Source organism: Pelobates fuscus, chromosome 12 (assembly GCF_036172605.1).
Source record: "Pelobates fuscus isolate aPelFus1 chromosome 12, aPelFus1.pri, whole genome shotgun sequence".
Lineage (NCBI taxonomy): Eukaryota > Metazoa > Chordata > Amphibia > Anura > Pelobatidae > Pelobates > Pelobates fuscus.
This window is the reverse complement of record NC_086328.1, coordinates 112,193,647-112,258,837: the sequence shown is the minus strand read 5'-3', so window position 1 is coordinate 112,258,837 and position 65,191 is coordinate 112,193,647. Positions and strand designations below refer to the sequence as shown.

The window sequence follows — 65,191 nt, the reverse complement described above, 5'->3', positions numbered from 1 at the left end:
TGTCTGTCTGCATGGGTCAGTGTGTGCGGATGTGTGTGTCTGCATGGGTCAGTTTTTGTGTATGCGTGTATCTGTATGGGTCAGAGTGTGCGGATGTGTGTGTCTGCATGGGTCAGTTTTTGTGTATGCGTGTATCTGTATGGGTCAAAGTGTGTGTCTGCATGGGACAGTATGTGTGTATATGTGTGTATCTGTATGGGTCTTTTTGTGTGTCTGCATAGGTCAGTATGTGAGTATATGTGTGTATCTGTATGGGTCAGTTTGCATGCGCATTAGGTCTCCTCGGCCGGTGGGCAGGATCAGTCTTGCCCACCGATCGATGTAATCACTGGGAGGAGCGGCGGCGGAGGAAGAAGCAGTGACGTGGGACATATCGCTGCCTCTGGTAAGTTACTGAAGGGGTTTTCACCCCTTCAGCCACCGGGGATTGGGGGTGGGAGGGAGAGGGGACCTGCAGTGCCAGGAAAACTGATTGTTTTCCTGGCACTGGAGTTTTCCTTTAAACTGGTGTCTGGATGACCTGCAAAATGCCTTCCATTTCTACAATATTAAATAAAGTATTGAACAGACAAATTATTTGTTGTACATGATGGCTAGATTCCTGATGGGTGCCTTTGCATGAACCACAAAATGTGAAAATAAAAGCCGTTTAGAATGTTGCATTAAAATCAATAAAAATCAGAGATCATATGTATTGGTCATATGTTTATTTTGTATATATACACATAGTAACAAAATTCAGTCATTAACAATGAGAACGCGGAGGTAAAGCCTAGCGAAATCCATTAAATCAGCACAAAACAGCTACTAAAAATGTACACAGTTCCTGCAAATGCATACATTGTATACTTCCAGAAGTTTAAATACATAAGGATTCAGCAGTGAAAGACAGCATTATTGAAGAGTGGATTCATAAGGCTTACATAACCTGGATGTTTGGAGACACTCTATTTCAGCAATATGCATCTCTCGTTTTTTAAATCACACAGATAAGCACAATTATTTTTTGCAACCTCATATGAAAATCTTGGCATAAAGAATCGGCATGACTGATGTAGTCATATTGGACCAAGAAATGCTATTTTGTGTGCTTCCTATAAAAACCAGCATTATTCCCACAGACAGATTTATTAATTATGTTAACTCGTTCCTGAGGACAATTGACAGCTAAATATGAAGACACCAGAGATACAACTCAATCATGTCAGGGCCATTTAAACCTATGCAGTAAATTCCCAAACATAACCCCCCCTTCTCTGCACAATTCAGTTGGGTTTGGAAGCAGACCGTAGTTGCGTTGTAGTTCAGAAGAGCTTCAGAGTTTTATTCAGTAAACTGTAAAATGTGGAGAACTGATTTGCAAATTTTACGCCAAAGTAGCAAAATTGGACATTTTTTACATTTGAATATAAAATTTAGAAATTAATTCTCATTTCTCCACAATTTCCGATTTTGTGGATAGGCCGGGTTGTACATTGCTGAAGTCAGATGACACTGACCAATCATCAAAACCAACTTTACTTTTATAGAGCAAAGAAAATGGTATAAATGTTGAATAATGTTATTACAATTGTTCTACTCTTTTGTTAAGACTTTTTAATAAATGTGTATTATTTGCAGGTCCGAATTAGGAGTCCATTGAGTTTGGTGCTGACAATTATGATGGGCCTTATTACAGAATCTTACTAAACAGTAAAACAGTTATACCTCCTCCAAGTGTCATATCTTGTGGAGGTGGTGGAGGTGCTGGTGGAGTGAAACTCACAGGATGCATGCAAAAGAATACACATGCCCCATGCTAATCTCTCGCTTTCATCTCTAATCCAAATTCATACCTCCAGCATCGCCGTACTATGAATTGGGATGTCAGTGGTGAGGTTAAAGGAGGTGGGCCAGTGTCGGAAATCACGTCACTGGCATTGCCCAGAGTGATCTGTCCAGAAAAAGGGAACAGGTCTGCCTGACAATTGGAAGGTCAGCCCGGTGTGAATTATATTATATTGTAGATGGAGTTAGGAACTACAGAACTTTAGTTCTTATCCAAGTTGCATGGTTAAAGAGATGCTAGGATCAAGTACCAAAGGGTAAATATCAGTTGTCTATTTATCCCTGTATTTAATAAATATATATTTATGAGGTGTAAAAAATAAAAATAAATGCCTCTTTATCTTGCAACTGGGCACCTCCATATTAACTCCATGTCAATCATTGTTATAACCTCCTCCCTTTGTGCCTGGATGTCAGAATAGACAAAGTATACAGAGAAGAGGAGAAATGTAACAATGTTTCTATTCTTCCTCCTTATTTGCATTGTATGCCCTGGTTGTGCCTGACTTGAACGTTAAATAATTTGCTAAATCTTTAAAGAGTTATTCCACTCATCATAACTACTACAGCCTGCTGTAATGGTTAGGATACCAGGAATACCCTTGGACCATTCAGCATTAATAGCACCAACCGTTTTGTAATACTTTGCTCTCTTACCTTGGTCTGCGCCATGCACTGAAGGTCTTATGCAGCTGGCTGTGATGATAACAAGCTTCTGCATAGCTGCAACAGCTGAATGTCAATCCCGTCAGTCACTCATTGGCTGAGAGCATCATGTAATTGCCCTCAGCCAAAAATGACATTTTGTGCATAGAAATATGCACAGAATTGACATTAGCCAGCCCCGGGACTCTAGTTCCTCACTGTCTACTGACACCGCAATGACACTGGTAGACGTGGATCTACACCTTCAGCAGCAAAGGGGTTAAACCCCAAATGTGAAGCGTTTCAAAGAGAAATTCTGCGCCTACAGACACAACGCACCACTTCAAATCACTGTTATGCCCATGGTGCCTGGAGTGCCTTTAATATAACTTTTATAGAAAATGGAGCATCACCCAAACACAAGATTAACACTATTCACAGGTAATAGTCAGTATTTTATTGAATGGCCCCCCCATACAACTACCCATCACTGGGAACACATTGGCGTACACCATCACTGTTCATACGAAACTGTGTTGGTCCAGTGAACCCATGACATGCGGAGGAACCTGAGAAAAAGGTTTTTAAGAACCATTTTAATGAATAATAATGCTGACATTTGAAAATACTTGGATAGTAACGCAAACCCAAAATTTATATCGCCCATTCATTTATAAAAATGGTGGGATCACAGCTCGCAACAAAATATCAGTATCAACACAATATCAAATATGTGTACAGAAAACAACAATACTGGTTCTTGAACATAGAAATATTTTGAGGATTGTGAACTGTATTTCTGATCTATTTACACGTTGTATTCAAGGAATACGTGTCTCATGTATTCAAACACTCATGAAAGCTATTAAAAAGAGTTGTGAAAGAAGAAAAAAAAAACATTTATGTTGATGATAGACACTAACCTAATGTTGCTGTTTTTTGCGATTCTTTGCTTTACATTAAAAATAACTAAGTCATAACAGTAGCTAAAAGCATACCACTATGTTAAAAAAACAAACTTTTTTTTAGGTTTTCTTAAAATTATTCTTCACTTTTGTCCTGAAAAAAATAATAATCAGATCTTCAACTATTAATGCTAAAAAGTACACCCTTTGGCGCCCCATATTTTATTATCTGCAGAGTTCTTAAAGGGACACTTCACTGGCCAAATACAAAATAAATTTTAAAAATACTGTTTAGTGGATATACCCCAATTGAAAACTTGTATTTAATTATGCATTTTTTCATTGAAGTTATATCTAAAAACAGCTTGCAAAAACTGCAGATCTCTTGTCTGCTGCCTTTGCAAGCAATGTTCTTCTAACCCCTCCCAGACTTTCTTTGACTGTCCAATCACAGAATTCCCAATGCATCTCAATGAGAAGTCTTTGCAAGGAAGGTGATCTGGGTATCTACTGCCTCTTGAGTTCAGTGCGACTAAGCTAACCAAACCAGGAAGTAAAATGATTTGTCGTCTGCTTGAAAAGCCAGGGGGTGTAACCAGTATAATTTATAAAAGTGTATATGCATACACTAAATATCAAACAGATTTCCGGATTGAATTCAAACATTCCATTGCTTAAATTGTTAGAATTATCTAAGTAACCCTTTTTTTTTCTTTTTTTTTTTACAGAGTGAAAAAAATAAAGAATTAAAATACCTAAGCACAAGCAATTTGTAAAAAAAAATAAAAATTCAAATTAAGGGAGTTGAAAGTTGATGAAATATAGTAATTTCTATTAAATTTAAATTGGTTTTCGTTGTAAATGTAGGCCGTGTTTAAATATGATAAGAAATCAATCCTATGATATTATCACTTTATAAATTATTCTTAGCATTCTAAAAAGCTTATCTGTCATATATTTGTTACTTTGCAAGTATATATTTTTCTACTACTATGTTTTCAAAAATGTCTCCTTAAAATCTTCTACTTCTCCTAAATAAATAAAAAAAGAAGACTACCAGTTACTTGCATCCAGTAAATATTTAGTCTAAAAAAAGTGTATTTTTTTTTTTTACTTTTTTTTACTTTTTTTTTTTAACGGTTAATATTCTAGAAGACATCTTACAACATGGAACTGCTCGCTGGTCCACTTGTAGAATTATATGGGAGACAAGCAATTTGATGAGAGATCTTAGCACTTTCCTGGTTGAAGTGACATTGGGAGAAAGCTCAAATCTTAGGGGAAATCTGCAAAGTGCACATTTAGATCATTAAAATATTTTGGTATAAATTTAACATTACGTTTTAACCGTATAATGAATACAATGCAAGATATATGCATAGAATGACCCTTTACAATTTTTTTCTTAAAGTCAAAATGTAGTTGTTTTGAATGGAATTTTGACCAGTGGGTAAAGCATTCCTTTTAAACATTTTGCAATAGATACGTTACTACCAATTGTAATTTAATCTTATAATAATATGTTTCTATATATTTCACATTTCGTCTCCATATTTTAGGGAAGTACAACAATCAACAGCAAAAATGCATGAAGCAATAGTTATATTGCCCACAAATTTAAAAAAATATAAGTTTCTCTACATCTTTTCTACTCTGATTTCTGCGTACCCATTTAGCACCCATTGGGGTATTGTAAATGGAGACGGAGGTAACATCATTTGGTTACATGTTAATTATACTCCTGCCAGGAGCCAGGGACTATATTAAAAGGGTTATTTACTAAAGTGTGAATTGTTAAATATAGCCAAATTTGAAAAATTATCTGCTTCCACTATGTTTCCAATTTGGCTATTTTGCCACAAAATTTGGAGTTCATTTGAATGTTGTAATGTGGTCATTGTTCCAAATCACTATGTCAGTCTAAAGATAAATATTATGCACCTGCATAAATTACAGGTAGAGCCATGGGCACCTCATTTGCACTTGGCAGGAGAATAATTAACCTCCAATGATTTTATCACGTGTTTAACGTTATAGTTCTAAATTCTTACAGAGTAAGTTATCAGAGACAAATCTCCCGACCACGTACTCATCAAACATCATTGCTTCATGTATCTGGCTGTTTTGCCTTATTGACAAATGGTCCTGATGACGTTGGCAAAGAAAGAGAGAAGCAAATTCCACTCACATACTTTACCATGGTGGAGCAGAACATTTTTTGTTTGTGATCATTACCGTACAAGGGAACTTAGATTTAAAAAAAATAATAACACCTTTGGATAGATTTTAGTAGATAAATATACAATTGTATTGGTCATAGCCATTTAGTTGGTAATTTAAAGTATTACTTAGGACTGGAGGTGAATTCAATGTCTTGAATGCACATTTTGCCATGCAAGTACATCTAATAATGCACTAGTTGGCTTTGATTTTGATGTGCCAAATTGTTGAACACCAAAGACCAAGCGCAAGACCGTGGGACTGGAGCATGAATTCTGGTTGGTGAAATGTGGGGAGGTATATATTATGGGTTTTAATCCCCCTGCCTCTCTACTATGAGTGAGAGTTCATGCCCTACTCTGAACAGCATATATCAGGCTACTGCCAATGATCCAAACAGTTAGACTGACTAACTGCTGTCTGTAGAATACTCAAGGAACACAGCAACTCGCATTGAACGGAGGGGGCAATAAACCAAAACAGCAATATCTTTTATACTAAAGGGATATGGACATTACAGTATTGCAAAGTAGAATGTATTAATGTATGCTACAATATATCAAAAATGTATTTTTCACAGTGGATGTTTTACAATAGTTTCCAATTAATAATCCATTTTGCTGAAAACCTGAATGCCCAGACAGAACCAGCCTCTGAAAGACTGATGCTACCATATAAGTACGTAGATGAATGGGATTGTAACCTTAGCAGCCAGCAGCTGGCAAACAATTCTGGAAAACTTAGCCAACATCATACAGATTGGACACCCATGCTATAAAAATTAATATAGATGCCAGTGGTATAGATGCCTTAAGACCCCTTCCTCCACTGCATTAGATTGCCAAATATTGCTCTGCAGTCATGTGGAGATTTGTGAACAACGGAGCATGCAGTTTGCTTGACTGTCCGAACCTGCAAACAGTACAAAAACATCACATTTATGCTCTGTGGATGCAGATAATTTGTAGCAATAATGCTTTGGTTTTCTGCCAGCACTACTGAAAATTGCTAAACCTCTATCTCCCATTCAAGCAGATGGATTACAAGGCTTGTCGAATCATTAATCAAATGGATAATACTTTATAAGGTCATTTCGACAGCGAGGGAATGTGCATTTCTGTTGTTTTGTTTTTTTGTGCAAAATCACCAACCATTTGGGTGACCTAGCTATTAATAAACTGCAATGCAAGCAACGTCTTTAGAATAAGACTTACAAGGTATCTAGTAACTGTCTCTCTCTTAAAATGCAGACTATGGTTTCGTTGTCCTTTATTCTGGCCGAGGGCCGAGCTTGGTATACAGTAAACTTTGCAGGAAAGTATCACGCGATGCCAGCCTCAAGCAATGCAAGGAGTAATTTAATAACGGTTTTAAATAGTTTGTTTTTATTTTGCTTCACCGAACTGCACTTGTAGGACGCAGGTCAAGCAGGAGAAGTGCTACGTCAGATGAGCCAAACTGCAGTCTTTGAGCTGTAGACACAGGTATTGTTTGCGGTATTGCACCCTCTTTTTCAAAATAGGTCCCAGGGAGTTTTATTTCCTCTTTTTGTAATCTTCTTCATCTCGGCACTCTACAGCCGAGAGCGAGATTAGCATCTGGGCTGCGTAGTAAGTGGCCATTATAATAGCTCTAGAGCATGGGACAGGAAAGCAGAATTTGTTTACAGCAATTGTGAAGTCGGACACTATAAAAAGCACAGATCCAATGCAGGCTGAGAGTTTTGTCCATGTCCACAAGTCATTGCACAGCTGGACTCCAGCTATGGCCCTCCAACCCATGAAGGAAATCAGGGCCGTGTAGGCAGCCACCAGGTAAGTGAATGGGCCTGAGAGATAGGAGTATAACAAAATGTATAAGAAGATGGAAATAGAACCAATGACAGAACCTGTCTTCAAATCCAAAGGTTTCATTCCGAAGGCAGAAGAGTAAAGGATGTGCGTAATAGCAAACATCAACAAGCCTGTGAGGAGACAAAAGATACCATTGAGAAACATGCAAACAGCACAATGCAGGTCACAAGACTGGTACTAGCACTAATCAAGCCATTTTAAATAAATACTTGCTAGATATGCTCTTCTCAGAGATATTTCAACAGCTTGATTAACAACATAGACAAAATCACATTGACGACAATAAAAACAACATATGTATGTTTCTCTCTATATTTTTTTTTCGAACCATCCAGCATTTTCATCTGTTTTACACAATTCTGTTCAAATTAATGTGTAATGTTAATCTAGTTTTGCATGTCTTTACAATACAAAACACAATTTAAAAAAATAACTTCTTTGCTGCTCATTGTTTGGCAGGATTTCCTTCTAAATGCTGGTTTTCACCATACGACTAAATTTAATTTATGGGGACTATTCACATACAGAAAGAATGTCTACATTCTGCTGGCACGTTTGGAATCACCATTCTCAAAAAGACCCGAATATTCCTTAGCAATACGCAGTGTTTTTTACTATTTTACATTTATGTTTTAGTTTCTCAAAGCTTCATGCTATAACATTGACATTTGCTATTGTACATTAATTTATTTGAACTAGTTGGAAGAATTGCAAGTCAAGGAGCACCATAATTTCTCTAATATGATATAGACACATAAAATTCATTCTTTTTAAAATTTTGGCCTTAACTTTAAATAAGATTATTAAATGATTTCATATTTTTGGGATAATTTTCAAATGATTTAGTATTATTTCATATATATATATATATATATATATATTTAAAAAATATTAAATAATTTTAAAAATGTATCCAACAATATTTGCCTTTGTTATTGTCAAGGCTAGTAATGAGGTCCAGCACACAGAAACTATGTAAACATATACATAAGTAAGAAAAGGAAAATAACAGGACAGAGCGTAAACCGGACCTTAGAATGGCCGGACTAATACGCTAGAGACAGAGAATGGTCAAAGGGAAAGCCGAGGTCAAGGAAGCCAGAAAATACTCAATACCGATTAAACAAGCCAAGTCAGGGAAACCAGAGATCAGAATAACCAGGGAAACGCCAAGGATCAGGATACCAGGAAATCAGAAACACGAAAATAGCACTTTCAGGAAACCAGGAAACTGAAACCACGACAGGGCAAAGTACTGGGAAAAGCTAGGGGTTTAAATACCCCTCTCTAGGCTGTGATTGGTCAGAGGGCGACCTCTGACCCCAAAACGTGCGTGTGCGTTGACGTCGTGACGTCACGCACACGTTAGTATAATTCTCGGGGGCGGGGCTATCCATAGACGCGACCACGTGGTCGGCGCCATATTGGATTCGGGCGTGATGCCCGGAAGAACTAAGTGTGCGGTTCCCGGCTCGCCGACGCGCAGGTAAGCTCGTGTAGTCGGTGCGGTCGTGCCGGTCGGGCACGACCGTGAGGCTCGGCGGGCCGGTGACCGCAACAGTTATACATTGCATGAAAATAAATGTTAGTTTTGTTTGTTTGTTAGTTTGTTGTTAATTTTTTGGGGGGAGGAAAGTACAATAAAATAAGACGTTGCAAAGATTGTAAGCTCACGGGCCATCTAGCTAAGCACTTTGTATAAAAGAGCTCCAATGGCTAGATATCAGCTTACGGGCAGGGCTCTCTCTACCTCTTGTATTTGTCTGTGTATATTGTTAGTTCTCCACTAATTGTACAGTGCTGCGGAATCTGTTGGCGCTTTATAAATACTAGAAATAAATAAATAAAAATAACAAAAAAGAAATGTAAAGCTAAAATGAAACAGGCAAATTAAAATATTAATATATAGTCCAGAGATCAAATCTGTAAACTATAACCAGATGTTTTATTCAAATCAACTGACTTACTTTCAACCAGAAAATAAATAATTATTTATAATGACTATTATAATGATAAACAATCAAATAAGTTACAAAAGTTGTTGGTAACACAAAAAAAAACTAAAAAATAAACTGAAAGAATTAGATTTAGTTAAACTGTATTTGTTAAGAACTTGGCAGTGAAAATGTATATTGAAAGGGTTTCTTTCTGTAAGATATATTTCCTTTTACTTCAATACTGTCTCAAATTATATTAATGAACTATAGTCACCAAAACAACTTTAGCTTAATGAAGCAGTTTTGATGTATATATCATGTCCCTGCAGTCTCACTGCTCAATTCTCTGTCATTTAGGAGTTAAATCACTTTGTTTATGAACCCTAGTCACACCTCCCTGAATGTGACTTGCACAACCTTCATAAACACTTCCTGTAAAGAGTCATCTAAAGTGTATCCTTCCTTTATTGCAAGTTCTGTTTAATTTAGATTGTCTCATCCCCTGCTATGTTAATAGCTTGCTGAACCCTTGCTGAAGAGCCTCCTGTATGTGATTAAAGTTCAATTTACAAAGGAAGAGATACAATTGTTTAAGATAAATTACATCTGATTAAAAGTAAAACCAGTTTTTTTTCATGCAGGCTGTGTCAATCGGAGTCAGGGGAGGTGTGACAAGGGCTGCATAAACAGAAACAAAGTGATTTAACTCCTAAATGGCAGAGAATTGAGCAGTGAAAGCTGAAAAGCATGATCTATACACTAAAACTGCTTAATTAAGCTAAAGTTGTTTAGGGGACTATAGTGTTCCTTTAATGCATTCTCAATTTTTGTTTTAATCCACAGACCTTCTTTTTATGAAATCTCGTGCACCCTAAAAGAGTTGCACATCCTCCAAAGATTTACTGCACAAATGGCAAACCTTTGGCACTTCAGCTGTCATGTACTATGCTTCCCATAACATTTAGCCAGCAAAAAGTATTCTTGAGCATCATAAGGAATGTAGTCTATAACAGATGCAGTGCCAAAGGTTAGCCATGAAGAAACATAAATAGCATCAAATTCAAATGTGCCAGTAAAATAGCAATACATTCTTTATTATATATATATGGTAGAAACTGGAAGAAGACTTTAGGGCCTGCCAAAAATTACAGCTGCTCCAATCCTTCTGCCCCCTTCCACCCCCGTGCATGTTGAATTTAACTTCCCCCGGCTGGAAAAGAGAAAAAAAAAAAAAAAACGTGGGAAAGATTTTACTCCCTACGTCGTTGAATGGAGCTATTGTGGGTTAGAGGTCGCATGCATGGTTCTTGCACAATAACATATCTGCGTCACTGTAAAGAAATAGAAGCCCATTATCATAGAGGGACTCTGTTCTGGAGCAGGGGTGATCATTTTAACTGTCTGAGGGCTAAAGTGTTTTTTGATACTGGGCTTGCCAAAAAAACAAAACAAAGTGCAAAGATGCAAACCACACCAGCAATTCAGTGCTCAATATAGAGTGCTAGCCTTCCTGCCGCAAATGAAAAATACAAAAGGTAATCAAACGGAGACCAGTCTACCAAATTATATTACAAACTATTAAAAATCCCCCCCCCCCCCCGCCAAAAATACAAATACTGTACATCAACGCCAATAAAGCACAATGAACACAAAGTAACCAGTTCAAATATCAAAAACAATGGGCATGACGTACGGTGGAAGAACTGCAACACCAAGCACATATCAGCAATCCTTTAACTTTATTCTTCCCTTAATGAATGCAACAGATGTGGCTATCGGAATTGGATACCTTGTGATATTTTGTATTTATGGGGCTAAATTTGCCTTGATTTTTTTTTTAATTTGAGTATTTCATAAAGTTTGTAAATTAGATTTGGTCTGCCGTCTGGTCTTTGCTATGATACAGGGCATGCAAAATGCTAAAGATGAAACTTTTACCAGACAAAAATAACTTTAATATACAATACTGTACTATTTTATAATAAGTAAAATAAACTAGAGAAGTGCAAAACACACTATATTATTTGTCATTTATTTTGTGAATAAGCATCAACATTTAGTGGCTGTACCCGAACAGTCAATCATCTTTTTCCGGCACCACGGACGGACCCTCGGATCACGAATCAAATCAATCGACTCATCCATTGTCTGTTTTGTTTGTTTCACGATGCATTTATATGGCATTCGAGTAACTGAATTTAGACGACGCACCTGCTCTTCAGAATAGTAAAAGAAACTATACGCATAATACGCACCACCTGTCTTTAACCCCTTAAGGATCAAACTTCTGGAATAAAAGGGAATCATGACATGTCACACATGTCATGTGTCCTTAAGGGGTTAATATAAATGTGACTGTATGACATTAATAAAAATTATGAATTTTGGAGTCTTTAAATCCAATTTGCTAAATTTAGGTCAAAAGTTCAGATCTGAAAAATTCTTCCAACTAACAGATTGGCTATTTTTCACTTGGATTTTGAAATTTGGATTTAATTTGTTAAAACACTGTTTATCTTATTGTATTTTTTGGTTCTAGATCTTGCAACCCGAATCATCTTTATAAATCTGGAATAATAATATTTTGTTGATGAATACCCTGGTCTGTAACTTGTTTCCAATAAACCAGCATACTGTAAAATATTGCTGTAGGGTGCATTCCTTTTATGTGTTGTGTGTATGAGCCAAACTTTTTTTATTCCACTCACATGGGAAGAATTGAAAAATAATCCATGGATTTAATCCCTGTTCATGAAGGAGAATGCTGATGTATAATGTCTGTTTCAACAATAGCTAATAGCTTTACTTCACTCACCGTGCACAAAGTAGCCTTGTTCCTGCCAAATCAGAAAGGCGTCTCCCACCGCTGAGAAAATTAATCCTGCAAAGATTCTTTTGGCACTTCTGTGGCTAACTAGAAAATTAACCCCATGGGCTAATAGGAATACCCACAGGCAAAAGATGGGAAGACACTTGATCAGAGCACTGAACCAAGATGGGCTAGATGTTGGTAACCAAAGCACAAAGTAAACGCATGTGGCCTTCAAGAATGGCACCAGCTTTGGACCTTCACATTTGACCTGTTTGAGAAGAAAAAAATATGTTATTTGAGGTACATACATAGGCCCTTAATACAATATTTTTAGCTAAAAAAGACCCAAAACGACTCCAAAGTGGGAATCAGAACAATATTCGATATTATAGCAACTGTATGTATTGTCCCTGCCCTCTCCGACTCCCCCCCACCCAAAAAAAAATAAAAAATCCAGATATTTTTCTGCACATTGACTTGTCACGAGAAGTATACCCAAACTCGCAGGAAATGGAAACTAAAAAAAGAGGAACATACATAGAAATATTACCAGGCCTTAGAGTGTCCAGACTTAACTCAATAAACAGAAAGACACAAAGTAGCAGAGGTCAGGATTACAGATAGACAGAAATAAGATAAACAAGCTGGGTCAGGATTTCAGAGGTACTCAAATATCCATGAAACTAGCCGAGGTCAAAACCAGAAAACAGACCGGAACAGGAACTCATTAATCTGGTACAAAAGGTAGAAACTACTATAGGGCAATCAATAAGGGCTAAAATAGGATATAAGTCGGGTTACCCAAGTCCTGATTGGTCCACACCACCCCTGTAAATTCAAAAAGTTTGAGAACAAGGTCGTCTGGGTGACGTGGATACTTCCAAATCAGAAGTGACATTCTGTGAATGTTCGGCATTAAGGATGTGCCGTTTAAGCTGGCAGAATCCATATTGCTCTGGAACAGAGTCCACACAGCCAAACAATGCATGACCTGAGAAGAGGATTGAATTGAGTGTATCGATCGAGTAATCATGATGCTACTGAAGTCCTAAGCAATTTTATGGTTTTCCTTTAAAAAAAAAAAAAAAATCCAAACTTTCCTGAAAACCCAAACATCAGATCAATCTTTAAATAAATTTAATATTAAAGATCTACCTCAAAATTCAATCAAACTGCATCTAGAATGTCTCCAATAAGTTTAGAAAAAACGGATAGCCTTCTATAAAAATTAGAAAATAAGTAAACAGATGTCTATGATAAATAATATTGGGATTTGGAAATCAGAACCATTGATGTAACGTATTGTTAGTCAGTGAAACTAAGTTGAAGGAACACCCAATTGATATTGAACCATATCTAAAGCGATATCAGAAAAATTGCTGCGTGGACATAAATTTTACTTCTTAATAAAAAGTTACATCACAACATTCAGACTTGAACATATCGAAAATACTTTCACTATGCAATGGAATTAATAGTTTATGGACAGTGATGTGTACCACATGTGAAAAATGCTTTAACAGTCCTTTTTCCGAAGGTCAACACAAAAATCCTATCTACCTATATAAACATTTTCTGATTTTTGGCCATTAACTGGTAAGTGTTGTCAACCAGATCACAGTCAAAAAATGTCCCTTTGTTTTTCTACCAATGACACCATTAAAGTTAAAAAAAATTAGTCGACTTAACTTCAGTTATCATTACTTACACTACTGACAACGATCCTCTGAGATTACGATAATGTTTACGATAAAAGGTGAAATGCGTGTCGTTAGCTGATTATGTTACAATTTGATATTCATATTAGAGCAAGTTTCAGTGTTAAAATCGGACAATTTGTGTATAGTGTATGTCAGACTTGAGCAAAAATCAGTTATTCATTACTTGTCCAAATAACATTCCTGTTACTCAATACCAGCATAAGTCGATTCCAAATCTCCAAGTTTATCTTACCTGTACAGATAAAACGATTAGTAAAACCATTCAGAATCAATTTCTTTGACCATTACAAAGAATTTAATTTGTTTGCACAAGTCCAGTGTATATATGTATTTCTTATATCAATAGTCACTTTCATCAATTAAAATGTTAGCTAGTTGCTTCATTCACTTTAATTGCTCCATTTGATTAAAAATTGATTATTATAGGTTTGTTGAAGTTGCTTTCATATGTCATGAGATGTTTGTAAAGTTTCTTCTGAAAGTTGAGATATTGGTCAATTTTTATTAAAAAAAAAAAAAAAGTGTTTTCTGTGGTTTATCAAATCCTGTATGATACTAAAATAACTAAACTTACAATATTTCATTTGCTGTGTTGATAACCATTCTTCAGGACTGTGAACACTTAAGCTTCACTTTTTAACTTAAAGGAACACTATAGAGTCAGGAACACAAACATGTATACCTGATCCTGTAGTGTTAAAATCACTATAATTGTTAAAAAATGTCAGAGCGATCAAAGCTGCGGGGACAGCGCGGCGATCTGGGGTTAAATTTAGTAAATGGCAGACATTTTCGTCTAGCGTCAGGAAGGGGTTAAGGTTTAGTAAAAACAAATAAATAAATGACAAGAGTTTCAGTTATAAACTGAGAATATGCTTATGCCTTATCAAGACTGGGACAGGATAGTAGAACTTGCAGTATCTCTCTTAACACACGATGCAAACCTTTAGGTAATTTCAATATGCAAATTAGAAAATTGCTAATATAGTCAATTAAGCAGTTGCATCTGTTTATCGCTGCTTTTTTCCACATTTTTTTTAAAGTTGTATTTGTATTCGATTTTTTATGTATCATTATGGTTGTTCGTTACATATTTTTAATTATAGATGTGTCTCACCACATGTTTAAGGACAAAGGCTAGTCCTTGTTCAAAATAAAGTATTTTGAGGGATTTCCCTTGACGAGGCAGGTCTTTGGTCTCAGATATTGGGTCTCAGTGTAAGACGTTTCATCCGCATTATTTACACTGCATGTTCCTGTAACACAAGTCTAACTCCACTATCTATTTTACTTAGGCAAATATGTGCGATTTATACACACACACACACACACACACACACACCGAAAATAATTATGACCCACAAAGGAAGACTAAATCCAGCTGGTCCCAAACTCTCCCAAGTACACAGGCACTGGGAAAAAAATATTTCTAAACCTTGACAGCTAATTTAGCTACATGAAAAGTTAAATGACCCCTTCATTTGTTCCGTTCAACTTTGAATTCAAATACTTAACATTCCATCCCCGTAATCTCCTTGACATGTCTTCTCTTACTTAATTATTTTATTTGCGTTGACCGTTATTATAAACTGTTTAATATTGAGTCAACATTTTTGGTGCACGTACCAAGTATCAAAGGGATTTAAATAAAAATGGTTTGCTTCAAACAGAGAGGATAAATTTGCTTGAGGGCTATGCAGATTACCCATAGAAGCAGTAATGATAAAATAATGAAACAGTCTGGCAGAACTAAGGCCCAACAAAGGGAACATTTACTTAAAGTTCAGGCATAATGATAAATGCAAACCTTCTAAAGTGAAAATTCCATTAACAAATGCATGGATAGAAAGGACTCCCGCAGGTAGGTTATAAAATGTAATCTATGCATTGTCGTACAAAGTTCTCCAAGTAATACATTTACATGAAGGCGCCTTCCATAAAGGCATACTAATCTATTTGGCCACCCCAAGACAACTGGTTCTATACCAAAAAAAAAAAAATGTGTGCAACCAACGGTTTGGTGTAGTGCATTCTGGGATTGCTAATCGTGTGACAAACACTGACATACAGGTAGGTCTATTCACAGACAAACGTGTTTTGTTGGGTTGTTTATCAAAAGCATAGACACAAGTAGGAGACTACAGAGTAAAAGAAAATATGAAGAAAAAAAACTACGAAATAAGGTGAGAAGAGGGTGTCCTAATACTTATACATGTGAATACATAATTAAATACAATCATCTTTATTTAATCCAAGGGAACACTTAAATAAAATGTGACACATGTGAATATCACTAGTATTTAGGTAAAAGATAACAATGTCAAAACAAAAGTATAAAATGGTTGGAAATAACTTACCCCCCATATACAATATATATGTTTTATTTATTCTTAAAGAGGCTTAATTGGTAAATCTATTTTATGCCCTAGACATTATTTGATGAGCAATCTCTTCTTTTTATATAACTTTCTCATTGAATTATTTTCCAGTATTAGAGGGGGCCACTATATACAACCGGAAGGTGGTTCCCTTTTATGGGAAAGTTTTTTGTGTTAAAATAACATTTGGTTGCAATTTGTATGTATATGCACATAGTTTGCAAATAGGATTTTATCCTAACATGTAATATTTCTTTCTTAACACAAGCCATTATGTTCTGCAGATCTTGCAGTCCCAAAGATGGCCAAATGTGTCACATGATGGATAAAGCAGGCAGGGACGTTATTGGCAATAGCAAAGCTGGTGAGCATTCTGAAGATCTGCCAATCCTTGGGGTTTATTTGACTTGCCATTGCAGTTAATATTCTGTTAACTCTATTAAATACGCCTTGGTATGTATCTTTTGCTCCTTGCTTAGATTAGACTGTAATGATTAGACTTGGATATTCATTTTGTGCCAAATGTAAGTTCACCCGAATTTCAGCCGAAGTTCAGAGCTGAAATCTACCACAATCACGGGCCATAAGAAATGCGCAATTTTGAACATGTTCGGTTCGGGTCATAATTCTGAATTCCACCCGGGTCAACCAAAAAAAAAAAAAAAGGAGGTGATTGATGGGGGGAAAAGATAATTGATGGCTAGGGGTGAGTGAACGTTAATTGTATTCACATTGAGCAATAAGATGAGAAGAAGTGAAAAATACATACATCTAAATATTTTATAATTAATAAATCTAAATATATATAGGTTTATTATTTTTTTTTACTTCTCTGCTTGTTTTCCCCTCTGTTGGTTACTTTTTCTCAGTTTATCTGTGAACCAAATAGTGGGAAAATGCTCCTACCATGTGCTTCAAAACACATACATAACATATTAAGTATATAATGCGCACGCCATTTTTGCACCTTTTTTTGTTCTTCAGATTCAGTTTCGAAATTCTGCAGAATCGACATTTAATTGAAAATTGAGCGTCCCAAAAAATTGTTCTTCTTCCAGAACAAAAATGCAGAATATTCTCGTTGTGCACAAGTCTAGATCAACAAGTCTTGTTGATCGTTTGCCGCCTGATCTGTAAATACTTTGATACATTTCACTTCATTCTTTTCTCTCATGATATGTCTCATTCTTGCAAACATTCTGTTTTCTGCCATGACACTGGTTTGCTGTTATCTTGCGGACTATTTTATATTTCTGTTCCCCTGTTCAGACTGCCTCTTGAGACTCTTGTGGCTACACAAAGCTTATGCCTAAAGCAGTTGCCAGTGTGAATCAGTTCCCACATTGTGGTCATAAACAAACAAAATTTCAAGTATCAGTGAATAGCACCGATAGAGAAATATTCTTCACAAACATTTTTTCGTTTCACAAGCTTACTGAGGATCAAACCAATCAGCTGCACACTTCACATTGTCCTTGTCAAACATATTCAATATACATTTCTTATTTAGTGAACTAACTGAGGCTTTCTATCTGTGCTTAAGGTCATTCGGCTTTAGAATGGGACTTTTCCCCAGTTTCAGTATTGCAACATGGAATAAAGAACAAAAATAAAATATATGATTTTTCTTGAAAAAAGTGCTAAAGTCACATAAATTATAAGTACATTCTGTGATCATAGAAACAAATCTTTGCAAGCTTTGTGGAATAGCTTTTCAGGGTTACATAACTTCAAACAGGCTTGGAGTCGGCAGGACAGTCTTGATTTTGCGTTGTTGCCAGAGGTTTGTTCCCTAGTGCCCCACATCGAAGGATTCCTGAAAAATCTATCTTGAGCGGTGCAGGTCCATCATATTATGCATTTTCGATCTGCAAATAAAGCTTAGGCCATCCACCACCTGAGAAAGCTCTTCAATAGCAGCGTTGTGTGAATGGCTAGGTGTCAGGGTCTTACCTGAGTTGGGAGTCTGTAGCGCAGATATGTTGCTCACCCTTGCAGATAGCCACAGGCCGAGGTGGTCAGGTAAAAATTCACCTGGCCTGTGGGTCTGTGCACAGGGGCTGTGCAGGATGCAGTACCAAATACGCAGGACAGGCAAGGACTGAACCAGCAGGAATGTCGAGGGATAGCCGAGGTCAAAGGATGCCAGAGGTCAGGAACAACGAGGAGTAGCCAAAGTCAAGGGATGCCAGAGGTCAGGAACAACGTAGTCAGAAGCCGGGGTCAAAAATACAAAGCAGATAAACAGGAACACTGGTACGAAACAGGATCACAGGATCAAAGACTTGACACTGAGCACAGGGCAAGGCTGGGTTTAAATACCCTGCTGATGACCGATCAGAGTCAGGTGAGACACAGCCAAGTCAAGGTGCAGCCCCCGGTTTAGTAGCCATGCCAGGATGAACAGGACTGGAATCAGTAGTCACTGTATAAAGCTGCTGTGGCTCAGAGGCAGAAAGCAGGACTAGGACTGAGAAGTTTCCCGGTTCAAGTCCCCTGTTGGGAACTCCAGGAGCGACCACGTCTGGCTGTCTGTCTAACTGGTGAGAACCGTGACAGTACCCCCCCCTTTAAAAACGAACTCCGGGCGTAAGTAGGTTCTCCATCGTAATAATACACCTCTCCAGGGTCACTATCAGAATCCAGTGAGTCCCCATAGTCAAAGTCCTCAGTGTGGAATCCCTTAATTGCTTGGGATTTCCCAGTACCAGCTTCTGGTACAGCTGAAGAACTGTCCAGGTTTTTTAGGTTCCGGGTACAGGTGGCAAGCACTTCCACAACTTCGGCAGGAGCAGTGTTCGTAGCTAACAATGCTTTTTCGAACATTTCAAGGTCTTCTTTACGGACCGTAGTGCCATTAGAAGCAATGGCACAATCCACAGGTAAATCCTTTTCAGGAGGGCAGGAAGTAGTGGTGGTACCACAGGAAGTAACTTCGGCAGTAGATGCAGGCGGCTCTGGAGCAGGGGGTGTAGTTTTTCCCATGGAAGCCAAGCATGGGCAAGAATAACGGCTCCCATGTAGCTTTTTAGGCTGGTATGCGGTGTACACAGGACGAAGGAAATTAGTACCCAGTCGGAGAGCTGGAGGTCTAGGAGGGCGAACAGGACAAAGCGTGATGAAATGCCCTTTTTCTCCACAGTAATAACACAGGCCATGGCTTCTCCTTCGGTCCCTTTCCCTAGGTGTCACTTTGCAGTGGACAAGTCCTAATTGCATAGGTTCCTCAGGGTCAAGTGGAACACAGGATACCTCTGGAGTTTTCCTGGGAACTGGATCATAAGGGGGCATCACTGGGGTGTGGTGATGGTACTCGGTTCCTTGGTTACGAAGACTCCGTGATTTTTTAGTACGTGGAGCTGGCTTGGGCATAGTGGTCTTGCATTGTGAGTCCATAGCAGTAATAAAGGATTCCCAGCTGACAAGGACAGGACTCTTCGTCTGCAACATTTGGTGAGCCCAAACTTTGATGCGTCCAGACAACAGGTTGATAGCCGCTCTGACCCTGATGAATTCTGTGGCATAAGTTCGAGGCTTTAAAGAAAACAACACCTCGCAATCCATCTTGAATGACTGAAAGGACGTGCGGCTACCATCAAATCGGTCGGGCATGATGACAAACGGTTCCGGATAAGCTGGTTCCGGGGCTGGATGTACTGCGCCTTTAAGAAATAAAATTTCTTGCTGCAGCTCCGAAACAGTCTGGGCCAGGCTGGACACTTGCTGGGGCGAGGGTGAGCACATCTCTGCGGACTCCATAATGGTCAAGTCTTTTGTCAGGGTCTTACCTGAGTTGGGAGTCTGTAGCGCAGATATGTTGCTCACCCTTGCAGATAGCCACAGGCCGAGGTGGTCAGGTAAGAATTCACCTGGCCTGTGGGTCTGTGCACAGGGGCTGTGCAGGATGCAGTACCAAATACGCAGGACAGGCAAGGACTGAACCAGCAGGAATGTCGAGGCTAGCCGAGGTCAAAGGATGCCAGAGGTCAGGAACAACGAGGAGTAGCCAAAGTCAAGGGATGCCAGAGGTCAGGAACAACGTAGTCAGAAGCCGGGGTCAAAAATACAAAGCAGATAAACAGGAACACTGGTACGAAACAGGATCACAGGATCAAAGACTTGACACTGAGCACAGGGCGAGGCTGGGTTTAAATACCCTGCTGATGACCGATCAGAGTCAGGTGAGACACAGCCAAGTCAAGGTGCAGCCCCTGGTTTAGTAGCCATGCCAGGATGAACAGGACCGGAATCAGTAGTCACTGTATAAAGCTGCTGTGGCTCAGAGGCAGAAAGCAGCACTAGGACTGAGAAGTTTCCCGGTTCAAGTCCCCTGTTGGGAACTCCAGGAGCGACCACGTCTGGCTGTCTGTCTAACTGGTGAGAACCGTGACACTAGGTAGTGCAGTTGCCCATTTCAGTAAAGACCTGTCTCTTTTTTGGGCTAGCTGCCCACATAATTCTTTATTCTGCTTTTGGGAGATGTGGAGGTAGCATTGGTTATTGTATTCTGCTTGCAAGGCCGCCCACATTTGGAAAGGGCTGGACAAATGACAATATTTTTATTAGCCAGCCTCAGAATTATTCTAAAATTATCTATCCCGTTAAAATAAATATCGAGTCAAAAAACTTAAACTACAATGACCCATTGATCCTTCTTGATTTTTTTAATTTTTTTTATATTCCTAAAGAGTAGAAGTTTAAGGAACGGAGGCTTTTACAGAAAAGCAAAACATTTAATGGAGTCAAACACTCTTTCTCCAGGTCGATTTTCCTTTATTTAGGACTTCTCATCAAATACCGTATATACTAGAGTATAAGCCGACCCGAATATAATTTTACCATAAAAAAAAATGGGAAAACTTATTGACTCGAGTATAAGCCTAGGGTGGGAAATGCAGCAGATACTGGTAAATTTCTAAATAAAATAAGATCCCCAAAAAATTACATTAATTGAATATTTATTTACAGTGTGTGTATATAATGAATGCAGTGTGTGTGTGTGTGTATAGTGTGTGTATATAATGAATGCAGAGTGTGTGTGTGTACATGATGCAGTGTGTGTGTATATAATGCAGAGTGTGTGTATATAATGAAAGCAGTGTGTGTGTGTATATGATATTTGTTTCTCTTTTTTGTTCCCCCTCCTTGCTTGATACCTGGCCAGGGAGGGGAGGCTATCTTAATCCCTGGTGGTCCAGTGGATGGGCTGTGCAGTGGGGGGCCGGGAGCAAGCTCTTACCTGTGCAGAAGCTCACAGTGTAGATCTCGCAAGATCACCGCAAGATCTACACTGTGAGTTGCTGCACAGGTAAGTAAGAGCTTGCTCCCGGCCCCCAACAGGACCGCCAGGCTTGTAATGATATATAGCAATGTAAGTTGCTATAATACAGACATTGACTCGAGTATAAGCCGAGTGCCGAAAAACTCTGCTTATACTCGAGTATATACAGTAACACAGGGAAACCAAGCATATATAAAATAGTCTAAAAAAAAAAAAAAAACATGTGACAAGAGGGAGTATGAACATTGATTACTTTAGCAGTACTTAAAGGACCACTATCGTGCGAGGAAAACAAACTCATTTTTCTGGCACTAAAGGGTCATTAGGTCCCCCCCCCACCCTCAGGCAATGGGTTAAAACCCCATCAGCCACTTACCTTTCTCCAGCGCCGGGCTCCCTCGGCGCTGGGGAACTCTCCTCCCTTTGCCAAAGTCAGCTCCGAATGCGCATGCTCAGCAAGAGCCGCGCACATTCAAACCGCCCATAGGAAAGCATTACTCAATGCTTTCCTATAGACATCCAGCGTCTTCTCACTGTGATTTTCACAGTGAGAATCGCGGAAGCGTCTCTAGCGGCTGTCAGTGAGACAGCTACTAGAGGCTGGATTAACCGTCAGTGAAACATGTTTTCAGCTGCAGGGTTAAAACTAGAGGGACCTGGCACTCAGACCACTTCATTGAGCTATAGTGGTCCTTTAATGACTTAAGCAGTAGGACAGCTATTCACACCACTTAGTCGACTTGACTTAACCGATTTTGCCAAAAGTAGAAATTGTTTCAGGACACCTTATTTTCAGCTATATGTCACAGAATTTCACAGATCAAGTAAGAAAAAGTAACCAATATAGAGGAAAACAGTTCAGTCCAAACCAAATTCCCAAGTCTAATAAACCGTGTGAGTCTTTAGAATATTGAAAGTCAATTATTTCCTTTTATTTTTTTTAAGGTATCAGTTGAACAATGTTCAAGTAACTCTGTTATAATAAAGCTTTTTTTATTTTATTATTTTTAAGTTGGCTCTAAATGAACTATAATTCAGTGTTTAGTGAATAAATCCACGTGATTTTATAACCTGACAATAAGCGAGATTAAAAAAAAAAGAGCAGAATTCTTAATTACCATGTTTCAGACAAGGCCGTTTTCAGGCACAAAACCCTATAAGGTCAAGGTAAATCCCCAACAAGTATCTGGAGTAGACAGGCTGATATCACAAGAATACATGGCCTTGCGATGGCTGAAGACCAGACAAACTTTTATCATGTTCCCTATAAATCACAGTGCCGTTCCCATTTTTAGGCAAACTGTTCTAGCCATAGATCAGGCAGCTATTGCAGTTAAGAGACAAGGACTTCATCCAAACATAGAGACCTGAAGTTAAAGCTGACAATGAGAAAATGACAAGCACTCAAGTACACATTGCCAATGGAAGGAGGGGAATTCTAAGCACCATAACTACTGCAGCCCATTGTAGTGGTTATAGTGCTAGAAGGCTACAGGTGTCAGCTCCTAGTTCTATGCCAAACCATTTTCCAGGGTATAACACAAACTGAGGGTCCCTAGGGTACACAGCTGAGGAAGATTCTTGCTACAGGCGCGAAACGCGTTCCTTTTACAGAAAGGGTTTGTTTATTTGTTTTAGTTTGTTTTTGGTGTCTCTTTTCTGATTGGACTGTCAGTGCTGAAGAATTTATATTTCTTGTACACTTATATTTTGTATTATCTACTTGGTGTTCTACTGTTTTGGATAAGAAACATGCATTCTCAGACAGGAGCCGTCCAGTGTATTTGAAGCCATTAGGAGTGTGGTAAAATTTTTTTGTTTTTTGTCCCCCAGGTACACATATGGTCCATGCCCCTTACCATATTACTAAGGAGCACATTCACTTCCACATTGGAAATGTAATTTATTTGTCCATATTGGACAGGCTGAGTGTCAGCACCCCTTTATGACAAATTAAACCAATTATAAAAGAGCTGATTTCTATTAGAAATTGCACTTTTATAAACTGTCACAAATACGTTATGTATATATACACATTGTGTTTGTCCACTAAATGAGGTTCCAGCCACTTGTCTAATGTGAAAACAATGAGGAATGTTAAACCGCCCCCATCTTAACTACCTTAATAACACAGGATTGATACATGCGCGTTATCAGAATCAGTTTTGTCCAGCCTGCATGACCCTCATTGGCTGGGAGAGATGTGGGAGGAGTTAGTTAATCACTTTAAACCAGTGTCAAAGGTTGCACAACATGAATCTGAAATTAATTGCAAGAGTAACAACATCAGGGTCTAAAATGTATCCAATAGTCTCAGAAATAAGTTATATAATCAAAAATCTACTTCTGCTTAAAAAGTCAATTTTTCCCATAATATGTCAGCTATTTGCGGATCCAACAGAGAGTGGAAATAATGTATTAATTGCTTCCAGGCGCAGCACAGCTCTCTGATCCCCAACGTAGAATAAAAGGAACCTCGTTTTAATTACTGCTGCAAACGAAGACTCAGGCTCACATTGAGTGACCGACATTAAGGCTGATTGTATCACCGGTGGATGTATTAGTGGGGCAGAGGTTAGAGACATCATCCCCAGGACTGATAATCTCATCTGGACCAGATGCAATGGAATTACATCATGATTCTGCAATACTGCTGTTATTTTTACTTTTAACTTACTAAAAGCCAGTTAGAATCTGATGAAAATAAAAGCAATCTTTATGTGAAATTAACAAGACAATTGCACATTTTAAGCCATAATTAACTCACCAGAACAAAAGCTATTCTTATTATTATTATTATATTATTATTATTATTATGTTATCTCATCCTTACATTTACAATACTCTGGTCAGTTCTCGGCAATCCTGGTTTAATAAAAAAAAAAAAAATTATATATATATATAAATAAAAAAATATCTGTAGCTTGGCACTCACCCTTTCTCAATAAGATAGTTTCAATGCCTAGGTGCTATCCCACGTTGAAAGATATATATAGAAAGCATTAAGAGATGCACTCTCAGGTCTTAATAAATCATTACTCTGTATTTATTTTCAAAAACAAGGGTTTACATCATCCGATCGACGTTTCGACCCCTCAGGGTCTTCCTCAAGATGAGGAAGACCCTGAGGGGTCGAAACGTTGATCGGATGATGTAAACCCTTGTTTTTGAAAATAAATACCGAGTAATGATTTATCAAGACCTGAGAGTGCATCTCTTAATGCTTTATATATATATATATATATATATATATATATATATATAATATTTTTTTATAAATATTAACAAAACAAAAGTGTCATGATCTGACAATGAAATAGTAGAATGTAGGCTTTGGGAAGAAATTCTCTGATTTAGCTGCTTTTCCAAATTTAATAAATTCGTTTTTTCACCTTTTTCAGTTCCATTCAATAAACCCTGTATAATATATGTATATAAAATATTTAGTGGCACACTAGACGCACCATAACTAGTACAGCTCATAACTATACCCCCAACTTATTTTCTGAGCCGAAGATGAAGGGCCAAGAGCCCTATTTTTAGTAAAACAGTTCCAAAATAAACTGGAGGTACTGAGCCCACAGGCTTCTGGTACAATAACAACTAGAATAATTTGTAATGCATTGGTGCTTTGAGTGCCCCTGTAAGATACTACGGTTTTCATTCAGAAAAATTAAAATTGTATTGATACACCTTTCTAAACTACCCGTAACAATTTATGAATGAATATACAGGGAAAATTACTATAGACTACAGTTCTTTCCAACCAGTTTTGTGAATGGGGAACCATCCATTGGCTAAGAGCATCAGCTGGTCACTCTCAGCCAATCAGAGTGCCCTGCCTGGTGGCACTCCGCACTTACTAAATCTGAAAAGTCAGAAGTTGGATACTACCTTGAAAGGATTGGACATCAATGCTGGAGGCAACTTTGGGGTTTAAAAACTCTCGAGAATAGGTTAATCCCTTGAAGTAAGAGTGCCTCCAGGGGTCTGCGGGCACCATAACAGCTTCATTTAGATGAAGTTGTTTTGGTGCCTGGAGTGTCCCTTTAAAGCCAAAGTATCCAAACTAGAAGCGTAGATGACTTAGAGGATGTTTCACTTTGGCTATTTTTACCTTGAATCTGAAATTCACTTTGAAGTCTCAATTCAAGTGAATACACCCGGTAGATTACTTAAAGAACATAGAATTCCAGACAAATTCTAAATGGAACAGTGAGAATTTTCATTCTGCAGCATTTATAGGTCTTATCACAGCAAAGTTACAATCTTTCCTCATTCCAAGGTCAATAATCACAATATCAAAAAGTTAGGTAATTATAACACTGCGATCTCCAAGCATACTTGAAAACAAGTGGAAATGGAGTGTCCACATCCTGATTATTGTTTATTTTATAATCATTTTGTAAGCCAACTTGCAATTCTGATTCATTAAGCTGCGTACCAAAATCAGAGAGGTTCCCACACATTGGGTGAATGTATAAATATCATCTGCATATTATCTGCCTGTTATTTGTGAACATAGATTGTGTTTTGGAAACCCACACTGTGGGGTGTGTAATGTCACATTGTGAATTAAAAACATTAATTATGCAATGCAGGGCTTTTAATCCTTGCGCTGCACTGGAGCATACATATCCCAATCAGCCCAAAATTAGTGAAGTAATAGCTGATTGCTATTTGCAGTTGTTTACATCGATTAATATATTAAACACACTTACATATAAATTAAATCTTATGGTAAAAAAATGAATTTAAAAAAATAATAAAATATTGAAAGTAAAGCAAATTATAAACAAACAAGAACAAACAGGTAATAATGTATCGAGACCTAGTGGCTTATAATAATTGTTGATTCAACTGCTGTAGATGATACAATGTATTTACAGTGCCTAGAGCATTTCCGCAAAATGAATACATGGACACATTTGTTTGCACAGACGGTTGTCACTACTGTTATCACGTCTGTTTCACCAAATTTACTGAATCACTGTGGTATGGTCTAGCTGGAGACTGGGGGTGAATGAAGAATTCTGAGTGGATTATTTACTGAAGCATTTCGTATTGGGACTCTCCAGTGCCAGGAAAACAAATTGTTTTCCTGGCACTGCAGAATCCTGCAGTGTCCCCCTCCCTCCCACCCCATTATGCTGAAGGGGTTAAAATCCCTTCAGTGACTTACCTGAATCCAGCACCGATGTCCCTCAGCGCTGGGTCAGGCTCTGCCCAAGCTCCTCCCCCACCGTCAGCCGGTGGGAGAGAACTAATATGCATGCGCGGCAATGGGCACGCGCGCACATCAGACCTACCCATAAAAAAGCATTGTTTAATGCTATCCTATAGGGATTCCGGCGACGCTGGAGGTCATCATGCATAGTGTGAGGACGTCCAGCATCATTCAAACACTCTTTGTGTTTTAAGAACCCGGACGTCCCTCTAGTGCAGGCTTCCCCAAACTTCGGCCCTCCAGATGTTGCTGAACTACAACTCCCATGATTCTCAGTCTATTTCATTCATCGAACCATGGGAGTTGTAGTTCAGCAACATCTGGAGGGCCAGAGTTTGGGGAAGCCTGCTCTAGTGGCTGTCTGATACAGGGTTAAGTCCTCCTCTAGTGGCTGTGTAAGTGTAATTATTGCAGTTTATAAAAACTGTAATAATTACACTTGCAGGGTTAAGGGTGGTGGGAGTGCAGAAGTGGTCTGGGTGCCTGGAGTGTCCCTTTAACTTATTTTTAGAATTTTAGCAAACTAAATCTGAGAGGCCCATTTACCAAATCTGTGACTTTAGTTTAGATGAAGTTCTCGTAATCAATTATCGTTGCTTTAATTCTATCATTTGGATATCAATTTGTTACAATTCAGAATTTAGTGAATAATGCATTCATGTGTAAATTGTTGACAAATAAATTAAATTTCAGATTTGAGGTCAAATTAGAGAAACTAAAAACATAGCTGACTAGGTGTGTTTTTTCTCCAACTCCATTAATCTAAAATATGATTTTAAATTAATTATCAATGCTCCACAATTCACATGTTATTGAATATCCCCTTTAGATATTTTTCAACAAGACTTCAAGTTTATTCACCTAACAGTGATTTGCAGTGAATGGAAAAACTAGATTATAAAGTTCAGGCTAACACAGCCAACCTTTCACAACATGTGAGTTAATTTTAGTAAATCAACTATTTTGGACTAATTTTTCCAATTCAGTTTTCAATTTACTTCAGTTAACTGTTTGCTGAATAAACAACTTTGAGTTTGTTTGTTTGTCAGCTGTTTAATGAATAAAGGAATTTTAATTAACCCCGTGATTTAAATAACTTCACTCCCAGTCCGTGTCAATACATTTATGCTGCATAACTCTGGTCTTAAATGCAGTAATAATTATCATCATTTTATCAGGTCAGGCCCCTTATAACCTGAGTGATGCAGGACTGGTGGTGGATTGTTATCACAAATGTATCCATAGAAATCAGCTGCGGTTAGGGATTTAAAATGGTACCAGCACGGAAGTGCTTTTAAAAATGTTGAGTAATTCTGCAATATCACGATAGTATTATTACTGCTGACTTGAATCGGTTAGGATGAGGTTATAATGACTTTGATTTAGGATGGAACATTGTTTGGTTATGATTTGGGGTACCTATGCTATGTTTAGGGGGTACTTCCATTCAAGATGATGCAGACCATTCTTACCAGCTCAGCATCTTATTAGACCCATATAATGTCTTTTCAGCCTCATTCACCCAGTCTTTATAAACCCGTGTCAAGGCTGCGTCTGCAATGACAGGTCCTGTGCCGCAGTAAAGGCAGATACACTAGCAGTTTCCTTTTTTTTTCTTGTAGTGAATTAAACATCAATGCAAAATGCTTATTTCTGCCTGGGATCTCAGCCAATCAAAGCTGGCTGACCTCCCAAAATGGACTGTTTGCTTCCATCACTTCTCCCTTCATAAAAGGCATTAATCAGCTTCTCGGTGAAGTGCAATGTTGTTTGAGGAATACAAATAAGTGCGCTAATATCATCAGTGTTAGCCTGGCATGGGAAGACTTTGATCGCAAGTGGATTATATCTGCCATGAACCTTTACCAGCTACTCTCAAGGTCATTCACTAAACAGGGTTATTTGCTATAGTGAGAATTCGAGGTGAATTTAAAGTGAATTTTTAAATCCAAGGTCAGAGTAGCTGAACTAGAAGCATAGCTGATTAAGATAATTTTTCCCAGTTTGGCTACTTCAACTTTAAATCTGAAATTCACTTTGAATTCACCAATAATTCTCACATTAGTGAATAGCCCTGTAAAGGTAGAATTCAAAGGGAATTTCAAATTTAAAGGGACACTATAGTCACCTGAACAACTTTAGCTTAATGAAGCAGTTTTGGTGTATAGAACATGCCCCATGCAGCCTCACTGCTCAATCCTCTGCCATTTAGGAGTTAAATCCCTTTGTTTATGAACCCTAGTCACACCTCCCTGCATGTGACTTGCACAGCCTTCCATAAACACTTCCTGTAAAGAGAGCCCTATTTAGACTTTCTTTATTGCAAGTTCTGTTTAATTAAGATTTTCTTATCCCCTGCTATGTTAATAGCTTGCTAGACCCTGTAAGAGCCTCCTGTATGTGATTAAAGTTCAATTTAGAGATTGAGATACAATTATTTAAGGTAAATTACATCTGTTTGAAAGTGAAACCAGTTTTTTTTTTTCATGCAGGCTCTGTCAATCATAGCCAGGGGAGGTATGGCTGGGGCTGCATAAACAGAAACAACGTGATTTAACTCCTAAATGACAGTGAATTGAGCAGTGAAATTGCATGGGAATGATCTATACACTAAAACTGCTTTATTTAGCTAAAGTAATTTAGGCATGGTGTAGAAAAACTTTTAACTTTTTATATTAGAAATTGAAGATTAAATGTATCACAGTGATAATTAACGACCTGGGAACGCGCCTTTAGTGACTGTCTGGTAGACAGCCACTAGAGGTGGAGTTAACCCTGCAAGGTAATTACTGAAATTTATCAATAACTAATTACAATTGTAGGGTTAAACTGACAGCACCCAAACCACCATGAGCTAATATGGTATGGGTGCCTATAGTGCCTCTTTAAAGACTGTTTCCATTTTGGAAACTTTTACCTTTAATTTAAAATGCACCTTGAATTCTCACTTTATTGAATAACCATCTGTCTAATTTTATGGTACAAATGGTACATGGGATTTGTAGTTCAGTGAGAGATGGAATTCTAAAATAAAAAAAATTCACTGTAACATAAAAAGGTTTCGATGTGTAATGGCTACGTTTTAGGACATGCCCAGATGATGCCACTTCCTGGAATATGAAATGAAACCATTAAGTGAGTCAATAGAAGCTTTACGAAAATATATAAATAAACACAAGTTGCTCTCACAAGATTGATATCAAGAAACCAAGTATCTTTCATCCTGTGTGCCAAGGAGACACCACAGGTTGTTATGCCTGGTATCAGTGATGCACTGCACCCGGTCCATCTGGGGCCCCTTTTATATTAAATTAGAGACACCTTGACAAACAGATTACTTTAATGTCAGTTCCCGGTAGCAGTAATTCTCACAGATTTTATAGCTCTATTCCGGTATCCATTTACTTTCTGATACAGTCTCTAATGACAGAACGCCAAGGATGTCAAATAGTGAGTCTGTAAACTATAAACTAAGTCACACCTGCTGGTAGGTTACAATCTCAAAGACAGCGTTATTCGAAGTTTAACTGTTAGACGAATGTGAAATCGAAACCTGGAAAACACCTTCAACTTAAAGGATCACTATAGCGTTAGAAGCAGAAACCTGGGATCCTAACGCATTACTGTCCCTGCCTCTGGTTAAATAGCTCCCCAGCCCTGTGTGTGCGATTAAAAATAATAAAACAAAAGTTTTACTTACCTTTTTCCAGCGCTTCCTCTGTGCTCACTGTGACATAATCGAGGAGCATTGGGTACCTGGTGCGCAATCACACTGAGCACCCGATGCCCATCAAAGCTTCCCCATACGAAAGCATTAAATCGATGACTGAGTTTTGCATCACATGATTTTGCATCACATGACGAGTTTTACCCGGTCAGTCCAGTGGAAGAACCTCTAGTGGCTGTCAGGAAGATGGATGTAACCCAGCAATTGAAACATCACGGTTTCTAAAAAAAAAAAAAAATGCTTTACATCAGGTCATTCCAACCCAGTCCTGAAGTACCCCCTACCAGTCCAGGATTTAGGGATTACCCTGTTGTGTCTAAAATGTTTTTTTTTCCCCAAAAACACCTTAGACACAATTGGGTAACCCTTAAATCCTGGACTGTTAGGAGGTAGTTGAAGACTGGCTTGGGAAACACTGCTTACATTGTAGGGTTAAAAGGACTGGGTCAATGTATCCAGACCCCTTCATTGAGATGATGTGGCCTGGGTGACCTTAGTGGTCCTTTGTCTATAGCCACAGCTTAGCTCTATAGCCTTAATTCAGTATCATTCATATTTGAATTTGCTACAATTTGGAGTTTAGTGGATAAACCCCTACCAATCCACTTTGAACTCCAGACAGTGACAAATTACACAAATCACCCTGAATGTCTGTATCATGGCTGGGCTGCCAGACAGATTACACTTGTCTCTTCCAAAATGTAGCGTGGGAAAATCTTGCAACAATGTATATGTTAAAGAACACACTGTATCTTTACTAAAACAAATATTTTGAAACAACTGCATAACATATTTCTTGAGTTTTGTTTTGTTAATGAATTTAAAAGATTAAATAAGAGGGCAGAGCAATCATTTTCATCCGTGGGTAGACTGACATTTCTATCTGGAGATCTTGCCCCCTGCGATCCTTTCTCGTAGAGGGGTCTATGGATTCCCTGAACTCTATCTTTAGTTAGTGTTTAATCCTCCAAGCATGGAGTAAAAAAAAAAGTTGTGCAACCCTACCATAATGTCCTGCAGTAACTTCTGATTGCGCAAGACACAACCAAAGCTCTGATGACAGTCACACTTAATGGTACTACAGTTACATGTGGTCTACATTCCCCAAAACTGAAAAGGGAAATGCAAATTTTTCGGGCAAAATGAAAATACTAGAAAAATAGGAAACATTTCAAATTTGGGTGATTTGCCCTAAAATGAACAAATTTGCCATCAAGGTTCCCAGGTTAGTAAACAAACGTATATAAACGCCCAATGACTGAGCATTTGTAGCTGTCCACAATAAACGCTCAATCATTGGGCAGCCTGAAATGGGTGTTTAGAAATAAATGTTCTATGTAAGGAGAGGTAGCGCACATCTTGCCTCTTCGATCGGTTCTGTGACTCATAACTCCTATTAAACTTAGGCAGCCTATACCAATCTTTCAAGTTTCTAAAAAGGCCTGAGAGTTTTGAGTAGTAGCTCTGTTTAAAGTAATTAGAACGATTTCATGTTTTATGTCTCTGTGATAGTTGTGAGATAAAAAAGAAAGAAATTAAATAAAGAAAGGAGTTGTTTGTCTGTTTTTGCTCTGTCGTGCTGAAGCAGAGCGTGTCTGCCTAATACATACACAGTACATGCTTGTACATGCATTGGATGACAGTCAATGCCTGTGCCCCCACACATGAAAAACATCACATGATATACTGCCAATAGCAGGCAATGTTAAGCACTCCAGATGTCGTGGACATTATGGATGTAAAAGCATAATGACCTTAGTCCACAACATTTAGTGTGCCAAAGATTCCTTACCCCTGCTCTAGTGCACGCTGAGTGCATGATATAGGTGCAATAACCATCAAAAGCAAATTTTCAACCAGCTGTATAAAAAAAGTCAAATTTTTTTCACACCAATTCTAGTGGCAAAAGTTGAAAATTTATGCAAACTTGTTCATTTTGCTCCCTGCACAAAATACGCTAGTTTACGAACCTTTATTGCTAGATTGTATCTCCCAATTACAATTATTTATATAGTGCCAACATATTCCACAGCGCTGTACAAAAGGTAAACAAGAAAGCGTTTTATTCTAATAAAACATGCATGACAAATGGGCTCAGTAGGTGAAGACGGCCGGCCCAACCCGTACGAGCTCATCACCAACTACTGGCTGAGAGTGATGGTAGTTGTAACAAAACAACATGTATGTGTTTGTCAGTTTCCCAGTCAATATCAAGAGCATTAGTTGGATGGGAGTAATTTTACTAGAGCTTTGACAACATCTGTTGGTAGAGTCATCTATTCATAATAAAACTGTTATTAATATATCCAGAGGGGAACTTAGATCATCCATGTTCATTTAATTTTTTTTTAATGAATCTGATTAACAAATAACACATTTTTACTAAATGACTTTGTGGAACTCTGAGAGTTAAGCAATTTAACCCATTAATATCAATCTACTCTACTGCATACTGGATTTGCCAATATTATTGTAAATACTTGATTCTCATTTACAGAACAAAATGGCGAGATTACCATTATAAATACTCGGGCCACTCGCAATATTAAGAGTCACCTTGTAGACACTTATGGGTCTATTTACTAAAGTGTTAATTCAAATTGAATTTCACATTTTAGGCCAATCTAGCAGAACCAGATGTACAGCAGACAGATAATTTTTTTCAACTACCATAACCACTTCTGATGGTAGCAATCTTGCTGAGAGTGGGTCATAGCAGTGTTTTGTTTTTGCACAAATCACTTCTACTCTAAGAGAACCCCCAATAACTGTCAACTAGGCAGCTCAGAACTCTTAATTGCGGTTGTGATTGTCACTTAGTGCATCTGGCGTGGCTTATACAATTCTCCGACTCAGCTACTGTCATATCTTGCCTATCTTAGCCTTGATGTGCTGTTATTATTTAAATGTATTTATTTATTACTGGTATAGATAAAGCGCCAACAGATTCCGCAGAGCAGTACAATTAGGGATTTGAGACAAAGGGTAGCAGGGGAAATTTGGAGGTGATGGCTAAAAGAGTTAACAGAGAGAAGCAGCTATTGGTAAAATATAAAGGGAATGGAGAGGTAATTGAGGGAGAATCTCAAACAGCTGAAGGACCATGCTATATATATATATATATATATATATATAGGGAACCTGGGTGGGCATGATGTTAAATGCACAGTTGCTACTGTATATTAGAGCTGCATTATGAAGATCAGTTTAGGAGAGCAAATCAGATAAGGTTTTATTTACTAAATTCCAAATGGTTCTGAATTGCAAACCAAATTCAATATCTCTGCTCTGGCTATAGGCCTGGCATGTTGCATTTAATGTTTCAATAGCGTTTAGTTAATAAACCCTATTGTGTTTATATGTCTACCTACCTATCACATATGATGCATATCCCACTATTTTATCTTCATCTTGATCTGCTATAAATGTGTGTATTTATTTAACCCTCTCAGTGCCATATACGTTTGGATTTATGCACTCAGCACATTTTTGAGAGGTGACAAAGGAAATGCAAATCTGAGGTCAAAATAAATCTGAAATACAAAAATTTTGAAGAAGCTCATTTTAATTCTGAACAATTCCTTGTTGAATTTTAATGGGGGGGGGGGGGGGGGGGTGAGGGGGGTGATTTTTCTCTGTAGGAATCCCCCACCTCCAGCATCTAACAAGTCAAAACCCCACTCTCAATAACATTTTGTAAGGGTAATGATCTAAATTGTTTTGTCAAAATAATATTTTACCGACCCACAGTCAAACTCTGGCTGGCTGTGCTTTGAGGGTTGCAGTCTGACTGTGGTAAAGTTAAAATAACCCAATTCCAGGTGTTTTGTGTGACCTTAATGGCCAGTCTGGCCTGTTACAGTTAGCTGGCAATGATGGAGTTAAGCCAGTGAGTGCTGAAGATTAACCTAGTTATGGTGTGCAGCACTGACACGGTTAATGTCTCTTTAATAGCACAGTAAGGCTTGCCAGCTCTTTGTCCCAGTCTGTCCCTGGATTGTGAGGGACTTCCCCTTCCTGCACCCCAATGTGGGCTGCTACAAGAGGTGAGGGCCCTCCCAATGGGTAGGACTGCAGCTCAGCACAACAATAACACGCATGAAAACAAGTCACATGGGTGTTTTCATGCTGTAACACACAATGTAGCAATGCACCACACAGCCTGATTCACTGTACACAACATACAGATAGAATGTGTCAGCCCCCCTTCCTCTCTGTGTACAGCTGTTTAGCGTGGATTTTCACCGGATTGTAATATCCACAGCATATACAATAACAACATTATTTAAACTTACATACACAGCATATGGAAAAAAAAACCAACATTATTTACACAATATATATACAGAATATACAAATATAGCATAATTCACACAAACATACACACATTCCATAGAAAATACAAAACCACATACACACATACACATATTACACACATATACAACACTAGAAAACATTACTAAAGAACGTAGAAAATAACACTGCATACACATTACAAATACAGCAGATATACAAAGTAATAATCGATCCATTAAAACAAATAACAGTGTATATATACAGTGCAAATAAAGCATATTTAGAAAATAGCACCATCTATAATATCAAATATTATGTATACACTACACTTCTAGAAGCAGCATATATAGAACCTATAAATAGGATAGCACTACATGCAAGGTATATTTAATGTAAATAACTGTACATACACATTAAAGAATATATACACAATTACATGATGTGTACAGTGATCACACAGCCCATACATGTACACAGTGCCTGTATACTGTATGAAGCACATACACCTCACATGCAGAATAAAACACAGACAGACAAAAAGCTAGACACACAATCTGTTGATGCCCAGGATGACAGCAATTTAAAGGGCCTGCCATCAGATCCCCCACCTGCAGTGTGCCTCCCCCCCCCCCCCCTCCATCACGCAGCCCTTTGTGTGATGCCCTATATACCTGCCAGGCTAATTGATGCTGTAACTCACCACAGTGACAGGAGACACCATGTCTGCAGCCTTGCTGGACCTCTGATCCCCTGTGTGAGAGTGTGTGTGTGGTCCCCAGGTTTGCTCACAGTGTATCTCTGCCTGCTCTGCAGATTGTTATTGTATCTTTTTCAGAATGCAGTGACGTCAGGGGTCGGGCGGAGCTACATGTTAGTGGAGAGGCGGGGCTGTGTTTTTCTCTCCAGCTGCAGAGATATTAACCCTCAGCATCCCTAGAGGCCTTTCAGAGACAGGGGGGGGCAGTATCTATAGCCTGTTATGGGTGCACTTTAACAGGTGTATCATACCAGGCTAAATAATATCAAAATGGTATATCAAAATACAAAAATTAAGAAAAATATAACAAAATGGTATATCAAAATACTAAAATTATGAAAATAATATCAAACTGGTGTATCAAAATACTAAAATTATGAAAATAATATCAAACTGGTGTATCAAAATACTAAAATTGTTTTAAAAATATCAAAATGGAAAATTAAAATACTCAAATTATGTAAATAATATCAAAATGGTATATAAAATAATAAAATTATCTCCATATCAAACTGGTATAATAAAATACTAAAATTATGTAAAAAATATCAAAATGGAATATTAAAATACTCAAATTATCTAAATAATATCAAACTGGCATATCAAAATACTCAAATTATTTCAATAATATCAAAATGGTATATCAAAATACTACAATTATCAAAATGGTATAACAAATTGTCTATAGGCATCCTGACCATTTCATCTAATTGAAGTGGTCATGGTGCGAATCTTCTGTACCCCTTAGTACTGCAATGAAGTATATTGCAGGGTCAGGACTGCCTCTAGTGGCTGTCTACCAGACAGTACTTAGAGGCACTTCCTGGAGTTTCATGAAGTTTAACTCTGAGAAAAGACACTGGACATCCTCACCCTTTGCATGAGGACAATCCGCATCACGGAAAACCCCCAATAGGAAGCATTAAAGCAATTTTTTATTTTGGAGAAAGCCTAATGCACTCTCAGCGCTAACCGCGCATGCGCTTTAGGTGCCCTCCTTCAGCTGACGTCAGAGTAGGAACATTGGTGCTGGAATCGGGTAAGTGAATAAAGTGTTATTTAACCCATTATATGGTTTCAAATTATTTAATATTTTTGGATAAACTTTTAAAATTATTTATTATTCTGAAAACTCGTCTCAGTGTGAAATGTTTTGATATTTTTTTTAAAATATTGATATATTTTTCAATATTTTAATATTTTGAAAAAATAATTTGTAAAAGCTGTATCCAAAAATATAAAATTATTTTAAAAGCTTATCATAAAATATTACATGGAGGCCTTTATGTTATGGACCTCCAATAGTCCATTTTTTTTTCTATCCCAATGGGGGCCAAAATGGGTCATCCCTAATTGTGGACCATTAGTGTTTGTTGATACATTCTGCAAAGAAATCTGTCGAATCGATTTGTCTAAAAATAAAAATTAAAATATTTGGGTGGTCCAAGATTCGTCTGTATGGTGTGTTGGTTTGGCCAAATTTCAGTGAAAAGCCTTTCCGACAATATGAATTTGAGTCCAAAGTTTGAGAGGAAGACAAAGATAGGACAACAGCGATTTAGACTTTAGTCATTAGGTTAAAATTAAAATCTGAATGATAAAGACTAAAGTAGCTAAATAGTAAATAAAAATGAAGTTAGAAATATCTCTAGACCTTTGCCTAAACTTTGACATTCTGATCTCAATTCTCTTAATTTCAAAGTTAAGTAAATAGCCCTAATAAGTGTTTTGTTTTCTTTTGTATGTTTTAATCTGTGCAGGTTTTTCAGATATTTATTTTAGCAACTACTCCTAATGACGCCTCTCTCCTCTTTCACTCATCTCTCTTGTTCTCCGTCCCTCTCGTTGTCTGTCTGTCTGCTGTCTGTCTGTCAAACTATCTATCTATCGCTCTTCTTCTGTACTTTACCTATTTTGTTCCAATGCCCTGAGCAGGGGTAGGTAACCTTTGGCACTCCATATGTTATGGACTACATCTTCCATAAAGCTTTTACATGCATAATGCTGGCAAATCATCAGTGGAGGCATAGTCTACAACATTTGGAGTGCGGAGGGTTGCCCAACTCTAGCTTAGTGGCTTATTTACAAAACTCTGAATTGTGGTAAATGGAAATCTGGCTGGCAACATTCAAGGTAAAATAGCTCATCTGAAAACAAAAATCTGCCATAGGTGCAAATTGGGTATTTTCAGCCTCAATTTTGGCATCCAGATTTAAGTTGGATACAAATCACAGTTTAGTGAATAAACCTCATTGAAATTGAAACACAGCATTGTACTGTGATGTTTGTTCATGTTTGTTTTGGCTTGGCAATGCTAGCACACAATAAGATCCGGGTGCAATATGTACAGTAAGTGTAATTCCGTGTAAAGTTAATAAGGATTTATTATCTAGTTTTCTTTCTTTGCCTCCAGCCCAGGACAGGTATGTTCTCTCAATTTAGTTCTGAAATCAAGCTAAGTTGTATAGCTCACGGGAAAGGTGTTCATCGAAATGTACAGACAAAATAAAGAGGACCTAAGGTATAGAATTCTCACTTATTGGCTCTTCCTGTCTTGGCAAGGTGACATTCCTCTCTGTCTATGCAAACGGAATGCAGAGCAACAACCTGATTTGGAAGTATACACTATGGGTTTCTCTTAGTAGTTCAGCTCGGCCTTGCTTTAGTCCATGTTCCAATAATATTGGTATTCATTTTTGAAGGACAGCACAATTTCTAGGTTCAACTGTCATTGCTTTTGCTAATATTGGCGTCTTTTCACTGAACACCAAGTGACTTAAAAAACAAAATTGTAAAAACAAAAAATTGTAAAACCAGGGCCAGAATAACTGATTTACAAAAATTCTCCAACCTCAACGGGACGGTGAGCATTTTGGTAAAATAGGACTTCTCAAATAATGGCAACGATATGTCAAGTGGTGTAAAAATACATAACACGAAGTAGTCCGTATTTTATGAGAAAAAAATATCAGAAAAGATTCAGAGAGAAAGAGAAGAATAGATGAGTTTGGGGGTGACAGACGCTTTAATGCTGTGTTTCTTTTTTAGTCTATATATAGTTCCTGTTTCTTTCTTATACCAGAAAAATTTCAGCTGCTTGAACTTAAACCTGTTGTGTTTGTGTTTGAGTTGTTTGTGTTTGAGTTTGTGTTTATTTTATTTCAGCACAGTTAACAGTCTCAGAGAGTGTGACCTGTAGCCTTGCTGATAACACGGGTGCTGATCAGACCACAAAGTCACACCTGTACAGTCAGCTGACCGCTCCTCGGCCAATGAATGCCATTCTGTTAATAGAGATAGGCACAGAATTGACATTAAGTAGCAAGGAAGTCATGTCCTAGGTAGGCTAATGACAACCAATGACACTGCCAAAGGTGGAGTTACACATCTTTTCCTCTACACATTTCTGGTGACTTCACTAACACAATGTACAAATGAAATGTGGTAATTAACTCAACAATCTTGTAGAAATTTAAATTCTACAAGAATAAGTGTAATAGAAAAGGAAAAGATATACTTATCTAGATTTTGTCAACTCCCTCCTCCAAGATGGCCGCTTAATGGATGTAAATGTACATGTGTACATTTGTGGGTCATCAAATACCTAGCGTGTAGCTGTATGCTTAACATTTTACGATGAAGCGAGTTAGCATTATGGGAGAAAATTAATTTGCATATATCTATTTCCAGTGGTCATTGTCATGTATCACTGTATAATTTTACCTCTTCCTTGTGGTGAAGACTAAAAACTAAACATACAATATTTTTTTTCTCTCTCTCTCCTTTGCAAGTTACGAGAAGTGAGTTTAAATGTCACATGCTGCGTTAGCAGCTGTTAGGTGGGAGAAAGTGTATTTATGTTCAATATTCATGTGCTGCGTGAATATTGTGCTGCGTTTTTTAATATTATTATTATTCCTGTGTATATATACATTTAAAAAAAAAACAAGATTTTTCTTCACTAGTATGTATTAACCATTTTCCATGCTTGTGAGAGGCAGCTAGAACACTGGGACTGGGGTGTCAACAAATTAATGGGCATCTTACAGCCAATAGCTTCAATTAGAAATTACAATTTTAAATTGTCTTGATAGGGATCTCATCCTGTTCCGAAGATTGCAAGAGATTAATCATTTTATCAATTTCTTGTACTCAAATTCACTGTAAAACATAAAATGAAAATTTGATAGATCCAGCATTGCTTCTGGGCAAGGTGTAGAAAAACTTTTAACTTTTTATATTAGAAATTGAAGATTAAATGTATCACTGTGAGTATTAGTCTGTAATGCATTCATTAAAGCAAATACCCTTCTCTCCCAAAAGTACTGCTTTCATTGAGACAGTTCCGATTTCGGGGTCCCGTCCCACAATTTCTACACATTTCAGCAGTGACCTAGCACAGTGCAACCACATCATTAGACACACGTGAGCTGTACTCAGGGCCGGCCTTAGGCATTTGGGCGCCCTGTGCAAAAAATCTTCACAGCGCCCCCCCTTCCCGCCCCCCCTCCCCCACTCCTTACCCCTTCCCACACACCCTGTCACACACACACGCAGACAGTCACACACACACACACAGGCAAACAGACACACACAGGCAGACAGCCACACACACACACAGTCAGACACACACACTCACTAACAGACAAACACACTCACAGACACACACTAACATACACACACACACTAACATACACACACACACACACACTAACAGACACACACACACACACACTAACAGACACAGACACACACTAACAGACACAGACACACACTAACATACACACACACACACACACACTAACAGACACACACACACTAACATACACACACACACACTAACAGACACACACACTCACCCACATTAACACATTTTTTAACATTTATTTAGACACCCCCACCCCCCAGCCTCCTTACCTTTGGGAATGCTGGGGGGGGGTCTCTTCCTCCCTGGTGGTCCAGTGGCTGCTGGGCTGGGCGGGCGGCGCTGGCGGGCGGCTGGCGAGGGAGCACTTCCTCTGAGCTGTATGCTCAGCTCCCTCGCGCGCTGCAGAGTGAGGCTGGGAGCCGGAATATGACGTCATATTCCGGCTCCCAGCCTCACTCTGCGGCGCGCGAGGGAGCTGAGCATACAGCTCAGAGGAAGTGCTCCCTCGCCAGCCGCCTGCCAGCGCCGCCCGACCGCCCGGCATGTCTGTTAGCCGCAATGCTAACAAGACATTTGCCTTGGGCATTTGGGGGCGGCTTTTTTTGCCGCCCCCTGGAAAATGCCGCCCAAGGCAAATGTCTTGTTAGCATTGCGGCTAACAGACATGCCGTGTGAGCTATGCGGCCGCAGGGCGCCCCCTTCACCATGGCGCCCTGTGCGGCTGCACAGCTCGCACACCCCTAAGGCCGGCCCTGGCTGTACTGAGGGAACTAGGACTACCAGGCCCTATTAGGCCCGTATACCCATCCCAATGTGCTAATCCAATGTTGGGAAGTATGCATACCTCTTTTTAGTGCATCTCCTGTTCTACAAATGCTTCATAGCGCCAGCAATCTATAAGCCCTCTCTATATTTGGAAAACCAGTTTATCCAACAATAAAGAAATGACTATGAGCACACAAAGGATGACCTATATTAAAAAAGCATTAGCAATCATGAATTTGTCCTGAAATTGATGAGAGGTAAGAACTCATGTCCACCTCAAACCATTAACCTTCCAAAAATATCAGAAATCTTTAGATCATCTAATTTTGTGATCTTGGAGTAGACGGAAGTCTAAAACATGTTAGGACAATATCGTGTTTTGTAAGGATAATACTTTTATTTTATGCAAATTCATCCTTGTACCCTGCAGTGTTCTGTGAAATTCAATATCTTTTAGCAGCTGAGCCCAAAAACACAAGACATTGCTGGCGTGTTAGGAACGTGTAAAATGACCAATCGAGGGACAAAAAAAGACTGAATGAAGCAATTATACCTTATGTCTAGGAGCAGTTAATTTACAGATTCACAAACTCCATTTAAGCATAAGGCAATGAGCTACTTTCACTTTAAAGATTCCTATAGTGCATTTGGATGCCAGTGCCACTAGATGCCCAGATAAGAAGGAAGGTTATGCCAAGGTAAGAGAAGATAAGCAAGTTTGCACAAAGAGTAGAATCTCCGACAGTTAAGTAATTGATTAACAAAATAATTAACAACCTAAAGTTGCTAAGTCCCCGTACTGTCCTACCATAAGGGGATCATAGCTTGATAACATTATATAACTCGACTGTTAGTGACATTCATCATTGGCTTTGTTTTTGATGGACATAATCTTTTTATAGTGTATTGTATTCTGTGACTTGAGTCGTTCTGATATTCATTCTACGTGTATATATATATATATATATATATATATATATATATATACACAATAAACAATACACAAGATCCAGCGCACTCTCCTATCTACTAAACAGCAACTTCAACTTCAATCTGTCAACATTGAAGTTGCTGTTTAGTAGATAGGAGAGTGCGCTGGATCTTGTGTATTGTTTATTGTACAATATGGCCCCCAGCAGCACCCCATTTAAGCATGTTCAGGTGAGTGCAACCACCCCCCCCCCCCCCCCATGTTCCATATATATATATTTGGGAGTCTAGCCAACTCCTTGGTTTTGCACCCCTCCCTGTCACAGGTGCCTCATCTCAGGTCCCTATTTAGTCTTCTACTGCAGAGAGCCTCAAATGGAATTTGTTCCCCAAGTAAGTGGGTTAATCTCATAAGACCAGGCATTAGACTGTGAGAGTAGGACCTGCCAAAGATGGGGTACATTGACGTTGTGGCAGGCTTATGCAATGTATGATCATATAATGTAACTAAATCCCCATTATTTTTTTTGCCTAGATAAGGTGTTTTTAAACAAAACCTTTTAAAAACTAATAAAATCTGTCAACATTGTCGTTCTACTTTTAGCCTACTGACAGGAATAAAGGGCTGATATGATATTATAATAATTATTTGGGAAAACCCATAGTCTCGAAGTAAAATTGATTTAGGAATAGTCCTTCTTGGGATATCTGGCCACAATCTGATCAGATTCCGATCATACACGGCCAACGGCAATGTTGGCTAATTAGTCATTTATACTTGAAATGGGAATTTGATCATGATAACTTAATGTTGTATTTTTGACCAGCTATAAAATTGTTTGTATGTTTGTTGTATATACGGGTTTTGGGACCTTTAAACTTGAAAAGATATGTTATGTCATTAGTATATCTAAAATTCTGTACATATTTTTAGAGCTATATTCGAGATACAATTTGATGTCATTGGATATTCCCTTTGCCCTGTATTGTCTTCCGAGGGAGGTGGCTTTTTCCTTTCTGTACTACCTCCCACGGTGTTGTAATGTACTCTTTATGTTATTTATAAAAAATTAATAAAAAGATTAAAAAAAAAATCTGTCAACATTGAAGTTGCTGTTTAATAGATAGGAGAGTGAGCTGGATCTTGTGTATTGTTTATTGTATAATATGGCCCCCAGCAGCACCCCATTTAAGCATGTTCAGGTGAGTGCAACCACCCCCCCCATGTTATATATATATATATATATATAGATATTACTATTGCTTTTCTGTGTATATTATATGAATACATTTTTTTTTTGCTGTTTGTGAATGTGCTCCTTAATTCATTTGTAACAGTGACATACACAATTAAATATTTCCAGCTCATACCGAAAAAGGTCAATGGAGGCAAAAAGCTTTATCAAAGTTTTATTATCGCACAATTGGGCAAACTGTTACTACGACAAAGAACAGTGTATGTTATTATCTCCACACCTTCTTCTGTATTATAAGTTATTATTATTAGTTAGGATTATACAGCAAATTTAATTAAAAAATACAAATACTAAAGACAATTAAAAAAAACTGTAACCTAACCCAGGGCCACCACCAGAAATGTTGGGGCCCCTAACTCAGTTCAGGGTCTGGGCCCCCCTCCAATCCCGCCCACAGGGTCCGTCTCCAAATCCCGCCCACAGGATACACACACAGACACAAACACACTGATACAAAAGGGCACACATACACACACAGATACATACTAACAGATACACTTACTGAAACAGACACACATATACAGACACACAGGCATACATAGTGACAGACAGACACATACTAACATACATACAGACACACATGCATGAGGACATCCATACACACATACACACAGACATACGTTCATAATGACATGCAGACATACATACATACATACATACATACATAATGACATACAGACATACATTGATACTGACATACATATAGACATACATGCATGCATTCATAATGACAGACATACAGACAGACATATATACATACATACTGACAGACATACAGGCATACAGGCATACATTGATACTGGCATACATATATACAGACATACATTCATAATGACATACATATATACATAATAACATACATACAGACATACACACACACAGCTCATTTTTCAGCCACTCTCCTGTTTCTTACCTTTTCTTTGCAGGAGGGTGGCTGGGGCTGATAGGAGTTGGCGTGGCTCTCCCTCTTCACTGGCGCGCGCTCCTCCCGTGCGGAGTGAGCTGGGAGGAAGTGACCACTTCCTCCCAGCAGCCCTTGCAGCGGCTGCGTTTTTTTTTTTTTTTTAAAGGGGCCCAGTCGCGCTATTACGCGGCCACAGCGCTGACCGGGCCCCTGAAGATATAGGCACCATCGGGTAGTCATAAGTGCATGGGCCACCCGATAGACTCCAACAGGATGCAGGCCCCCGGTGCAACTGCACCAGCGGCAGTTCCGCCGTTACACGTGGGGCCCGGGCGGCCGGGCCCCCCAGGACCGCCGGGCCAGTGACAACCGCCATGGTTGTCACCCCCTGATGGCGGCCCTGACCTAATCTACACAGGGCACCTAACGTGTGTAGGAGCCTGGAGCGTCCCATTAATAATATAAACCCACCCAGTATAACTAACTGTAACCTAAACTACACAAAACATCTAACATGTGTGGGAGCCTTGAGTGTCCCTTTAATAATATGAAACCACCCAGTATAACTATAACCTAACCTACACAGTGCATCTAACGTGTGTGGAAGTCTGGAGTGTCCCTTTAATAATATAAACCAACCCAGAATAACTAACTGTAACCTAAACTACAGAAAACATCTAACATGTGTGGGAGCCTTGAGTGTCCCGTTAATAATATGAAACCACCCAGTATAACTGTAACCTAACCTACACAGTGCACCTAACGTGTGGGAGCCTGGGGTGTCCCTTTAATAACATAAACCCACCCGGTATAACTTACTGTAACCTAACCTACACAGTGCACTTAACGTGTGTGGGAACCTGGAGTGTCCCTTTATTAATATAAACCAACCTGTTAAAACTAACTGTAACCTAACCTACACAGTGCACCTAATGTGCGTGGGAGCCTGGAGTGTCCCTTTAATAATATAAACCCACCCAGTATAACTAACTGTAACCTAACCTACACAGTGCACGTAACGTGTGTGGAAACCTGGAGTGTCCCTTTAATAATATAAACCCACCCAGTATAACTAACTGTAACCTATCCTACACAGTGCACGTAACGTGTGTGGGAGCCTAGAGTTCCACTTGCATTTATTCAAATAAGACTTGGGCAATCGACAAGCTCCTATATTTAGAAAGGGAAAATCGACCAACGCAAGAGGGATAGGGTTAACAATTTGCAATAATAGCAGACACAAAGCATCAACTGGTTCAAAACAATCACTAATGCAAGTCTTAAATGGGTTACAACTCTAGTCTATTAAATAAAATCAGCTCTGTATGTAGATTAAAGGAGGGGAAATCATTTTGCCTTTGAAGTATTATTTCTCTCTTTTTCTGTAAGATGTGTCAGTTAACAGTTTGACCCGGAAAGATGCTATGTGTTACGCACGTACCTCTGACAAATCAGGCCTGTCTTATAATGGGTCATATTTATTAAATGGTGCTGCGTGATGGCCTGGCAACTTGAAAATCATTGACTACATCACAGAAAGCATAACATGTGCCTGTGTGTTGCGTTAGCCTTTTTTGTAATTGATTCCGTTGTTTTTTTTTTTTTACTTTAATAGTCCAATAATATTTATATTTCCTGAGTCATGTGTTAGGAATATATTTCCCAGAATGCACCTAGCTTCCAGATTAAAAGCTTTTTTTTTTTTTTTTTTTTTTTAATCGTCATGTTTTTGGGTTTAGCGTAATCATCGTTCATATAACATCATGAGTTTCACAGTAGGTAGATCAGTGGTTTGGAAGGAGTCAAGAAGACACAATTGGGGGATCAGCAACAGAGCCACTCATCAGGGGCATATTTGCACAACCTTTAGAGAAACTAGATTTTTACTTCAGATGGCACAGATAAAATCCAGTGTTCCTAAAACCGTGATCCGGAATTGTGTGTACAGCGAGCTAGCAGAGCACACTCCGGGATGGAGTGCTGAGGGAGATCTGTGACAAGAGCAGCATGGATCTCTACCCACACAATGGATATATTGTAATTTCTCCAAAAGCGGGTACCAATTCAATGAGAACTCTTGATCCCAAATAAATGCAACTCAATTGCCACAGGTTGGCGTGTAAGATACACCACGCATGCTGAAACATTGCTTTATGGTTGAGTAAAGCTTCTCTGAAATACTTGCAGCATGCCGAAACGCATGCCGAAACATTGCTTTATGGTTGAGTGAAGCTTCTCTGAAATACTGGGGAATTATTATTTAAATTCCAAAATATTGGAGTAAGCTTGTTTGGAAGAGATCTTCATTTTCTTGTTAACTTGTTTCATCACTCGTACCTTTTATTGCTTTATTTTGAAGTGTCGTCATTAAAACGTTGCCATCATTATATAGTCTCATAAAAATAAAAAATAAATAAAGCAAAACTGCGGCAGCTTCATTGATCTATTTTTAACCATGCCGGGTTCAAAATTCTACCCCGAGCATTCCGTTTAAAGTAGTTTTGATGAAATCAGGTTTAAGGTGGATTTGAGGTAAGGTGTACTTTTAATGTTAGGGTGTAACTTCTTTCAAGATGGTTTTCGATTTGATGTTACCCCTCTGACAACAACTGAGAACAAAAGAGCAAGAATAGAGGCAAATTTTAGGTACAATGGAAGAACGGGGGGGTAACCCCAAATATTAGGTAAAGATAGTGTACCTAGGTAGAGTAGATAAAAAAAACTCTAAAGTGTCTAAGTCTACAAAGAGAATAACTGTCAGACAAAGTACTTGACTGGTAAGACTAAAGAAAAATAAATAAATTTTATTATAAATCAATATGATACCAAAACACCAAACGTGCTAAAGTGAACCTGAAAGAGGTGCTAAAACTGTTACCCTAATAAGAGTAACCTAATGGTATAAAAACAGATAGTCCAATGACAGAAACAAATAGTCAAATGGAAATAAGGTATGAAATCTGGTAATGAAGATTTCTAGAAAGTATAATAGTATCAAATGCCAGCCGGGATATCATCCAATAATTTCTCTACTAATGGTAAATGCCCTTCTAATTACTTGGTGTGCATAGGTTGCTATAAGTCCTGGAGGCACGTTATAGAACGTGTCACTATATACAAAGCAAATACAAACAGCTCGGGTAAGTATAATGCAGGAGTACAGGCTAGAAAGTCCTTATTAATAACAGCCTACTATTGCCCCTCTGACAACAATGAACAACCTGGTTAATGGGTTAGTCATGGGCCCCTGAATGTGTTGGGCCCCAACCATAGGCGTGCGCACGGGGTGTGCCGGGTGTGCCTGGGCACACCCTAATCCCCGCGGCACGCGCTATGTATTGAGACCGGCACGGGAGATCTCAGGATCTCCCCTGCCGGCTCATGCAGAGCCGACGCTCGGATAGCGCCGGCTCTGCTCTCAGCCTCCCCTCCCCGGCTCACATGCAGGGAGGGAGGCAGGAGAGGACCGGCGGAGCTCTTGCCAGCAGCTCCGCCGGGTTCCTCTCACGAGATCTGAGCGTTGCCGCGGCAACGCTTAGATCTCACGTGAGTGAACTCTAGCCCTGCGGGGCTAGAGTTCACTCTCCACTGGACCACCAGGGATGGATGGCAGCCGCAGGATCCCCCCTCCCAGGCATAAGGTAAGAAGGGAGGGGGGATAACTGATCTGCCCCCACCTCCACTGGACCACCAGGGAAAGCAGCAAGGAAATATCCCCCCTCCCTACATAAAGTAAGAAGGGAGGGGGGATATTAAGTAATGTACCCCCACCTCCACCCCCCACAATCACCCCCACACACACATATACACAGCACCAACACACATACAGCACACACACACATACACAGCACCCATAGACATACACAGCACACACACACATACACAGCACCCATAGACATACACAGCACCCACAGACATACACATCACCCACACACATACACAGCACCAACACACATACACAGCACCAACACACACAGCAGCCTCACAAACACAAAGCACTCTCACACTCATTACACAAACAGCACCCTCACAAACACAAACAGGACCCTAACAAACACACACACAGCACACTACCAGTACCCTCACACACAAACAGCACCCTCACACACAGTACATTTACAGCACCCTCACAAGCACGCACACACAAACACCCTCACCCACATAGTACACTACCAGCACCCTCACACACACATCGCACTAACAGCACCCTCACACAGCACACACACAGCTTTGTGTGTGTGTGTGTGCGTGTGTGTATATATACACGCCGCATGTGCTTGTGCTTTAGGGTGCACACCCTAATGCAATGGGCTGCGCACGCCTATGGCCCCAACCATGACAGCTGCTAGTTCCTCTCTGTCAGGATCCTCTGCAATAGTTTAGCATTAACAACAGTTCTTATCATATGAATATGAAAACAAAAAAATGTAGGTATCATCAAACATTATTTAAAAAAAAAATACATATTCATCCTCCGTATGTCCTGAATTGGTATCCATTTCACGTTTGCATTTTCCTGTAAATTCTTTAATGTCATATTTTGCAATCTAACACCTCCATCCATGAGAGTTTTTGCAATGTGTGTGACCTGATGCAGAGAAATCCCAAGCCATATTACCAATACCATGTGACTGAAAATATTAATCAGAACAAGACCAACATATCTTACTTACACAGGCTGATCTCTAAACACATTTATTGTAGTTTAGACACATTACTGGGAGTAATATTGCTGTGGAGCTCTGTTATACACTCAAACACACCAACAATATAGAGCTCCTAGAAAAGATGGTAATAGGATAGACAAGAGGGACAAAGGGATTTGGGCCCAAAATAGGGACCGTCCTTACTAAATAGGGACACTTGGCACGTATGTTCTTTCTCTGCTTCATTTGAAAATGTTACAGATATTTGATAGATCAGAGCTATTATGCTGTCACTCCGGAGAATCACATCGTTGCACTGCGGATCCTGCAAGTCACTCAGAACCTGCTGCATTATCATCCGCTGTCTTTCTGATGCCGGGATACTGCTAGCATTGTACTTGCTCCATAAAAGATGCAACAAAGTATGCCTCAACGGTGTCCCTTTGAAGGGTAGCAATGCAATAATGGTTACTGCAGGGATGAGTTAGTTTAAATGACCTAAATATATAGCTGCTGAAATTATCCCAGAGAAACAGAACCACTCAAACTAATTAAGGTTTATGTTTTATCTATATGGCTTGCGAGATAATTGGAATGTTTTGGAAGGAAGCGGACTGTGCCTTTTATTACAATGCTGCATAATGTACAGTACAGAGCAGGGAAGGATGACCTTAGCACTGAAGATGTCTGAGTATCACGATTCCCATGATGCTCAACCAGAGACTTGTGAACATGACTCTAGACGGGGTTATTTACTAAAGTAATAATTCAAAGTTATTTTCAAATTTAAAGGGACACTATAGGCACCCACACCACTTCAGCTCATTGAAGTGGTCTGAGCGCAGTGCCCCTGGTCCCTTAACCTTGCAATGGTAATTAGTGATGTTTTTAATAAACTGCAATAATAATCTGCCAGGGTAACTCCGCCTCTAGTGGTTGTCTACCAGACAGCCATTAGAAGGACTTCCCGGTGGTTAAGCGACTTTTGGTACATGAGGACATCCAGCATCATCCGAAACCCCATAGGGAAGCATCAAGTTAATGAGTGAATTTTTAACCTCTTCTGAATCATAAGATTGGGCCCCCGAGGGAGGGGGGCACTATAGGGATCTATAATGCCAGGAAAACTACTTTGCTTTCCAAACACTTTAGTTTCCCTTTAAGGCCAAAGTAGCTGAAGGGAAAACTTAACTAATACGTGCGATGGTGAGGTTCCTAGCGCTTGTTAGATCCGGGTATGGCAGCTGGTGTTTCCCAAACCAGAGTCTCTTCTATCTGGCAATAACTAGGTGAAGGTCAGGAAAGGGCACAGGGAAGCAGCGCCTTCTGGGTGTCCTCAAACTCGTATGGTGGTAAGTCAGTATGGAAAATATGAAGACAGAAAACAGAATATAGTGCAGTATATTCTATAGGTCGTGAGGTAAAATAAGAAAAATGCCACTTACAATTTTCTGGAGCTTATGTTCAGCTCCAGATATATGCACCTGGGCGGTATGACATATCTGCCTGTGGATATGTCACTCAGCTTGGTTCCATGTAGATGGTAGATCAGGGTCAAGCATCTGTTAGAGTGTCGAGTGTTCACGGGTATTTCTCTCCAAATTGCAGTGTCACAGATATTCACCAAATACATAAAATGAGAATAAAAAAAGAAAAATAGTGCTCTCTGTTTTGTTGGTATAGAAGCAAAATAAAATTAGGTATACTCACAAAAGGAGAGCAAAAAAATAGTTTTTTGCCCAATCCTGTGTAGCGTAGGTGGTTTTGTCCCCACCAAGGAGATAGAATCTTTAGGGATAAAATAAGGAAGGTCCAGGTAAGTTAAAAAAACCAGTTTTATTAAAAACAAAGATAATAAAACCAATAACATAAAAACACTAACGCGTTTCACCCAAACGGGCTTTTCCAAGTGAAAACACGTATTTTTCTGTTTTTATTCTCATTTTATGTATTTGGTGAAAATCTGTGACACTGCAATTTGGAGATAAATACCCGTGAACACTCGACACTCTAACAGATGCATGACCCTGACCTACCATCTACATGGAACCAAGCTGAGTGACATATCCACAGGCAGATATGTCATACCGCCCAGGTGCATATAACATAAGCTCCAGAAAATTGTATGTGGCATTTATCTTATTTTACCTCACCACCTATAGAATATACTGCACTATATTCTGTCTTCTGTCTTCATATTTTCCATACTGACTCACCACCATACGAGTTTGAGGACACCCAGAAGGCGCTGCTTCCCTGCGCCCTTTCCTGACCTTTACCTAGTTATTGCCAGATAGAAGAGACTCTGGTTTGGGAAACACCAACTGCCATACCCGGATCTAACAAGCTCTAGGAACTTCACCATCGCACGTATTAGTTACGTTTTCCCTTTAGCTACTTTGGCCTTAAAGGGAAACTAAAGTGCTTGGAAAGCAAAGTATTTTTCCTGGCATTATAGCTCCCTATAGTGCCCCCCTCCCTCGGGGCCCCATCTTATGATCCAGAAGAGGTTACAAATTCACTAATTAAAGGACCACTATAGTGCCCTGAGGGTGCCCCCACCCTCAGGGTCCCCCTCCCGCCCGGCTCTGGAAAGGGGAAAAGGGGTAAAACTGTAGCGGTACTTACCTTATCCGGGGGCCGGACGCGGTCCTCTCTTCAAGCCGCGCGCGGTCCTGCGGCTGCACGAGCCGCGCGCGGCTCATCCGACTGTTCTGACAGGAAGGCGGGCAGTGACCGCGAGAAGCGGTCACGTGTCCCGTCTGCAGCTAAGAGCGCGCCGCGAATCTCGGGCGCGCTCTTAAAGAGACAGTGGGAGCCTAAATTGCAAAAAGGCTCCCATTGGCTCCTGTCATGCCAATCACCCCATACACTTACCTGTTGGGGGAGTGGAAGTGACAGGAGCCAATCACATTAGTTTGAAGGCTACTTATACTTACCCTTTTCCCTTAGTTCCTTGCCCTATCGTGGTTTCTGCTACAGTTCCCTTTAGTGCTTGTTGTGTTCAGTTGTGTTTCTCCGTATTTGACCTTGGCTTTGTATTCTGACTTCGTTTTCGCTTTATCCTATTCTGTACTGTTTGCCGGCTTGCTGATTCCTGTGTACCAGTCCCCGGCTAGTTTTCGTTTACGCTGTCTCTTTGTGCCCTTGACCTCGGATCGTTCCTGACTCTGTCTTATCCTATTACGTCGAGTCCGGCCACTCTAAGGTCCGGTAGACGTATCTCTCCTCTGTACTGTCATCTGTTAGGGCTGGATCCTGCGTGTAGGGGTATATACTCGTTACATTACGATAGGGCCATGGACCCCGCAGATTTAGCTCAACAGATGGCGACCCATGAGGCTAGATTTGTAGAGCAGGATCACCGTATGGATCAAATAGCTCAGGCTCTCCAGACGCTCTTAGCTAGAACCATTCCAGCAACCGCACCTAACCCTCCTGCACCCCTGCTTCCTGAAGTATCGACTATGCCTAACGCTACAGCACATTTAACGCCTCCTCCTAGGTATGGAGGGGATTCTAAGACATGCAGAGGGTTCATTAACCAAATAGAGTTTCATTTTGAAATGTATCCACGTTCATTTCCCACAGAGAGGTCTAAAGTTGGGTTCTTTATGCACCAACTTACCGACAAAGCACTTGAATGGGCAAACCCTATTTGGGAGGCTAATGGACCTATGGTGCATAACTTTCACAGTTTCCTAACAGCTTTTCGCAGAACTTTTGATACTATGAAAAGGTCTAAGAATGCCGCTAGAGCATTAATGAGGGTTAAACAGGGTTCTAGGTCTGTGGCTGATTACGCTATACAGTTTCGTACCCTTGCCTCACAGGTCGATTGGACCAATAATGGGTTAACTACGGCCTTCATGGAAGGTTTATCAGACTCTATATTGGATGAGGTAGCAGCTAAGGAGCTTCCTATTGCCTTAGAGGACCTTATTGACTACCTCATCGATATAGATAATAGGATTCGTGACAGGCTCTATACTAAGAACAGGAATAGACGTTTTGTTACACCTATTCAACCCAGAGTTAATATACCGGAGAGTGTTAAAGTACCTGAAGAGGAACCTATGCAATTAGGGGTTGCCAAACTCTCAGATACTGAGAAATTACATAGGAGAAGGGAGGGACTCTGCCTATATTGTGGTAAGAGAGACCATATGGTAAAGGAGTGTCCTCTGCTCCCGGAAAACTCTCGCACCTAAGACCTTATAGGGGACTGGCCTTGGGTGTGATTTCTAAGTCTCCTACATTGCCTCCTAACCGACTGCTTCTCCCTGTTTCTTTACATATGGGAGAGAGTTGTATAGTTGAAAACATAGACGCCCTGGTTGATTCTGGGGCAGCCGAGAACTTTATAGACTCTGGTTTTGTAAAGAGAAACAATATTCCCATCAGAGAGAAGGAGATACCCTTGGCCGTTGAGGCCATAGATGGTAGACCATTGATATCTCCTGTTGTTACTCACGAGACTGCACCGCTACACATGTACACAGGGGTTCTACACTATGAAACCATTCGGTTCCAGGTCATCACCTCTCCCTCTTCACAGTTGGTGTTAGGGTATCCATGGTTACGTGCCCACAATCCCATTTTTGACTGGGAGACAGGGCAGATAAAATCATGGAGTGAAGCCTGCCATGAGTCATGTACTATTGAAGTCACGCCTGTGAATTCTATTAACGTTCCTACTGTTCCTCCTTTATCTACGACTATACCCTCTCAGTATTTAACTTTAAAGACTGTCTTTGATAAAAGAGAGGCTGACAAATTACCGCCTCACAGACCCTACGATTGTGCTATTGATTTGTTGCCTGGTACTATACCTCCTAAGGGCAGGGTGTACCCCCTATCGGTTCAAGAAAACCGTGTCATGGAGGAGTACATTAAAGAGTCATTAGACAAGGGATTTATTAGAAGATCCTCTTCTCCGGCTGGAGCGGGGTTCTTCTTTGTATCAAAGAAAGAAGGTGATTTAAGACCTTGCATTGATTATAGAGGTCTTAACAAGATCACCATCAAAAATGCTTACCCTATACCTCTAATAACAGAATTGTTTGACAGGCTCAAACATGCTACGGTATTCACCAAATTAGATCTTAGAGGAGCATACAATTTGATACGTATTAAAAAGGACCACGAATGGAAGACAGCCTTTAACACTCGGTCAGGTCATTATGAGTATACCGTCATGCCATTTGGGCTTTGCAATGCCCCAGCAGTGTTCCAAGAATTTATTAATGATGTCTTAAGGGATTTTATTCACTCATTTGTTATTGTGTACTTGGATGACATTTTAATATATTCTACAGACATTCACGCTCATCACAGACATGTTACAACAGTTCTGAAGACCCTTCTTGCTAATGGTCTTTATTGCAAATTAGAAAAATGTCTATTCGACCAGTCCGAGGTCCAGTTTTTAGGTTATTTGATTTCCGCCGAGGGTTTTCGGATGGATCCCCAGAAGCTCGCTGCAGTCATAGAATGGCCTCTGCCGCAAGGTCTGAAAGCCATCCAGCGTTTTCTGGGGTTCTCTAATTATTATAGACGTTTTATCAAAGGTTTTTCGTCTATAGTAGCGCCTATAACTCGTATGACTAAAAAGGATGGCAATACACGTGTCTGGTCTACTGAGGCACTTCAGGCTTTTGACTTTCTTAAAACTACGTTCGCCTCTGCCCCTATTTTACAGCATCCTGTCCCCTCATTGCCATATATACTTGAGGTTGATGCTTCCGATATAGGGGTAGGTGCTGTCTTATCCCAAAGAGAGTCTCCTGACAAGCCATTGCATCCTTGTGGCTTCTTTTCTAAACAAATGTCCAAGGCAGAGAGGAATTATGATGTGGGTAATCGCGAACTCCTTGCTATCATTTTAGCACTCAAAGAATGGAGACATTTGCTAGAAGGAACTAAGGATCCTATTCTCATATTTACAGATCATAAGAACCTATCCTACCTTAGCGAAGCTAAAAGATTGTCTTCAAGGCAGGCTAGGTGGTCACTGTTCTTGTCTCATTTTAATTATATAATCACCTATAGGCCAGGTGACCGGAACACTAAAGCGGACGCTCTGTCCAGACAATTCGAGACTATTGACAAACAGGAGATTGATGTCACTCCTGTCATTCCCCCAGACAGGATAATAGCAACTACTATATTGTCTATTTCCTCGTCCCTCTTGCAGGCCATACAAGCGAAACAAGGCATGGCACCCAGCGAGAGGCCTAATGATAAATTGTTCGTTGACATTCCCGAGAGACGGGATATTCTGTCACTTTATCACGATACTAAGACTGCTGGACATCCTGGTATTTCCAAAACAGTGTCAGCCGTTTCTCGGTATTTCTGGTGGGATACCTTACGTAAGGATGTTACTGACTATATAAGTGCTTGTACTACTTGTGCATGTATGAAAACCTCTCGTAGAGTTCCTTGTGGGCTGTTGCATCCGTTGCCCGTCCCCGAGAGACCTTGGTCTAATCTATCAATGGATTTTATTGTTGAATTACCCCCTTCGAATGGTAACACAGTCATCCTAATGATAGTAGATCGGTTTTCCAAAATGGCTCACTTTGTGTCTCTTCGCAAGTTGCCCACTTCCAAGGAATTGGCTCTTATCTTCGCTAGAGAAGTGTTTCGATTACATGGTATTCCCTTATCTATTGTATCCGATAGGGGTAGCCAATTTATTTCCAGGTTCTGGAAAGCCTTTTGTTCGGAGATGGGTATTTCCCTCTCGTTTTCTTCCGCTTACCATCCCCAGTCTAATGGAGCTGCTGAACGTGCCAACCAGTCTCTAGAGCAGTACCTCCGTTGTTTTGTGTCTCACCATCAGGACAATTGGTCTGACCTGCTTCCTTGGGCTGAATTTGCTCGGAATAATGCCACTCATGATTCTTCCGGCAAAAGCCCTTTTTACGTTGTCTATGGCCAGCATCCCGTTGTTCTTCCGGCTGCATTCTCCTCTCAGGGCATGCCAGTTCTGGATGAGCATTTGGCTGGTTTGCGTAATACTTGGGAGCAGGTTCAGCGTTCTTTGGTGGACTCTGCTGCCCGCCAGAAGGCTCAGGCTGACAAGCATCGCAGAGCGGCTCCTTCCTATGTTGTGGGGGACAGGGTTTTGCTTTCCACACGGAATATTCGCCTCCGGGTGCCTTCTATGAAATTGGCTCCCCGCTTCATTGGTCCTTATCGCATTATACATAAGGTTAATCCCGTTTCTTATGCCTTGGGTCTGCCTAAGAATCTGCGTATACCCAATGTATTTCACACCTCTTTGTTGAAGCCTTACGTACACAACCGCTATACCCGGCATACTCCCCCTCCCCCTCCTGTCTCTGTGGAGGGTCATGAGGAGTTCGAAGTATCTGCTGTTATTGACTCTCGTTTTCTTAGGGGTCGGCTTCAGTACTTGGTACATTGGAAGGGTTATGGGCCTGAGGAGCGCAGTTGGATTTCTGCGGACGCTGTTCATGCTCCCCGCCTTGTACGTTCTTTCCATTCGCGTTTTCCTGCCAGGCCTGGTCCTGCCCGCCCGGAGGGCGTGTCCTCAGGGGGGGGTACTGTAGCGGTACTTACCTTATCCGGGGGCCGGACGCGGTCCTCTCTTCAAGCCGCGCGCGGTCCTGCGGCTGCACGAGCCGCGCGCGGCTCGTCCGACTGTTCTGACAGGAAGGCGGGCAGTGACCGCGAGAAGCGGTCACGTGTCCCGTCTGCAGCTAAGAGCGCGCCGCGAATCTCGGGCGCGCTCTTAAAGAGACAGTGGGAGCCTAAATTGCAAAAAGGCTCCCATTGGCTCCTGTCATGCCAATCACCCCATACACTTACCTGTTGGGGGAGTGGAAGTGACAGGAGCCAATCACATTAGTTTGAAGGCTACTTATACTTACCCTTTTCCCTTAGTTCCTTGCCCTATCGTGGTTTCTGCTACAGTTCCCTTTAGTGCTTGTTGTGTTCAGTTGTGTTTCTCCGTATTTGACCTTGGCTTTGTATTCTGACTTCGTTTTCGCTTTATCCTATTCTGTACTGTTTGCCGGCTTGCTGATTCCTGTGTACCAGTCCCCGGCTAGTTTTCATTTACGCTGTCTCTTTGTGCCCTTGACCTCGGATCGTTCCTGACTCTGTCTTATCCTATTACGTCGAGTCCGGCCACTCTAAGGTCCGGTAGACGTATCTCTCCTCTGTACTGTCATCTGTTAGGGCTGGATCCTGCGTGTAGGGGTATATACTCGTTACAAAAACTTACCTTTTTCCAGCGCTGGGCGGGGAGCTTTCTGCCTCCGATCCTCCTCCGTTCCGCCCCGTCGGCTGAATGCGCACGCGCGGCAAGAGCTGCGCATGCATTCAGCCGGTCGCATAGGAAAGCATTTACAATGCTTTCCTATGGACGCTTGCGTGCTCTCACTGTGATTTTCACAGTGAGAATCACGCAAGCGCCTCTAGCGGCTGTCAATGAGACAGCCACTAGAGGATTTGGGGGAAGCTTAACCCATTTATAAACATAGCAGTTTCTCTGAAACTGCTATGTTTATAAAAAAAAAATGGGTTAACCCTAGCTGGACCTGGCACCCAGACCACTTCATTAACCTGAAGTGGTCTGGGTGCCTAGAGTGGTCCTTTAACTTGATTACAGTGCTTCCCTATGGGGTTTCGGATGATGCAACTTAAGACAAGTTGGAAAAAATTGCCTTAATATTGCAACTTTGTCAAGTTTACTCTTAAACTTTAGGAGAAATAATATATGCTCCAATGCAGACAATGCTTTTATTTTTGTCAATATGTATACAGAGTGCAGCCTTATAATGATATGAGGTATGAGAGCGGGATGGGAAGTGTGTGACCAAATACTGTATGTGCCACTGAAAAGGTGACCGATCAGCGAATGCACGTCTTGAGCTGACATGCAACTATGCCAAGTAGGTCTACAAACAGGGCAGACACCGTTGGCAGGAATACCCCTACAACGAACATGTCAGGGAGCATTTTTTATGTCGCACTTCTAACCCTTTTTCTGGAAACTTTCTCGGATGTCCCCCACTGGCTGAAAAAAACAAAAACTGGGGAGGCAGCACATGGGTCGTGAACAAGGAAATTGAGACTGGTAGGAGTTATGGGCATAGTGTGATATATCAAATTTCATAGCAAACAGCATCGCTAAGACATTTTCCTCTACTCCAATCTGGCTTGGTAAAGAACATGTAGCTTTTATAGGCAGATCCCATTGCTAAGGTTTGGACCGCAGCCTACAGCTCTACGATGACAGGATAGCTGTAATTTCTCAGTAAGCCTGCTGTTACCATGTCAACTGACTAGCCGTTCAGTCTGCCAATCCAAGGCTGGGAAAATGTATCACTACCAATCCTATCTGTAATCATTGTAACAGGCCAATGTTATAACCCAACCAGACACATCAATACAATAATGATTTCTGGAACAAAGTCTGTTCAGACTCTTTCCTGCCAACAAAAACCTTGCAGTTTCTTTATTTTTAGATGCTTTCACTGACTCTGGATAGGAAATGGTATAATTGTTCAAATGGATCAAATGGTACATTATTTATTGCTTATAAGATCACATTCTGTTCCCTGAAAAAAACCCAAGCAAACACATATATCAGGTTTGTTTTTCCGTGATACAAGGTACATAGTTATTGATTGGCTGTCTGGAATAAGCTCAAGGCATCCTGCCGCAATAAACCACAGACTCCCTCGGCAGAGCTCCTCTTCATCTTACTGACTGAGCTCACTAATGGAAAGATTTCTCAAGGCAAAAACAGGTTCTACTCTATGGTGATAAAGGTGATAAACAAGGAGCAATCACCATGAAAACCAGTAGAATATCTATCAACGTTTAGCACTTTGTACCCAGAGTAGCATCTGTTTTGCCTTGACAAATCTCCCTCTGATTCTTTATATAGAAGGACAGTAGGTGACCTGGCTCCACAAGGGTCAAGCAAGATGAATTCCATGCTCAGAATAACTTGTTTGGTGGAAAAAATGACTTGGCTAAACCAAATTTTTCCCCTGTGCTCAAGTCACAAGTACATGGTTATTAGCAACAAAGTAAGATTAATCTCCCGGACCAACAGGTGAAAAATGTCCTACTGAAATGAGTGGGGCATGAGGAATGTGAAGGTGAAGAGAAGGAATCCAAAGGTTCATTTCAATGCAGGAAGCACATCCAGTGACTGTCTGGTAGAGTGCCACTGGAGGCAGACTTAGGGCTGCAATGTAAACATTGCAGTTTCTCTTGAACTTTTAACATTGCAGCACTAAGGGCAGGGCCGGATTAACATAGGGGCTGATGGAGCTGCAGCTCCAGGCCCAGGCCCATGGAATAGGCCCATTGAAAAAAAAAAAAAAATGTTTTTTTTTTTACATTTTTTTTTTTTACACACACACTACTCTTAGGTTTGCCACCTGACTGGTATTTTACTGGCACAGCCGGTATTTGAGACTGCCTGGCTGGCAATACAAATGCAGGTATTTTTCTCAGAATAAGTGGAGATTACTCTACAATACCAGCACCGGCCAGTAGGGGTCACTGTGTGTGGAGAGAAGCAGGGATAGGAAGTTACAGCATATCCCCATAGACATATAATACCTAGACGCCGCATTGACCTCGGGGGGCCATGAAATGCGGGCGCCATTTTGGGCCGGTCACCCGGTGTGGTATTATATGTCTATATATTAGGACTTCTGTCCCTAATTTTTTTTAATTTACTTTGCCTTAGTGACAAATCTCACTTTAGTAAATAGTGATGTGATTGTTTGTTCTCCTATTCTCTTTATGCTATCTCCATGCGGACTTCAAAGTGCAAAAGACAGAGCTCACAATAATAAAGAGTTGTAGATATCTTCATTTTATTTTGAACAGTTCTAAAATCCATATTAGTTAAAAATAGGTGAAAAGTAAATACATTACAAATCAGGCAAAGATCCAGTCCCACTTTAAAACATGTATATTAAGATGATAGATTGTGGGGTTAGTTCACTAAACTTGTAATTTTAGCAAACCTAAATCCAAATGCAATGCATAGTTTCAATCTGGAAATTCAAATAATTTCAATGTATTGAGTAAACTTAGTCGATAACGTAAATAACCATAGAGGTCTTAAAGTAGCAAATGTCAGTAAAGTTTATTTAATAACCCAGGATTAAACATCATGCTACTGGATCTATACACCCTCCAGGTGTATTTTAAGACTAACCATATTTACTTTGAGGACCTTGCTCTGCAGATCATAGACATATATATTCTATATATGTCTATGCTGCAGATCACACTGTGACCGATCCAAGATGGCGGCCCCGCGGCTCATCAGCGCCAAGTAGTATTTTAGGTCTATGCATATCCCTGCCTCTCTGTACTACTCACTGATCCATGGGGACCAGCAACACAGCACAGAGTCCAGACAGCAGCTCTACAGCTCAGATAAGTGAGGGATGGGGGGGAAAGGCAGCAGGGACACTGGGGGACCATGAGACACTAGGGGACACATGTGGACACTGAGACACTAGGGGACACTGAGACACTAGGGAACATATGGGGACACTGAGACACTAGGAGACACATGGGGACACAGACACTGGGAGACCTGGGAACACTGAGACACTTGGGGACACTGAGACACATGGGGATGCTGAGACACATGGGGACGCTGTTTCTCCCAGTGTCCCCCATCCAGTGTCGCTAGTGTCTCAGTGTCCCCAAGTTTCCCAGTGTCTGTGTCCCATGTCTCTGTGTGCCTAGTGTCACCATGTCTATGTCCACAACTGTCCCCATGTCTCCCAGTGTCCCCAAGTGTCTGTCTCCCAGCCAGTGTCCCCTAGTCTCCCAGTGTCCCATAGTCTCCCAGTGTCTGTGTTCCCATGTCTCTGTGTCCCTAGTGTCTTAGTGTCCCCAAATGTTTCAATGTCCCCATGTCTCCCAGTGTCTGTGTCCCTAGTGTCTGTGTCCCCATTTATCCCAGTTTCCCTAAATGTCTGTGTCCCCATGTCTCTCAGTGTCCCCGGGTCTCTCAGTGTCCCCGGGTCTCAGTGACCCCATGTCTCTCAGTGTCCTAGTGACATGGGGACACACTGAGACACTGGGAGAAATGGGGACACTGAGACACTGGGAGACTAGGGGACTGGGCGGCATGGGGACACTGACACTGTGATACATAGGGACACTGAGACACTGGGTGACTTGTGAGACTGAGACACTGGGAGCAATCCATCTATACAGCAGAATCAAACTGTGAGTAGTTTGTTGGTGATGTTACAGAATTTTCTCTGATGTCACTCATTGTGATTATACAAAGGATTAAGGCTGGTATTTTGTTCCAAGAAAGGTGGCAACCTTAACTACTCTTCATATACTCTTGCTTAAAGTAGCACTATAGGGTCAGGAACACAATCATGTATTTCTGACCCTATTATGTTAAAACCACCACCCTGCCCCCTTTTTGCCTCCCTAAGTATAGTAAAATATAACTTGTATTCAAGTCTGCAGCTGCTGGCCCTGCCTCTGAACTGACTGTCTGCTGACATCATCAGAAGTGGTGGTCTGAGCAAATTACAATACTTCCCCATAGAATTGTCTGAGACTGTCAACTAGGCAGATCAAGGGCAGAGCCAGCACAAGTCATAGCCCTGGCCAATCAGCATCTCCACATAAAGATAAATTGAATCAATGCATCTCTATGAGGAAATTTCAGTGTCTGCATGCCAAGGGTGGAGACACTGAATGGCAGTGCTGCACACTAGGCAGTACTGCCCCAGGAAGCACCTCTAGCAGCCATCTAAGGAGTGGCCAGTGGAGTTATTTTATCTGAAAAGACAGTGTTTACTGCAAAAGGCCTGAATGGAATGATTCTACTAACCAGAACAAATACAATAAGCTGTAGTTGTTCTGGTGACTATAGTGTCCCTTTAAGTTTGGAAGCTTAAGAGGGATGTATGGGAACAAAACGTGTGTGGACTGGCTGACAATAAAATTAGTTTAGGTAATGCAGACGTTGGTCTCTCTAACACTGTGGCATGTCCCCATTCATCTACACTCACTACATACACCTTTTATCTGTCTCAGACTATATACCAGGAATTTCTGCCTGCTAGTAAGAAGGTAAGGAGACAAGTGGACCAGCGAGTGCTAGGGGACAGTCCTTAGAAAGCATTGAGTGAGCGCATCATTAGACGCATTTATGTCAAGCTCAGGGTGCTGCCTGCATAGTATGCCCTTAGTTGGACAGCCTGCATGATTGGCGGGCAGCCTGACATGCATTCATGCCAGGCTGTCCTTCAAATTCTTTCGACAGACATGCCCCCTTTTTGGGCATGTTCTCCCCTTTTGGCAGGTCTGGTCACGTGATTCGCACCAGTTGATTCTCACCCTTTTACCCCGCCCATTGACTGCCTGCTTCACTGGACACTGCTGTTAAGGGTTATGGATTTAATTGAAAGATGAAATATATAAATTAGAGAGAGATTAGCATAGAGTATGTGTTTTCTTATAGCTGCATCCTATGAGTTTCCCTCCAGCACCATCTCCATCAGATACATGACGATTGGGAGGTATGATTGTTTTAATGTTTTTGGTCGATAAGATTCCGTAATTAGGCCCATCATAATTGTCAGCACCAGGCCCAGTGTGCTCTTAATCCGGCCCTGACTAAGGGCAATAGGGGCACTGTACCCAGACCAATTAGATGAAGTGGTCTGGGTGCCTATAGTGTCCTTTAAAAGTGACTTTCTTATGCATCCTCCAAATCAGAGAGAAAGCACGGGTGACTGGGAATTCTGTGCCTACAGGCACCTCGAATGTACACTGAACAAAATTATAAACGCAACACTTTTGTTTTTGCCCTCTTTTTTAATGAACTAAACTCAAATACTTTTTCTATGTACACTAAAGGCCTATTTCTCTCAAATAGTGTTCACAAATCTGTCTAAATCTGCGTTAGTGAGCACTTTGCCAAAATAATCCATCCACCTCACAGTTGTGGCATATCAAGATGCTGATTAGACAGCATGATTATTGCAAAGGTGTGCCTTAGGCTGGCCACAATAAAAGGCCACTCTAAAATGTGCAGTTTACTGTATCGGGGGGCTCTGGAGGGGTCCGAAACCAGTCAGTATCTGGTATCACCACCATTTGCCTCACGCAGTACAACACATCTCCTTTGCATAGAGTTGATCTGGTTGTTGATTGTGGCCTGTGGAATGTTGGTCCACTCCTTTTCAAAGGCTGTGCGAAGTTGCTGGATATTGACAGGACCCAAGAGCATCTCAAACATGCTCAATGGGTGACATGTCCGGTGAGTATGCTGGCAATGCAAGAACTGGGATGTTTTCAACTTCCAGGAATTGTGTACATGGGGCCGTGCATTATCATGCTGCAAAATGAGGTGATGGCACAACAATGGGCCTCAGGATCTCGTCACGGTATCTCTGTGCATTCAAAATGCCATCAATAAAATGCACCTGTGTTTCGTTGTCCATAACATACGCCTGCCCATACCATAACCCACCACCGCCACCAAGGGCCACTCAATCCACAATGTTGACATCAGTAAATCGCTCACCCACACGATGCCATACACGCTGTCTGCCATCTGCCCTGTACAGTGAAAACCATGATTCATCCATGAAGGAAACACCTCTCCAGAGTGCCAGATGTCATCGAATGTGAGCATTTGCCCACTCAAGTCATTTACAATGATAAACTGCAGTCAGGTCGAGACCCCGATGAGGACGATGAGCATGCAGATGAGCTTCCCTGAGATGGTTTCTGACAGTATGTGCAGAAATTCTTTCGTTATGCAAACCGATTGTTGCAGCAGCTGTCCGGGTGGCTGGTCTCAGACGATCTTGGAGGTGAAGATGCTGCATGTGGAGGTCCTGGGCTGGTGTGGTTACACGTTGGCTGCGGTTTTGAGGCCAGTTAGATGTACTGCCAAATTCTCTGAAATGCCTTTGGAGATGGCTTATGGTAGAGAAATTAACATTCAATTCACGGGCAACAGCTGTGGTGGGCCTTCCTGCAGTCAGCATGCCAGTTGCACGCTCCCTCAAAACTTGCGACATCTGTGGCATTGTGTTGTGTGATAAAACTGCACATTTTAGAGTGGCCTTTTATTGTGGCCAGCCTAAGGCACACCTGTGCAATAATCATGGTGTCTAATCAGCATCTTGATATGCCACATCTGTGAGGTGGATGGATTATCTCGGCAAAGAAGAAGTGCTCACTAACACAGATTTAGACAGTTTTGTGAACAATATTTTAGAGAAATAGGCCTTTTGTATACATAGAAAAAGTCTTAGATCTTTGAGTTTAGCTCATGAAAAATGGGGGCAAAAACAAAAGTGTTGCGTTTATAATTTTGTTCAGTGTAAATGCAGCCCTGAAACTGATGCAAATAATTTGGTAAACTTTGCCAGTAATATGACACATAATGTCTGTTCTGATCATTGTGATCTTTCTCACACCTCTCATGGTCTGAAAAAGATGTTTTAGGTAAAATACATCACCAAATACATGTGTGATCCATGGATTGAGAAAGTCTCAAACATTGATTGGTGTTAGGTAGAGATGTCCCGAACAGTTCACCAGGAACTGTTCGCCGGCGAACATAGCTTGTTCGCGGTCGCCGCGGCGGGCAAACATATGCAATGTTCGGTCCGCCCCTATTCGTCATGGAGGTGGGAGGGTCTGGGAGGGAGGGTCTGCTGCTGATTGCCTGGAATGTGTCTGCTGACTGTGAGGTACAGGGTCAAAGTTTACTCAATGATGACGAATAGGGGGCGGACCGAACATCGCATATGTTCGCCTGCCGCGGCAACCGCGAACAAGCTATGTTCGCAGGCGAACAGTTCCCGGCGAACTGTTCGGGACATCTCTAGTGTTAGGGAGTTTTAATTTATTGCATGGCAAATGGAAAAGATGGGAAATTTAGTTTGCGCACATCAGGAGGGCCAATGTCAACAGGCAATATTTGTGTTGCTTCGGAGACTAACAGGGTCATTCAAGGTAAGTAAGAATTCACAGTAAATTTCAAATTTAAGATTAAACTTGTAAAACTGTAAAAAATCTCTAAGTCAGCTATGACTTTAAATCGGCTACTCTGACTTTAAATTTCAAATGTACTTTGAATTCTCATTTTATTAAATATCCCTGAAAATGTATTAAGTGAAATTCATGGCTACAAGCTGGTAGAAAGAAAACTGAGAAGTTAAAAAAAAAAAAAAAAAAAAGAAAGAAAGAAATTTGAGGGAAAAAAGCTTATCAGGACAGCCGCTATGTTTTAGCTCCAAGTCCTTAGAAGGAAAACATTTTATAAGTGTGAGATACAGTGTAGCAGTGAGCAATGTACCTTTAATAATACAGTAAACCTACTTTAGTGTGGGTTTGCAGTTCCCTAAATATTTAGTCACATGATGTTTAAACTCCAACCTCTGTTCCA

General features: G+C 40.2%; 1 protein-coding gene across 1 annotated transcript; it reads right to left on the bottom strand.

Annotated features, from left to right (window-relative positions):
- Window positions 1-5,008: 5,008 nt before the first annotated feature.
- On the bottom strand, window positions 5,009-35,654 carry TMEM86A (transmembrane protein 86A). The gene is made up of 3 exons (XM_063437663.1): window positions 35,530-35,654; window positions 12,203-12,467; window positions 5,009-7,560 (listed from the first exon to the last, which is right to left on the bottom strand). Exons 1-3 carry the CDS (start codon window positions 35,548-35,550, stop codon window positions 7,133-7,135), a joined length of 714 nt encoding a protein of 237 aa, XP_063293733.1. The 5' UTR covers window positions 35,551-35,654; the 3' UTR covers window positions 5,009-7,132.
- Window positions 35,655-65,191: the final 29,537 nt, after the last annotated feature.

Coding starts and splice junctions, on each gene's coding strand:
- TMEM86A (XM_063437663.1), bottom strand. CDS start 35,550: ATGGTGTCTCCTGTCACTGTG. Junction 12,468..35,529: donor TGGTGTCTCCTGTCACTGTG/GTGAGTTACAGC, acceptor CTTCTCAAACAG/GTCAAATGTGAAGGTCCAAA. Junction 7,561..12,202: donor ACAAGGCTACTTTGTGCACG/GTGAGTGAAGTA, acceptor GTCTCCTCACAG/GCTTGTTGATGTTTGCTATT.